At 38.0% G+C, this 72,089-nt stretch overlaps 1 protein-coding gene and 1 long non-coding RNA gene across 2 annotated transcripts; both read right to left on the bottom strand.

The window, feature by feature from the left end:
* Window positions 1-15,639: 15,639 nt before the first annotated feature.
* Window positions 15,640-22,400, bottom strand: LOC131737273 (uncharacterized). Its single transcript, XR_009328873.1, has 2 exons — window positions 17,208-22,400; window positions 15,640-16,339 (listed from the first exon to the last, which is right to left on the bottom strand). It is a non-coding gene; the product is annotated as an uncharacterized LOC131737273 (long non-coding RNA).
* A 7,136-nt stretch (window positions 22,401-29,536) lies between these two features.
* Window positions 29,537-63,952, bottom strand: LOC117410648 (protein stum homolog). The gene is made up of 2 exons (XM_034017357.3): window positions 63,658-63,952; window positions 29,537-29,796 (listed from the first exon to the last, which is right to left on the bottom strand). Exons 1-2 carry the CDS (start codon window positions 63,824-63,826, stop codon window positions 29,537-29,539), a joined length of 429 nt encoding a protein of 142 aa, XP_033873248.2. The 5' UTR covers window positions 63,827-63,952.
* Window positions 63,953-72,089: the final 8,137 nt, after the last annotated feature.

The raw sequence follows: 72,089 nt of genomic DNA, 5'->3' as shown, positions 1-72,089 counted from the left end.
AATTTCATCACTTTTCAGGAGGAATGAAGCATTATTTCAATGAGCTGTAAGGGTACCAACAAATTTGAGCACGTCTGTATATTGTAGCCTACTTCAATTGGAACATTAGCCTGCTATATTATATTAAACCAAAACAATAAAAATCTGATACTCTCTTGCCTTTTTCAATGAATATAATTTAATTAATAGAGAATAAAAACATACTAAGATAACAACTACCTAGCCTAAGTTTAATTAATCATTTTTGTAATCTACCAGCGGCTTCTGTTGCATATACATCGCTGATAATAGTCCAGACCGTGGGTCAAACCAATGTTCGTTTTGGGGTGCGTTTTTTAAAAATCAATATCGTCCTTCTGGAGTCCTCTGAATGCTTTTGTATGTATACAGGCTTTTTTTTATTTTTAATTATTTGTCCTGCGGTTGCCTTTAATTAATTTCTCTGCACGCACTACTACTTTGTATCTGTAGAATATGTGATTGTAAACATCTAACACTAGTACGTACAATACTCTTTCAAATAAACGTGTTATGTTTTTGACTATACGCTTCTTAAGGTTGGTATTATTGTCATTGCTGGCGCCCTGGCGCCTCTTTCTTTACAGATTAAGTAGTGATTAAAAGACACACCTCCACGCACTATGCACGCATGTATGTTTTCAGAACGTGATTTTTTTTTTACCGGTAGCCAAAAAGACAGTTGGTTAGAGGCCGAAGTTTCTTAATTGAACTGCAAATTAAAAATAAAAAATGCCATTGGATGTCTGGAAATCTTTCACCAAGGAACCAAACTCGAAGGTGAAATGTGTCTTTTGCGACAATTTGCTGACTATTGTGGAAACACAACGAATTTACGGGAACACTTAGTAAGACTCCATCCCTTTAAATACGACAGAACTAAAAAGCAAAAGGAGCCCACTCCATCAGTGATGGCTTATTTTGGCAAGAAAATTGAGTCCAGAGCAAGGGAAATCACTGACCTGATCGTGGATGTAATAACACAGGACATCTGACCGGTGAGTATGATCGAGGGGGCTGGATTCAAAAAACTGATTACTAACCTTGCTTTGGGCTATGAAATGCCCTGTCGAAAGACATTCTCGAAATTAATTCAACTGGATCACGACCAGGCAAAAGAGAAGCTCAGACAGGAATTAACTGGGTGTAACTCTGTCCATTACAAACGACTAGGAGGCTGTGTGGTCCAGTGGTTAAAGAAAAGGGCTTGTAACTAGGAAGTCCCCTGTTCAAATCCCACCTCAGCCACTGACTCATTGTGTGACTCTGAGCAAGTCCCTTAACCTCCTTGTGCTCCGTCTTTCGGGTGAGACGTATTTGTAAGTGACTCTGCAGCTGATGCATAGTTCACACACCCTAGTCTCTCTAAGTTGCCTAAATAAATAATAATAATAATAATGGCACAGGATGCCTTTCTTACAGTAACCTGCATTACATCACTCAAGACTGGGCACTCGAGTCAAAACTGCTGGCAACAAGAAAATTATATGAGAGGCACACTGCTATGAATTTAGCGGAAACCATCAATAAGATAAATGTGGAATTTGGTGTGACATCAAAAGTAGTTGCTTGTGTGCATGACAACCTGGAAACATGTGCAGGACAGTGCCTCTGCTTACTGTAAACAAGCAAACAGTGGCACTTTTTAATGACGTGGCTAGTGTGAGTTTTGCAGGGCACAACATTAACCTCTGCATGCAGAATAGTTTGGAGGAAGTAAGACCAGTCCAAACATTAGTGGCAGCAGCAAGGCAGTTGGTCGCGCATTTCAGAAAAAGCGAAATGGCAACAAGTGCATTGAAGAAGAAACAAACTGAAGTGCTGACCGCAGAGAGGGCACCACTCAAGCTTGTGCGAGACCTCCAAACAAGGTGGAACATCGTCTATTACATGTTTGACCATCTCCTTGAATTAAGATAGCCTGTCATTGCTGTTTTGTCTAACCCAGACTTAACAAAAAAGTCTGATGCAGCAACGTTTGATCTTAGTAGTGCCCAGTAGAAATTAATGGCTGACATGCTCCGTTTGAGCTGGCTACAGTTCTCCTGAGTGCAGAGAAAAATACAAGTGCAAGTTCATTGTACCCAGTTGCAGCAGGGAAAAACGGAGACTTAACGAAGTATCTAATGAGGGGGGTGCACAATCCTCAACTGCTTTGACAAGCTCAGCAGCACAGGCTTTACGAGAGAAACTGTTGCATAATTTGTCAATTCGATTTCACCTAGATCAACTGAATGACCCTAATGATCAGGTTATGCCACTGCTCTTTGCTTCCTATCTTGACCCCCGATATCACAATCTGGACTTTCTGTCAGAACAGGCCAAAGTCCATGTATCCGATGCAGTGTATCCGACGCACCTGTCAAAAAGAAAACGAAAACAGAAGAGGCTCTTGAAATGTTAATAATGTCAGCACACACAAACAACCCCCAAGGAAGGCTTAATCAGACAAGAGATGACAATCTACTCCTCGGAAATCCCATTGGGCATCAGTGACGACCCCCTGCTTTGGTGGAAAAACAATCAAACACGCTTTCCCAACCTGGCATCCTTGGCACAGCACACACTGAGCATTCCTGCAAATTCTGTGCCAAGCGAGCCAGTGTTCAGCAAAGCGGGAATGGTAGTCAACAAATTCCGTTCTGGATGCCATAGTCTTTCTCAATAAGAACAGAAAATAATTTCCAAAACACAGAGAATAGGCTATGTAAATATGTTGGACTTGTATGTAGTTAAATTGTTGTTTTTCATATTTTGAAAAGACACTCACAAGGTAAGACATACAATATTTATGTTTGATATTTAATGAGGAATCTAATTTTAATAGTATCATCATATATATCAATACAAAAGTGTTAAGATTAAGAGTTGGTTAGAATATAATTAAAACGTGTCCGTAGGCTTTTTTTTTTTGCATCATAAATAAAGCAATGCATCGATGTATCGATGGTTTAAAAACTGCCATCATCCCAGCCCTATAAAATACATGCCTATAATATAACTGCTGCATCTTGGTACCTTTATTGTAGTCTGATTTTAGCTAGTTAGTTTAAAGTATAAAGCGGTTAGGTTCCAGGAAACAGCAGTAACTTTTAAGCCATAGCGAGGACTTTGAAATATTCCAAAATGAAGTATAAAATACAAGCACCAGAATATACTAATAAGATACAAGAACATTTATTTTTAAACCTTAAATTATGTTTTCTTCCTGTTTATACTAATGTTTCGGAACCTGGATATTCCTACTTAAAATGTACAGTACTGTGTACAGTATATCATTGAATGTGTCTCTTGTTATTCCAAGAATGGGTTGCACCATTTTTCTTCTTCCAGTACAGTGTCATGACCTCTAGAAATATGTCTGCACATCTACACTGTGTCTGTGTTACCTGCCTGGGAAAAGACATACATACATATTTTAAAAAATGCAAAATTTCAGGGCTGTTTGTTTTTATAAAAGATGCGTCTCCCTTTATTTTATAACACCCGTCACATAAACCTAGCTCAAAAATGCACTGTTAATACATCACAGGATAGATGACAGGATGAAGACAAACACCATCCAGATCGAAAGCAACATTTCCAAAAGTAATCCCAAAGGAAGTCACATGCATGGGAAAGTTCATAGAAGAAAACAAGCCAAAGGAATTTTATCCCGCTGCTCTCAGAGTCCAAAAGCCAGTGTAATATGTCTCATTAAACGTCACAGTGCCTTTGGATGTTTAATGGATACAATAAAATATATTCCCTGCTGATCTATTGGAATACTGTATGCAGTCTAATAGCATTTTATGGACACACTTCAACTAGCTCAAACTCCCACATCTCCCTTTACTCCCCCTCATTTACGTTTCAGATAGCAAGACGTGATTTTTCTGTCATTAGGTCTTACTCTTCAACATTTTGTTCTGTCACTCTTTATCTTTTGGTGCTCATCATTCCATAGGCACATGCAGTTGCAATATGGTATTATTAGTATTATGATGATTATTAGGCTTCCTATTGTTTCTGTTAGGATTTCTATTTTTTTCTTCCACTCTTTTCAAAAAATCTCTAAAATCAACACTGTTGCATGGAAACTCACGAAACGTGGCCATATTGGATTTTTCGAGAATTTTGGACAATTTTAAAAAATCTTCTTCTCCGAACCGGTTTACAACAGAGATCTGAAACTTGGTGCACATACTCCCCTCATGGCCTAGATTTAAAGGTGTTCAAGAGAAGTTGATCGGTCACATCGTTTGACGGCCATATTGGATTTGTCGAAAATATTCAAATTACTTCTTCTATGAAACGATTATGCCGATTGAAGCGAAACTTTGCATACATAGCCTTGGCACAGTTGTCTATTAAGTGTGTTAAAAGCAAGGCTGCCATGAGCCAATCAAATTTCAGCTATGGTAAATTTGCACATATTTGCACATATTGCAGTATTCATTTAACCCTTTGAGTAGTGAGTTCTAAAATGCACTGCCGGTCCTATGGGAGTGCATGCGCTTGATTATTACGAGTACAGCATACAAACAAGCTGAAAGCTAAGTTTGTATGTATGTAATGAATACTGACGAAATACAGATACATCATTTTTACCGTAAATAAATATTTTGTCTAGGGAAAGGTTTTGATTAAAAAATAACATGTAGGCAATAAACAATAAACAACTCAGTGGAACAACCACAACAACACGTCCTAACAAAAAAAAGGGCGACAGAGAGAGAGAGAGAGAGAGAGAGAGAGAGAGAGAGAGTGAGAGAGAGAGAGAGAGAGAGAGAGAGAGAGAGAGAGAGCGACATGAATAAATCATATCTGGGTAAACAGGTTGTGGGGGCGGAGGGAGTGGGAGTGTCTAATGCTTCAGTGGATGATACTCCTTGAAGCATGGAGCAATGCACAGAGCTTGGTGCCGCCTCTTCGCTGTCACTTGATGTTGATGGTAAATATTCTTTGCTTGTGTCTTTACTGACACACTCACTGACATCCAATTCAGTGGAAGAATCGTATGTATTTGAATTTAAATTGGAATCTAAATTCAGTATTATTACTAATACTTCTTCTCACTGAGCAATTTTCGCCAGTTTACAAACACTGTTGACATTTGTGAATGGGTTTATTATATGTAATTCAATCAATATCAAAGCATCTCGGCGGCTCGGGGCTGGTAAAGATCGCAGTTTGGCCTGTAGTTATGAAGCACCACAGGCCCGACTGGGCTAGTTACATTTAACTAGTATAATATATATAGTGCACATGGCTTCTGTTTCATGAATATAATAAACATATATATATATATATATATATATATATATATATATATATATATATATATATATATTGTGAGCCAGCTCACAGGCCAACCTGCAGGGGGTGCGCATGGTGGGCCGGAGAGAGGCTGACAGCACAGGAGGGATCATTGACAGCTCTGGAACAGGTCTGCCATGAGCAGGAGGTGATAATTGAGCTATGGGCTACAGGTGCTCATAGTTAGGGATGTTAATTAAGGTGATTAGATTAGTCATTGCCTCAATTGGCCAGCACCTGTAGCCGATGCAGTTAACAAGTATCTCCTCCAGCCCAGCATTCACTAGACAGGGGATCGTTACCGAGGAGAGAAGGACAGAGCAGTGTTGGAACCGTTTGTTTGTCTTGAAAATATTTTTTTTTAAACTACTTCAGTGCAAGATATGTGTTTTTTTGTTTGTTTTTGTTTGATGTCCTTCAACCTGGAAAAGACCCAAAATAAAAGCACAGGGTTCAACCAAACCTGTGTTCGCCTCTGTGATTAATTCCACATTAAAAAGTGGTGCCTGCATTCAGTTAGCTTTCAACATAAAACTGCAGTGTACAAAATTGAAGGCATATGAAAGAAAAGGTTTTTAAAAAATGTACACAAAAAGTTTAGAAGATTAAAAAATATTTTATTTTCAGGACGTTTTGGGCAAAAGCCCTTCTTCAGCTGTTTGAAAAGAAAAGTAAACACAGTGCAGTAAACTTGTTATTCAAGAATTGTAATTATAAAAAAATTCTGTGGATGGTGTCATGATTATTAGAATACAATGTTCATTCCCAGAGGTTCCAAAGTTCCCAGTTTGAAGATAAACTCTCGTTCCTTTTGTTTCCAAGCAACATTTGTTCCATAGCACTGATTGATCACACAGACTGTGATGTCTTCAGCAGTGTGATCATCACTGTTGAAGTGATGGGCTACTGGAAATGCAGTGATGTTAATGCGAATGCTTCTTAAGTGTTCTACAAACCTGTCTGCTAAACGCCTTTTAGTTTCCCCAAGATACGATTTGTTGCATTTCTTGCAGATAATGCAGTTGACTATTCCTTTAGAGGTACATGTAAAATGTTCATGAATGTTGAATGAAGATTTAATGCCTCTAATCTCTGTTTCAGAATGAATGTATTTACAGATATTACATCGTGGTCTATTACATGGATATGTGCCTTTCAAAGGTTCCCCAGAAGGACGAATAGCACTGTATACCACATATTCTCTTACATTCTTGTCTCGTCTATATGACATCAAGGGGGGAGTCTTGAAAATAGGCTCTGTAGATGGGTCTTGTTGTAAAATTGTAAAGTTTCTTTGCACAATTGTCTGTATCTTTATGTTGGTCGGGTGGTAAGTGAGGACCAGAGGGATTCTATCATCTGTGTGTTGTATATTGTTAATATATAAAGCATTTTTTCTATTTATATTTGAAATGCAGGATTTAGCTTTAGTGATGATCTTTTCCGGAAAGCCACAATTTCCAAAAAACACACACATTTGTTCGCTTTTGGCGAAGAAATCTTGATCGACGCTGCAAATACGTCTGAGTCTTAACAGTCACGGCAAGCCTTAGGGTGTGAGGAGTCATACTGCAGATATGAATGAGAATCAGTTGGTTTGTAGTAGACAGTGGTGTTAATGGTGGAATTCAAAAGTGATGTAAATGTCTAATACAGATATACTATTGCCAGTTTCTGATATGTTCCATGTGAAATCCAGGGCTGGGTGGAAATGTGTTACTGACTGAATGAACTGTTTTAAATCCTCACTGGAGTTGGTGGAAATTCCAAAGATGTCCTCAATGTACCAATTGCTGTAAAAATTTGTTTTCAACCGATCCCACAAAAAGGCAAGCATATGATGGTCGCATTTTAGTTCCCATGCTAACACACCTTACTTGAGTGTAAAAGTTACCATCAAAGGAAAAACACTTCAATGTGGGCTGTGTGGTCCAGTGGTTAAAGAAAAGGGCTTGTAACCAGGAGGTCCCCGGTTCAAATCCCACCTGAGCCACTGACTCATTGTCACTTAACCTCCTTGTGCTCCGTCTTTTGGGTGAGACGTAATTGTAAGTGACTCTGCAGCTGATGCATAGTTCACACACCCTAGTCTCTATAAGTCGCCTTGGATAAAGGTGTCTGCTAAATAAATAAACAAACAAGTTCAGCCAGTCTCAGAAGAATTTCTGTTGGAGGTTCTTTCACTATCTGTTCATCAAGAAAGTGCTTTATTGCAAGTAACCCTTCATTATTTGGTATAACAGTGTACAGGCTTTTAATGTCCATTGTAATAATAATAATATTATCACAAGGGTGCTGTTCTTTGAAATAATCCAATTGTTTTAGAAAATGTGTAGAGTCTTTAACATAGGAAGGTAGTGATTCAAGGAGTTTGAAGATTTCATCAGGAAATTTGGAGATCTGTTCTGTGGGACAGGAACAGGCTGATACAATTGGGCGGCCTGCATTGTTTGGTTTGTGGATTTTTGGAAGTAAAAACGACTGCAACAGGGGTTTTCCACTATTAGATTACGTGAAGTTGTGGGTAACAAATTGTTTGAGATGGCATCATTAATAGTGGAAATGACAGTGGCCTGTAAACAGTGAGTGAGATCTTTGCAGTTCTTAGTGTAGAAATTAGTGTCGGAAAGTTGTTGTTGGGCTTCTTTTGTATAGAGGTCTTTACTCCAGACAACTACTGCTCCTCCTTTGTCAGCAGGTTTTATTACAATGTCATCTCGTTTTTGTATGTTCCGCACTGCAATGTGTTCCTCTTTAGATAAGTTATGCTGTTTCATAGGTTGGTTAAAATCTCTTTCACATTTGTTGATGAAAAAATCTGGTGCTCGAAATTCACCTGAAGGGCGTGTTTGTTTGTATTGATGAAAAATATTGAGATGCATGTAACTAGTAAGGAGAGTAGATGAGATATTAGGATGTTTCTGTGAAGTGGGCATGTTGACGGAGATGTCGGAAAAAATGTTGCATGTCATTGATGGTTGTGAATTCATCAGCTACTTTTTTTGTTGGTACAAATCTTAGTCCCTTGGACAAAACCGATTGTTCAGTTATACATACAATATATAACAGTATTAAAATAGGTAAAATTAATACGGAACAGAATGCATTGTACAGATGACGTTTACATTTAACAAAAACAATGTTATTTTGCTTGTTGCACCCTTGCATGCATAGACGTTATCCTTCGGGCACTCTCTGCTGCAGCAAATCACAACTCAACTCTTGCTAATTAGTTGAACAATGTTGCACGACTCCCACAATGTGTAATGCTAGAGATCTCGCTAAGAAGACGCAACAAATATTTAAATGAGAATATTGCAGCTTCTTCATTAACATATGTTATCTTAGTACATACCACAAAATGTTAAATTTGCCACAAAATGTTAACTGTCGCAATGAAAATGCAAAGTGATTGGCCCATCTTATACACCTACCCCTAAATGATGTACCTGTTTTTAAGGGGAGGCATCCGATGCAAAATGCATCTCAACAGCTGTCACAATTTACTAAAGAATGCCTACACGACTTATGAGTGTATGTTCATGGTGTTTTTGCCATATTCAGTGTTTGCTCCTCTAATTTTTTGGAGTAGTCTACAAACAATACTTTTGGAATAGTTCAAACGTTTGGCTGCAACCTTTTTTTCTTCTTATAGTTAGATCTTAATTCCACCTGTGCCTGCCTATCCCATGTTTGGCAGCATTATTGGCATGAATGCCAAACCTTGATTTCTCATCACATCAGTTTGTCACAAACATTGTGTCGTGTGGCAGATACCATCCACTTAATTAGAAACATACTGAATTGGACACATCTTTATCAATCTGGTGCTAAATACTAGGTAATAATTTAACAGATTCCTCATGTGGCAGATTTATGTTCTCTGGTTTTTGGTTTCACTTTTCACTGTGCTTTTTTTAAATCTAGATAAACCACAGAGTGCCCTATCTTGAAAGTGAAAAGGGAAATTTTCAAAGTGGAAAAAAATAGTGTATAGAATTAGCACAAAACTACTTCTATTAATTACTGAAGTGTCCATTCGTGAAATTAAGTTGATTATTGCTAGTTCAAACTGTTACAGAGGTTTCATTCCTCTCAGAAATGTAAATTAAGCCTGTTTCTGGCCCACGGTTGGCTTGGGGGGGGGGGGGGGGGGGGGGGGGGGAACTTGATTGCTAGTTGACAATATGCCCCTCTTAGAAAATTATTATTTAATGCTTCTCTGCAGCTCTTTTCTGCAGCACCATGCTTGAAATTTTGCAAGGCAAGTTGGCTTTAACTTTGGTCTATGGGAAAAACAGCATAATTTTGAAATGAGATTTGAACATGTCTTTAATGTCTGATAGAAAAAGCATGGTCGTGGCTCCCATTTGTCCCCATTTCTAATCTATAATCCAAGCCTCCACTAACAACCCACGTAAACTATTCTCTACCTTCTCCTCCCTCCTAAACCCTCCCCCCCTCCTCCCTCCTCTATCTCCTCTGATGACTTTGCCTCTTTCTTCTCTTCTAAAATCTCAGATATCCGCAAACTCTTTAAAACCTCTCCCTTCCCCCCACCCCTTCCCGCTCCAACCCCTACACCCACTGCATCCCCTACTAACTCACCCTCCTTCTCCACCTTCTCTCTCTGACTCCGACCTCTCCTCCCTGCTCCAGGGTCCTTTTCTTTCCCTCCTCCTCCTCCTCCCCCTCTGATCTCTCTATCTCCATTCCTCTGGAATCTACCACACTCTCTCCCTCCTCAGCTAAGAACCTCTGAGTCACGCTGGACCCCTGCCTCTCTTATTCCCAGCACATCTCCACTCTGGCACGCACTTGCCGATTCTTCCTGAGCAACATACAAAGAATCCGACCCTCACCAACTACGCCACCCAGCTCCTGGTCCAGGCCCTGGTACTCTCCCGCCTAGACTACTGCAACTCCCTCCTGGCTGGTCTCCCTGCATCCGCCACCCGTCCGCTCCAGCTCATCCAGAACTCTGCTGCTCGCCTGGTGTTCTCTCTGCCTCGCTTCTCCCATGCAACTCCACTGCTCCGCTCACTCCACTGGCTCCTGATCACCGCTTGCATCCAGTTCAAAACTCTTGTACTCGCCTACAGATGCCTTGACCAGACTGCACCCAGCTACCTCCAGACCCTCATCTCTCCCTACACCCCCACTTGACCTCTCCGCTCCTCCTGCACTAGAAGACTGGCTCTACCTCCTCTACGCTTTGGTTGCTTTTTTGCATTTTCATTTGCAAGTGAACTGTGACATTAGGGCCTTATTGAGCACTATATTCTGCAATTTTGAATACTGACTTTGGATACTTTTTGCATTGCCTTTTATGTTTTCCGCAGTTCTGTGCATGGGTAACATTTTGATTTCATTTTGCTGTTGGGTCGTTAATGGGGAATTTTACATTATGCTACAATACGTACCGGATTTAAAAGTATGTACTGTACTACAGTCCACGTGTCCAGTCGCCTGTTTTGGCAAGAGACATTTTCAGAATCATATTAAAATACTTCTGTTGAAAATATAATACTGTACCAACGAAACCAACTACAGTAAATGAAGCCTACTTATTTTAAAACACAGTCCTTTCAGCTATGTATTTTTGACATTGTACCTTTTTTTGTTCCCTGAAAAAACAGATAAGGGTCAAAATGAAGTAATCAGATATGCGTTACACTCGTTTAACCATTACTGAAGTCACAATTTTATAGGGTAAAATATGTGAATGCAGACTGTATTTAGGAATCTGTATATTTATGTGTCTTAATTTTCAAGGCAAAGTATGTACAAAAGTATGATCAGCAATGGTCTTTAATTTCACATATGGATAAATTGGTCAAATTCACTTTTTTTCACTCATGTTAGTAAACTACTTAAAGCCAATTACTAATACTTGTTTTAAGTAGAACATGTGTTACATATTTTTAGATTGTATTATGTTTTACTGTATTTAACCAAAGAATTGAATAAAGTGCACAATTTCAGGACATGATTAAATTGATTTTTAAAAGGCCAATTTACAATGTGGTAGTGATGCCACTCATCCCACTGTTGGCCATGGGGGAATAGGTGGTTTGTTGTACTCCAGGGCACGATTGTTGGGGTCATAGATAATGGTTGGTTTATAGTAAATATGTGATTCAAGGTGGGTTATGCTAAATTCCCTTTTTTGGGCTTTCAGAGAAATCCATATTAGTGTGTTGTAGCAGGTCTACCATCTGAGAAGGAGTGGTTGTAGTGTAAATTCTTGAAAACTCAAATAGCAGTTTTACCCTATTGGTCAAGCAAGGACAAGATAGACGTGAGCCCCCAGAGTCTGTCAGAGTCTTAATAAAATATCCTGAAGCTATTGGAACTGATGGCACAAAAGAATATATGTTCATATTGTAAAACCAAAACTAACCCTTGAAAAAAACATTATAGTATCATATTTCAATGTGACAGTATTTTATCCTGTATAGAAAGACCCAATAGTAACTTTGCCAAACCTCAATTTCTATTTTAGTATTAGAAGTCTCAACTTGAAATATAATAGCTGTAACTTTAGAACACTGGAAGTTTAAATGAGGTTGTTTGTATGATTGATTAATACCTATCTAAGTGGTCAGACTAAGGAGTCTGGGACTGCTGTAATGACTTTGGTCTATGTGGTTGTACTGTTCTTAAATGTGCCTAAATGTGTGAAAACTTTAAATTGCAAATTAAATAAAGGTACATTGAAATGAACTGCTAAGCATACATAAATACCAATGATAAAGGTGAAGTGTCATTTTACTTATTTCATAAGGTTGTCTTATAAGCACATGTTGAAAATGCTATAGATATAGAAAAAATGAGGGGGGGTCTATTTTAATGATCAAAACGTTTGGGGATGTAAATACCTTTTAATCCAGCTGCTTTACTTCAGGGGATATTATTGACCTTCTTATTAAAGCCCTGTTTAAATAAGATGGTTTAAGTAAACCAAGTATGAAAATTAGGATTTTGGAAAAATGTGATTAGTAATTTTTTGTTGTTTGCCAGTGTATTTGGATTACTTGATTCAAAATATATATTTTTGACTTACATGTAATATACTGTAATGTAGATTTTTTTTGTTTTTCATTACTGCTATGGCTAATTATCACATGATTCACATTGCTCAATTGACCTCTGTCTAAGCTCTCCAAGCTGCAGGCAGTTTGATCTATCAAGCCTAGTCCACAGTATTCACGCCCCCCCAGGCTTGTGTAGGAAGAGACATAGACTTACAGAGTGACATAGGGGTGGGTTCAATCAAAAACTTGCAGCTGTAGATATATCATTCATAACACTCAATAGTGTTGAATTTAGAAATACTAAAAGAAACATAATACATTCAATGACAACCATTTTGATTACAAGTCTTTAGAAATACGACTGTAAAAGAAATATTTAGATGACAAATATTTCGATTGGAAGTCATGTTAATGTCTTCAGATACTGGAATGGTTTTGGATTCACTGCTTATATTATTTTGTATATAGACTCCACCCCCAAATGTGAATTTCTCACTTCAATGTCTTAGTATGTTTACTTACAGTCCCTGTGTTATTTCCATGTTCTATGACTATATTCATTCAAAGTTTACAGGAACAATATACATTATCTGTGTTTGGGATGGGTCCTGCTGCCTCTAGAAGTTTGATTAAATAGTGCCATAGAAAAAAGACACATTATGGTGCTGTATATTTTGAATGAATCCACGCCAATGGAAAGCTTTAAAAACGGGCAGGAATTATGTCCATAAAAATAAAATTATAGTAGGGGAATGTGAAAAGCATGTATAGAAGTCTAAACTATAGAATAGTGTATTAAATAGACACCAATTGATTATATTTTGTATAACATTACCGAGTTGTGGGAATCTGTAGCCCTATTATTACTGAATCTGGTTAGATATTCAATAAACATTATTGTTTATGGTTCTGGTCATATAGTGCGATTAAACATAAGGAGAGGTGTCATGCAAACAGACACCTTTAAAATAGAACACATACATTTCTGAAAGACAGGGAAACAAAGCAATAGACAATTTATCCAACTGCCAGAAATGTCACATTAACATTTAATACATAACAAAATGAAACATCTACTTAAACATATGGAGGTCTATTGCATTTGTATAAAACAACAAAACAGCACAAAATGCCATACTTTATATAACAACCATTTTCTTCATAATATTTTTTAATTGATGATTTTCTAATTTTAATAAGACATTTTTAGAAGTAAAAAAAGCTGTTTAGTAAAGTACATGGATAAAAATGATTATTATTGAATAGAAACGTGACAGTTGACCTCACAAACTGGTAGTAGACTAACAGCAAGTCACCTACTACTGACAACCCTGCATTCGTTCTGATTCGTGACTGTATCATAATAATTCCATCACCACCTTTCATGTTGAATGCAAAAGCAGAAACAGAAAGTAAATTGTGAGGTGCACGTTTCAGATGTCTTTGATTTATATATATATATATATATATATATATATATATATATATATATATATATATATATATATATATATATATATATATTTTTTAAGTAGTAACCAGTCAACCTAAAGGCTATTTTTTCCTCAGCTGTTTGACTGTCAAATGAGTAGTCTTTCTATTCCTAGTGAACTGCTGCTAACCAGTTTAACTGGCTAGATCTTGGTCTTCAGCAAGTCTCTGATTTCCATTCCAGCTATTGCACTACCTAATTTACATCCAGTTCAGTAGCTTACAGGTGTACATTATCCTTATCTTGCTACAATGACATGTCTGCTGAATAAGACCATTCCAGATTGTTCTGGTTGGTTTCTGAGTACTACAGCATAGGCATCCTTTCATTTACCCTGACAGACTGAGTCAACAGTGGCTGACCAAACAAGATCTGTCACCCTTTCATCTCTGGAGTTCAACAGCAACTAGGGGATGAACAACAAAGATCAAAATAAAAAACGTTTTTAAAACATCATGTTAACATTGCATTAATGGTCAGGAAGTGCCAGCAGCACAGGACAAAAGGCCTCCTGATGGTGAACAAAGGCAAGTTATTGTTCATTGTTTACATCGGTAGTGGTCCAGCCATCGTTGTTAAAGCTGCCTGGCTGTGTTATTGTTCTTTGTATCTTTACATTAGAAATATATGAATTGTGCTTCATACCTAGCTTTCAAACATCATACATCATGTCCAAACCGTATAGGATTTTGTTATTGGAAATATTAAATACTGGGGTATATTTAAGAAATCTAAATGGTGGAAGATCTCAATACTTTCTTTAAAATATTACACTGCTTGCATTTTTTACAGAGATAATGCACTAAAGAGACATCATCAATGGGCAGCCAGTACACAACCTTACTGTATGACTGACACAAAATATATATCCTGTAAACTCAACATAATCAATGATGTGCAAAACAGATTAACCATATCGACTGTCTAACTGTACTGCTTCAGAATTTTGTTTACAATTGCTCTGTTTGTTTTAGTAAAATAATCTATTAACTTAACACTTTTATCTATAGATTTTATAATACATCACTTCTTATAAGGACCGCCCCCCCCCCCCTGTAAATGAAATGTATGTCTTTCCTAGTTAAAAAGATAAATGTGAAATGTGTCATTCATGGGCTCCCCCCTGTGTAAAAGATGGGCAACCTTGGTTCATTTGGATAGACCTTACTGTATTGTATAATAATAACCACAGTCTTGTTTATTAATTATTTACATTTCCCACTCTAAATGTAAGTTACTATACAATATTGTCAAACTTGCATTAACAACCACCTGTAAATGTAGTATTGTATGATGCTCAGACAGGGGGCCTAGAATGCCCTATTTTGTTTTTACAGCTGAGAGGAAAAATTAATAATGCAAATGTAACATCAGAAAATGCCTCCCGTAGAAAAATCGGTTCCAAGAATGTGTGGTTGTTGTGCACAAGCTTTTACTTAACAGGAATAACAGCAATGCTCTGTTTGTTTTAGTAAAATAATCTACTAACTCAACACTTTTATCTATTGATTTTAAAATACGTCACCTCTTACAATGACCCCCTGTGTGTATGAACAACTTGAGTCTTGAAGCAAGGCAACCAAGGCTTTTATGGGGAAAATGAGCTTTTAAATATGTAGACAGACTGTATTAGAAAAGTACATTCTAAACATTTCTAGGGGAAGGTTTTCCAAATTGGTTCAATTACTTCTAAAGACACCATTAAAATGAAACAGATTGGAGCATATTTTCTCTAGTGCTTTCACAGCTTTGCTTTTTTCATTACAAATACAATAAAACAAGCATCACACAAACAACAATTACATTTCTTTAATCCCATTTGTACAAAGGGAGACCTTTTATAGAGTGATCAGTATCTATGGCAACCAGTTTAGAAGAGTTACCTGAACCATATACTGTAATATTCATTATAAAAATGTTCTACAACAACAAAATAAATAATACAAAATCTCACAAAAAATAATCATTGGTGTATGTAGTTTAAATACATTCTGTTCTAACTAGCAAGCTATATGCATGCAGCAATATACAAAAGGACAATTTAATTTTTATAAACTTATTTCTGTAAGTTATGACAATAAATATGAAAACCTGCTTAAACTAAAAATGATATTGTACCAGTAAAAGTAAACTGTACTCAAAATCCCAAATCCATTTGAACAGCTGAAAATGCTCAGAAGAAAACTTGAATCTGTGGTATTGTGTTATGAATTAGTAAGATCAACACCAAATTCACCTGACTGGCTGAAAATAGCCTTGTCCAAGGCTTCCCACTTTTCATAACATAGGAAAAGATTTCCTCGGTTGACATACTTGGTGCCTTTTATTTGTGTGAGAGATAAAATGCCAGAGAATCAGTTAATCTGAGGTTTGTGGAAAAAGCCCAATTCTTTCCAATATGATGCTAAAGGCGTCTAGGCAAGGAGTACATTCTTATTTCAAAATGGGTTTGATGCACTTTACAGCTGTTGTGGGATTCCTTGGTCTCTGTAACCTGTAAAAAAAAAAATAGTGTTACAAATATTTACAATTGTTCTTGAACAGGGTAATCATTTTTAAAATGGAACACTTGGGTCCAAAAACGTTCATGTTTTTACTGAACGAACTCAAGGGGTCAATTGCAGCGTGCTCAATTTAGTCCACATGATGCACCCAACAGTGCTGATCCCAATTACAGTGAATCAAAGGTAGATTACAGTAACTCATTGGGATCAAAAGTTAAACTAGATTAAGTTTGGTGATTGCAGTGTACAAAACCAAACTGTAGCTCACCTATATATCTTATATAATGTATATTGACCAAACCTATTTTTATTGTTAGATTTTAAAGAACAGTTTAATCTAATAAATGTTTAAATAAATAAAAAAAAAAACAGTATTTAAAATTTGTAATTGTAAATTACAGCATGCAGTTCAGCTTTAGCAGTGATTTATTCATTTCAGCATTAAAAATATGTCATGATATTTTGAGTGATAATAAATAGTATGCTGTTAGGGGGACAAAGTGTGCTTGTTGAGATGCTGTGTCAGGTTTACAGGAGCAGGTTAAAGGTTTGGCTATGTAAGAATACGTAGATTCAGGATCTTTAGGATTTTTTTAGGGACCACAGGGAACTTACTCATGGACCTCTGCTCAGCACTACAATAAGGCAGTAATACGATGTAGGCTGTGTATAAAACTGAGCACACACTTGTGAGTTTTCCCTCCCTGAAATTAGATGATAGTTAGTACGTTAGTTAAGAATGATGGCACACTAAAGGAAGCTTGAAATATTTGTTCTTTCTCTGAGATTCACTTGGTTATGCTGCAGTCAGAGACATATTATTGTGAGTACAAAATCATTAAAATTCAGCAGACCTACCTTCTGAAACTTGATCCACAATTGAAGTTGCATAAAAAAGAAAATTAGAATAATTAGTTTTCCCAGTATTAAAACAGAGATGGTAAACAAACACATGTAATTATAAAACACACATTATTAGTAAAAAAAACTTTGAATGGTATCATTGTGTTTTCAATTCTTCTGATTGGTCCAGAGCCCTGTTGTTCCAGCTATGTGTTGCTGTGGCTTTTCAAACCTGTTTGCCCCACCTGCTCCACAATATAGTATAGTTTAATGAAACCCAATTAACCAGTCACCAAATGGATTAACCAGTCACCAGTCATTTGTGGCTGCTTATGGCTACAATCCTTTTTCGTTTGTTTAGTTGACTGTAAAAAAAAAAAAACTATTTGGTATATTGTTTACTAGTGCAGTATAAACAATATCCTATTTATCAAATATTGGGACCCTGTGCCCCAATACAGCCCTGGAAGGAAGCAGAGCATTGTTGAGTCAAAATCATATCAACGTATTCTGGAATCGTGAAATCAAAAATAAGTTAAAGGCTAGCTTGAGACTACTGTAGAAAAATGATTAGAACGCAACATTTAAGCAACAGAATCTTTCAGCATGATTGTAAACATAAAAAGGGGAAGGTGAAAAGGAAAATCATTTGGGAAACTATTTACTATCTGCGAATGAATTAATGAAAATGTAACTAGAATTTCTAGCTCCTAAGTTGATTTAATAAACTTTTAGAATAAAGTCTACTAGTTTGCAATCAGTTCACCTAGTGCACCCTGATCTACGCTGACTGAACTATGTATTTTGACATTCTTGTTTTTGTTAATTTCTGGTGCACAAAATAGTTCAAAGACTCTCACCACCTTGATTGGGTGATCTACTGCAAAAGCATACTGTTTCACACACCCTTATATCTATTCTTTCTGTTCTCTCAATGATGCTTATATGTCCTAAGAGTTTGGAAATTTCCGAGTTAGGGACTCAATATGATGCATACGTATGTCAGTAACATACACCCCATGCCATGGCTGTGAATTCAACATTAGAGCAATCAATATAATGTGGGTACTTATTTGCCCAAAGAGTTTGACAATGTTCTAGTTAGGGGCTTGTAGCAAGGCTGGAGCCTTGCATGTGAAATATGTAAATAGTTGTGTTTAATTATTTAATTGTGTAAACTCAGATGAATCTGACGCTCCATCTGAGACATCCTACCTGCTGTGTTTGGTTGCAGGGAAAAGCAGCTGGTGATTGGCCAGCTGCTGATCCCTAACCAGCAGGGGGGGGTGCATATTCCAGTGGAGCTTCATGTATAAAACAGTCCTGTATGTACACCTCAGAGCTGCTGCAAGGCCATAGGATGCAGACCGTCTGTGCTGCTGAAGGAGAACAGGAAAAGCTAGATTCCTCTTGTCACCGTGTGTCTAACCGGGATTGGAGCGGTGGAACGAAGAGATGTACTCCGACGACGACTGTGTGTCAGGCAGGATTTCTTCTGGGAAAAGGAAGCCAAAGCCACCAGCGACAGTGTGTATATCCGGGGTTGGGGGTTGGTGAACTGACCAAGGAATAGCAGTGAGATGTATAAGCGGGACCTCCATTGAGTAGCAGAGTAACATTTAGGGTTGTCAAAAATACAGATACTTTGATACTATAGTGATACCAAATTTCAAAAACGGTTCTGAGCTTCATTAATTATGCATTCGGTAATACCGAAAAACAGAAAGTATTGGAGCACTCTGTACTTGTGTAATGAAAATTCGACGGAGTCGTACTAAAAAAAAAAAAAAAAAAGCTTCCCTTTATGTCCACGCAGGGATAACATACACTCCAGGTGGAAACAACGACAACGAGACAGCCAGGATTCAGAAGTAAAAGTTTAAGATGGAAGGAACACAAGCCCAGCGGCCTGCGCTCTTAGAAAAAGAAAACAGCAGGAGTGCTGTGTGGAAATATTTCGTTTATGAAGCGAATGAGCAGGGCAAAACAAAAGATCCATCCAAGCCCATATGCAAACGGTGCTTTAAGACGGTACAAACTAAAGGAGGCAACACCTCAAATTTAGCAAAGCATTTGGCGGACAGGCACGCTGACCTCTTCAAATAATTCAGACAGGTTAGCGACAGCGTAGATTATTGAATGAATGCATCACATATATACGTTAAAAATACATGTCCTCAAAGAAAACGATGAGGAAATGTGAAATTAAGAAAGCAAGCTAGCTAATTTAGCGCTAATGTGTACGGTGTTGTGCTCTACATTGGAGTGATAGATAGTATTTGTCTGCCTTCACGTTAATGTTACAAATAACGACACTAGTTATCTATCAAGGTATCAAACACACTTCACAGGTTAGTCTAGCTTTATTGCAGTCGCCCCCGGGTTCGGCCTTACAAGACGTAGTACACAAGAGCAGTATATATTAGGCGCATATGGCTGTCACTCTTGGAAAGGAGCAGACTGTGGCGTTCTAATTATACCCAATATGGGCATCTACGTCAGTGAGAATCTGACTGACTGCTTCATGCTGTGTGAGAGAGCACTAGATGGAGCAGACGCGCAGGATAGCAAAGAAAACATTGCAAAACAAAAAAAAAAAGATTGTGTTTCCCTTGTTTTTGATAATTTTCTTCTTTTATATATTATTTTGCATTTCTTGCGTTTTCTATAGTTTTGTTATAAATGGCTGTAACTTTTGTTCTGGTGTTCCAATTTTAATTATTTCATTTTAGACATGTTCCCAAGACCTTGAAGTTTGATTGTAAAATACATTTTTTCTACTCAGAGCACTGAAAAAAAAAATTGACAACAAATGTTCTTTTTTTCTAAAAAGCGTATTTTATTTTCATCCTGCCATTCGTTATTTTTTTGTTTATTATTATTTATTTCTTAGCAGGCGCCCTTATCCAGAGCGACTTACAATTGTTACAAGTTATCATTATTTTTTTACATACAATTACCCGTTTATACAGTTGGGTTTTTACTGGCGCAATCTTGGTAAAGTACCTTGCTCAAGGGTACAGCAGCAATGTCCCCCACCTGGGATTGAACCCACGACCCTCCAGTCAAGAGTCCAGAGCCCTAATCACTACTCCACACTGCTGCCCTATGTTTCTTTACTAAATTTATTGGGCATCAAATCAAACAATGGATTTTTTATTTTCTGAACCCCCAGTTTGTGCTGATTTATTCCACATGTGGTACTTACCTGAAACCCCTGTAGTCACAGTTCTACGCAAATATAATAACAGTAAAAACTTTTTTGAGAACCTTTCTCCATCAATAATGTACAGAGCACTCACCTGAATCACTTAATAAAAATCTCAGATTTATCCACTTTGTAGTTTTACTTCATCCTCTTTATTTCACTACCAAAAACAAGCAGAACTATTAAAGAGCCAGTCAATCACAGTCCTACACAAAAAAAAAATCCTTAAGTGATAATATGCAAATTATGTTTACTGCACCTGCACTGTTTTGACCCTTTATTAAAGGAATGTTCTCTTATTTTGTGTGTTAAGATTTTTTTTTTTTGCCATGGTATTGAAGAGGTATCGAGTATCTTGAAACTGAACTGGTATCGTATCGAAGTTCAAAATTCTGGTATCGTGACAACCCTAGTAGCATTCACCGTATTCACAGCACCTTTTTGTTTGTAGTTTATGTACCGTGTTTTATTTTGCTTTTTGTACACTGTCGTATGTCTTGAGTGAGCTACCATTGTTGGTAGCGTTATGCGAGTTGTGTTCTGTGTATGTAAATAAAACCTGCGTGCCTGCGGGGCGTGTCAACAAAACCCCCAGTCTCGCTCTAGTCTGTCCCTATTTTACCCTTCTTTAGGGCTCAATAAGACTTACACGTATTCCAGTAACATACACTCCAACCACTGCAGTAAATTCAAAATTAGAGCTATCAGTATGATGAAAAAGTTGACATATACCAACAGTGTCCAAAATAGCATAGATTACGATTTAACAATGAAATGTTTAAGACCAATTTGATAAGTGATTCTCCTGTTATTCTCAATACATTTAAATGTCAATTGTATAAGCAGATATTTGAAAAAATGTGTGACGTGTGACATAAATATGTAGGTATGACCCCCTCCACTATATCCCCTGTAGGGGATTTCATCCCTGGCATTAAATAATACGACAGAAACCTTATTTGCAAAATCTAGGACCAGTGATCAATGCCCATAAAAGGTGACTTTCATAATACTGCATGACATGTGGATAGCATGTATTTTTTGTATTTTTCACCGTACACAGATATCCCCATTTTCTTGAAACCGATATAAATGTTTGGTAACTTTATTCATTAAACTTCAGTTCCATGCCAAACATTTAAAAAATGATGGGCACATAAAATATGTACTGGCAAGAATAGGGAATAGTTCTGTTTTAAGTATTCCTGTCTGTACATATTTTAAGTATACTGGCAAGAAATAAATCAAAACAATTACGCACATGTTTTGTGCAGGGAAGATATTAACCCCCTCCCTGCTGTCTTACACAAGAAACAGAAAAAGGGGCAGATGTACTAAAGTGTTACGTCTGTCGCAATCGTTGCAAACCACATGCAAACCAGTCGGAAGTGTAGTGTGAAATGTACTAAACAAACGCAACGCTGTTAACATCGTTTTAATGAATGCTTTGCAGCCGAATCTCTTATTTGCGCTTTAGCCTGAAATGAAAATGTAATTCTGGGCGTTCCTGCAGAAATTTGGGTGGAGATAGTGCAAATGAGGGATCAAAAACATTGTAACGAGATGTATTAAAGCTGCAGGCAATTTCAACACTTACAATTGCATCAATTTGTTAAGAACTTTTGAAAGCATGTTTTAAACAGCTGCAATTGTTACTTGCATTTCCCAGTCCGCTTTTTCTCGTGTTTTGCCAATTGTGCTCAATGTATTTTTTGAGACGAACACCCAAGTACCTAATTTTCACTATAGTCAGGGTGTACTTACAAGCCTTGAAAACAAATTTCTATGACATTTCTGGTTTTCCCAGCGTGTTGGGAGTAATAGACTGCACACATGTGCCACTAACCCCTCCAGCTCATTCTGAGCATCTGTATAGAACCATGATCTACTGTGTGTTAATTATCTAAGCTACTAAGTAGACCAAGTTAAAAATAATAATAATTAAAATAAAATAAAAAACCCTAAATTAGTTTTAATTTAAAATAATCTTTTATTTGCATTGTACACCAATGTGTACAATGCAGCAGCGTGATATATGTTGTGTTACCAGTAGGCTAAAGTACAAAAAAAGCGCGATAGGTATTCATTTGATTTTACTACTGTACTTTATACTATAGAGGCCTACAGTACAGATTTATATTTTTACATAATGTAATGTGTAGTGTACCCAAAACACATTAGTGTTATTTCAGTGAAATGATTTATATTTAAAATATAAGGGATAAGGGCATCTGCTAAGAAATAAATAATAATAACTATAAATGTATGCGTGTGCAATACGTTTACATTTAACAAAAACAATGTCATTTTGATTCTTGCACCCTTGCATGTATAGACGTTATCCTTCAGGCACTCTCTGATGTAGCAAACCACTCAACTGTCGCTATTTTATTTGAAAAAATGTCGCACAACTCTCGCTAAAATAAGTATATTGTGGCTCTCTTCATTAACATATTTTTTCTTAGTACATACTAAAAATGTGCACTTTGAGAACTGTCGTAATGAAAATAGAAATTGTGGTATTTTTGTGCTGCGACTGGCCCATCTTAGTACATCTACCCCAAAATGTTTAAAGAGACTAACATTTTATTTATCTTGCTCTTAATTGTATTATTACTTGTACTGTGATACTTGAAATGTATTTGCTTACGATTGTAAGTCGCCCTGGATAAGGGCGTCTGCTAAGAAATAAATAATAATAATAATAATAATAATAATAATAATAATAATAATAATAATAATAATAATACTTAGTTGTTTGTTTCTAGTTTTGTTATAAGTAATAGTTTTTCCCTCATAAAAATAGGAGTTGATAAATGGATTGAAAATATGCCTCACAGCGATTTCTTGCACTGTAATAATTTCAACAAAATGATGCCATTGTTCATAAATACAATTAGAATATTATTGCACTATGGACAATACATGTCTGACAAAAACATGATACATGAATGTAATCAATTTGGTTTCCCTTGTGATTGTTCATAACATAATAATAAACAGAATTACCCCTGGGTATAGGAACACATTACTGTGACAGGGACTGTAATTACTTCTCATTTTGAAACATAGTTTTAATAAATGACCCACAAGGTGTGTAGTTTTTATGTTCTGATCACTGCATTGATAAACAGAGATTGTGAAAAACAGACACTAAATTGAACTCTCCCAACAATCACTGAGGACAATGTATGTTACAGGAGTGTGAATAAATACAAGAGCACTAAAGAGAGCATCCTCCCACGCCAGGGGTTTCGCTGTCGCTCGTCACTGTCGTAATTTGCGAATGTTTTTTTTAAAGTGACGACAAAAAAAATTGTGGAATCGTCACTAGTGACGATCGTTTCTGTTTGTACTATAAAAAAAACCCTTTTGTTAATCACACACGACGTCTCTTTCTTCAAAAGAAGGGATCGCTAAACCATAGAGTCACTGCTGCTGATCAGATCAGCGCCTCGGCCTCATCGATTCATTGACTCTGCAACGTTCTCATTCCGTGGTAAGCGACGTAAATGCAGTCAGCCAATCAGTGCCTCAGTTTCATGTTGCGTGTCAGTTACCATGGTAACCCAGACCGCTTTATGAGGCTGTGCTCGGTGCTGCTGTAGCTTTCAGCCTCACATTATTCTTTGCAAGCTGACAGCTTCTGCCGCTGCGCTTTCACGATTACAGAGAGTTCTGCTCAAACCTTTGCATCCGCAGTGTTCGCGCCATTGCGTCAATGCCCCACTGAAATAAAAAATGTCCCGCTGAAATTCTCTTAACGCGCCCGTGTGTCCCCCTTCCCTGACCAGACGCAATCAATACCGATACGCAGTAAATGAATGCATTTTGTATTACCATGACATGTCTGACGACAGGCTAATCTTTTTACTTGTTTGTTTACACTTGAGTTTTCATAATTAAACTCCCGTGTTTTATTCTCCAGTCCAGTAGAATGCGCTCACACACCCTCCCTGGTTACAGTCAGTTTCACAGTAAAGCCCGGACGACAACATCAGGCTTGTTGACAACATAGCCCGGCGCAAATATAACCTCGTATCCCTGTTACACCCGACCATTACTTCTGGAAGAATAAGTAATAAGCTTCGGCAGTGACTGCTGAAATATAGGTTATTATAGTTGTGCTTAAAAATACTGTGTGCAGAAGATTTGTGAACCGAAAACGCATCATTAACTAAAAAAAAAAAAGCCGACGGTAAAGTTATAAAATATGTGTAATGTATCTTTTCTATGACCAAAAATGCTAAAATTCAGGGCCAAAATTATTCCGTATGTGTTAAGCACCAACTGTCTCTTGACCATTTCGCCAGTAGGCCTATCGAGCATGATAAAACGGCACTGTATATATGCCTACAATACATCTTGCATTGAGAAAACACTACTGGAATCGGAATAAAGGAAATTATTATGTAATATACAGTTCACGTGCAGCATGGTTTTGGTAAGTAGCATTTTCAAAACCATATCATTATGTGCAATATTAAAATAAGTTATAAACCTAACAAATCCACAAAACCAAAGAAATACATAGTGTATATTTGACATTTTATTTGTAGTGTTCTGTGTAACACGCCTATCGTTTAACCTGAAGCAGAGATACGCGTTTATCACAACAACACCAACGTGTGTTGTAAAAATAAAGCAACAATTGTTTTGAAAACTGTCCAAAATATTTACTTGGTGGCCAAGAATGAAAAATGTAAATCAACGTTTAGTCGCTAACACCAGACTGATGTGCTGTGACAGGGCGTTCAGTGCACACACGACTAATTTACATAGTAAATGTGTACATTTTAAATAAGCCCTGTTGTTTAAATGTAATATAAACAGTTGGGCGGTTACTGCAGTCTGTCTGGGATTTAAAAAACTAAAAGCCTAGTCTTTAACTCATTTTATTTCCTGTGTGCGTTCATGCCTGCAAGTCGATATTAATTTGTTTCAATGACTCGATTAAAGTTTATTGTAACTTAAGTATTATTGGTTAATTTCAAAATACAGAATGTATGGCCAGTCAGAAACCGCACTATTGTTATGCAGTCTAGTTTGACATGCCGTTACGTCTGGTGTGAGCGTAGTAAGAGTTTTTAGCTTTCAATCCAGAGAAAAAATGTGGATTGTTTGCTCAATACCAGTACGTTACTAGCAAAGGGCGATTAAGACGAAATACCATCAAGATTAAAAACGCCAAAAATGTCTTGCGACTGAAGCTCTCTCTAATTTCCCTGCCATCATCAGTGATTTGTGTAGTAACAAGCAGGGACATCCATTGCACTGATACTAGGTAAGCATTTTATTATTATTTTTTAATTAGCATCAGTACTGTACGTTTTAGTCACCAATAATTTAAAAATGCCAGTAATATGTTTTCGTATTGAGGTCAGCTGTAGAGATGCATGGATAGTGAACTTTTCTTTGCCTTCTTTTCTATAACTATCATCAATATAAATACATGACTGTGGTAAACTTGTGCGCGCGAATTAAAAAACAAAACTGTCAGCCAATACTGTAAAATGTCGCAGAAGAAAATCCATTAGTTTTTTCAGCAAGAGTGAAATAGAACAAACAGAACAACAAGTTGTAGAAAATGAAGACTTGGATTCGGAACAGCAGAAAAAAAAGAACAAACTAAGCTCACATGCGTCAGATAAAAGAAAAAGAAAACAAGCAGCAAAGTTTCAGCCTTATTGCAAAACTCTGTTTCCATGGGTTGTATGTAATATTCTAACAAGGTTTTTTTTCTTCTTTTTATTGTAAAAAGACATACATGGTATAAGTAATTCATAATGCATTCTGTGTCTGTATGTAGCTTTTCAGGGCAAAAAAATCTGGTTCTTGAGTTTTAATGTTCTAAAACTTTACAGCTGTAAATTACCAATTTATTTAAACTGTAGAGCATTATTAAAATGGTTTCATTAAATAATTGTTTTGGTCAATACAGTGATTTAAGGTATAACATAAAAAAAACAGGATTCATAACACCCTTGAAGACTTGAGCTGTGCGCCAGTAGTGACTACTGAATATCTGGAGTCTAATGTTTTTAGAAAGGATTAGTCACTAGTGACTACAAAAATCTAGAACCCAGGGGAAACCCTGTCCCACGCAACAGCCTTAGAAAAGTCAGTTTTGTTGCTAAGTGGCCTTAAAATAACTCATTAACATAACTGGTCTTCTCCATAGTCTGTGTTCCTTTGCTGCCCAGTGTCCAATATATTTAACATTGAGAGAATAGGCATTAATAGGTATGGAAACATACTCAGGGCAATGAAGGGTAATAAAACTTCCAATAACTATTCTGCTATTGTTTTTTCCCCTCTAGAAATGAAAGAATGAGACACAGTACTGAATCAGTGTTAAAAATTGACTTCTCAAACAGAATCACCTGGGGAACATTTAAGAGTAGGGCATGAATTTCATTTTTGTGTGCTGGGGGGATTTCCTCCCTATGCGGCAGCCAATGGGGGGATTCCAAAATTTTAGGGGGAAATGAACATGGGGAGGAAGCTGAGCTTCTAAGCTTTCCAACGATACCGCACCTTTCAGTCTAGCTGCTAGCCTAAGCTGTGAACTCTGTCACATGATGAGAGGCTTAACTTCAGGCGATCGTAGTTCCGGCTAGGAGTACGCCATACGCAGTGCCTATGGATACACACACTGAATAGGTCTTTGGAAGCCCCAAGTTGGTACTTTTAAACAAGCCATGAACCAGGTAGGTAACCATGGTGCCCGAGTAATATTTGAGTAACCTTCGGTGCGCTGGCGCCCCAAAATGAATGGGGCTGAGTTTTAAGAGTTAAAGCGAAAGTCACCGCTAGCAAAACAACACCTAGATAGACTTAATATAGCTTTTTTTTTTTCAAAACTGTTTACTTACTGCAGTGTACTGAGTTTCTATAATCCTTAAAAATAGAGACTGAGAATCAAATATGAGAGAATAAAGTCTCGCGGCACTTAAAATGTCCAGCACTACTTTTATTTATTTATTTATTTATTTTAGCCAGAACTACTCAAAATATGGCTCATTGTGCTTTCATCACTGACACCCACTTCCTTATAGATTGTTGTAGCGTTTCAGGCATTTTCCCGCACTGAAAGTTGCAGATATGCAGGAGCAACTTGGAAAATACGCGATTCCCGCAATCCCATGCTGAAATTCAAGCCCTGAAGAGCTTGGGTGCTCATTATTAAATACACCCTTCAATTTACAGAAAGGGTAACTGACTCCTAGTAGCATAGCTAGTTGTTAAAGGTTTAATGTGGAGTAATAACGATTAACTTAGTTTGACGTGACGTTTTTCTGAAGAATATGAAGACTTATTTAAAGTTGCAAGAGGTGTGCGCTGCATGAATCTAGATTCACTTTTCTTTTAATGTAGACCGATGTGCCTTTTAGAAGATATTATTCAATAACTTAATATTAACATCAAAGATAAGGATTGAAAAGGACTGTGGCAATGTGCCCCGTCCCTGTGTGCATTTGTGTATGTTGCGTGTGTAAATGTTGGTGTATAGATTGGTACACGGGATATAAACGGGTCTGTGTTTCACGTGTATTTAAAAAGTGTAGATTTATATTTAGGCACGAGGAGGGCACAAATCACTTCACGTGCTGGTTAAATGTAATATGTGAGCACGGGGTTGCACAGAATTAATTCACGTGCTGGGATTCAAGTGAATAATTAATTAGTAATTGAATCCCAGCACAACAGTATATATAGATGCACATTTTCACTCAGTCGTGGTTAGGTGTTCGGTGAGTGGAGAACGAGTGTGGAGAAGGAGAAATTAAATAATAAGAAAGAACGTAAATATAAAAGTGAATAACTGTCTCACTCACCGTGTTTCGTTTGTCTGTCTGTTTACTGTGTAGTCCGTTTTGTTTGTCTTTTTATTTTGGCGTGTAGTGCCGTGTCCCGTGTTTTTGTGTTTAAAACCTTTTATTTTCTGTTTATTAAATGCTGAGCGCGATCACGCGCCCAGCTTATACCAAACCACATCTCTCTGTTGTTTGTGTTCCTGTTTCTGGTCTGACGCCACCCACTCCGGCCGTCTTTGTGACAAGGACATATGGATAGTTCATTATCATAGGAATGTACAGGCACATGCTCAGCTTGGGAAGAGTTTTGAAAACCGTAAGAAGAACCCCTTCTCTCCATGGCTGGGAAGTCCATGTCTCAAAGCCAAGATAGAAAAAAGAATGGAGGAAAACTACAGTGACTACCTATACAGGATCTAGGATATTGCCAGAGCTATAAGCACCTGTATCCCATATGTATTAACCTTGTGTGGCCACTAGGGGAAGACAAAATGGCCTAGTAATCTACACACATGGGTTCTAATCCCAGATAAAAAAATAAGTGATATCTGTCCAAAAACATTTCACATGTACAAGTGTAGGTGTGCATGGATTTGAACTCTGGCAGGGGATTACTCAGAGGAAGGCATTAGGTAATCAAGACAGAAAGATGGAAAATAGAAACTGGGATTAAATTTGAATTAAGGCACTGCCACTGCAATCTGTCAAGTGGTATTAAGTATCAAATAACAAAGAAATATGTTATAGACATACAGTCATTGCCTTTTTATAGTTTTTGCATAACATCATTGCAGTGACAGTATCTATCCTAGTTTTTGTTATTCTAAAACTGGTATATAGCAGTAATTGAAATTGAAGCCCAACAAAAGTGAGCAAAAGAGTCTGTGATGGACAGGTGGAGATGGAATAAGAAAGGTATTGTGCTGAAACAGACAGAGAAGGAGCAAACTAGAGAATGATAAAGAGCTATTTTTATAAACTGTATATATATATATATATATATATATATATATATATATATATATATATATATAATCCAAAATCCTTTCCTTAGCTTTAAAACATCCATTACTCAAATACTCAAATTCATCTGAATGTTCATTTACCCCAAAGGGGTACCAGTCAACTTGTCCCTAAACCAGGTCAGCCCAAGAACTGTCAGATGTAAAGTAAGTAAAATCCAACGTAAATCAACTCCGATTGCAATGAAATCAGAGGTCAGACCATTGATGAATAACAATCACAGTCAGAATTTCACGAATCTTTGCAAAGACAACGAGCAAACTAAAAGCTATTCCAAGAAATGCATGGGGGACATTTTAATGGAGACAAGAAATACCAGACATCTGGTTTATAAAATGAAAGCCAATAGTTCCAAGATTTAAAAAGTTGTACTTACTAGCCAGTATGACCATGTCCATGCCCCAGAATATACTCATGATCCATCCCACCATAACGACAGCAGTGAGGATCTGAATAAATGCAGCAGCGATGTTCAACCAGAATACACAACACATGTGCCTGTTGGGCAAATCAGTCCGAGCCCCACACAAGACTGTGAAGGCTGAAACAAAGGTACCTGTGAAGCAAGTATGGAGTGCTGGTTAATCAAAGGGTAATGTAATATCAGTTTAAATGGTTAGTAAAAGTAAATATATATAATGTTAAATATATAATGTTAAAATATCTATATCATTGATATGTCCAGAGGTTACCAAGCTATTAGATTTTGCTCGAATAGTTTTAGAACACTGAAAATAGGATATTAGCAGTTGTAGGGGTGGAGGTGAAGGCGGGTTTGCAAATCCATGCAAGCTCTCCTCATGGGGATGCTTAAAGAGTTATTAAGTTGAGTACAAAAGTTCACAAAACTGAATTCGTAGTGTGTTGGTGGCACAACATAGTATACTGCTGTCCTCAGGGCTTGGTCTAAATTCAAATAAATTCCATTGACAACAGAAAGAACAATTCAAAACAAATTTAGCAATTGGAAACAGAACTGGATCTCTTAAAGACTTCATTTAATAACCAGAACATTTACTTGGTTTTTACTTGGGTTTTGTTGAAGATCAGCACCATAGATTCTGGCTTGCGATTTTCAATTTCCTCAACCCCAACCATGGGGTAGAGGGCCCCTTGCAAGCTTGCAAACTTGCATCCTTCCAACTACATAGGAAATTTAACAGATAAGCCTGCACAGCTGATGAAGGCAAGACCGGTTTGATTACGGATGTTTGTGGTTTTGTTTAGGCATGTTAAATTGGCCTTCTGGGTTATGTTATAAGGCTATTAATCTTGGTGAGCCTAGACTTTTAAAAAATACAATGATATCATAAAAAAATAGAACCAAGACATAATTGGAAGCCAAATAGCATGAATGACACATGGGTAAGAGAACAATAATATCCCTTACAATTCTGTTTAAGAACCTCTGATTTGTTAAACAGCATCACATGATCGTGCATATATATAGTGTATAAGCATGGCTCGCATACTAATGAGCCGCTTCACACTGTGTAAATCAATACGCACAACATTATAAAAATTCAATTACAAATGTATTTATTAGCTATAAAACCACTGCCACAAAATGAGTAACCTTCCACCCATTTTATTTAACCATTTGCGGTCCTATGTCGGACCTGGTCCGACATTACAATTTTCCCTTTCCGGTCCAATGTCGGACCCTGTCCGACATCATCAAAAAGATGTAAAAAACAGGTCTCTAGTCTTTTTTCTCTGGAAAAAGCCGATAAAACCATTCAGTGGCCGAGTGAGACCGTTAGGAGCCGAGAGAAGCTGAAAAAAAGGGACGGATCTGAGCAATACACATAGCCCCGGCACCACAGAGATAACACGGACATAAACAAACAAGATAGCTGATTCTGCATCCAGTGCTCAAAGAATATCATGGACATTTGCAGAGCTTTTTGATGACTTGGATCGCATTATTGAGGTGCTTGGTGATAAAACGAGTGATCAGGAGATGATTTATTGGTATGCACAACTATGAAGAGGTATGTGAAAAATACAGCGAACAAGGGGTGCAGCGAGGCTGGAGATGCAGTACTGATTGTCCTGTTGATATGCAGTGCCTTTTAAACCTGTTTTACTGTGAAAAAAAATACTTTTAAACAGCACGTCTAAAATAAAGTGTGTGTAAAAATAAATTGGACCTGACGAGCTGAATAAATGGACCGTAAAGGGTTAATATATTTGGGGATGAAACTCCAGAGAACTGATACAGCACCAACTTTCCTAGTGAAGACAGTAATCCACCTGAAAGAAAGTAAGTGCTACAGAAACTGTCAACAGTAGGCACATACAGTTTCTATAGTAAGTATTCACCCCCCTTGGACGTTTTCAGTTTGTTGTGTTACAACCTGAAATCTTGATGCATTAAAATGGGATTTTTTTTTTCCATTGATTTACACAACCTACTCAACACTTTGAAGAGGCAAGAGAATTTTTATTGTGGAACAGTTAATAAAAAATAAAAAACCTGACATGTCTTGGTTAGATAAGTATTCACCCCCCTGAGTCAATACTTGGTACATCCACCTTTGGCAGCAATTACAGCTGTTAGTCTTTTGGGTCTGCAAAAACCAGGTTTGCAGATCTGGATCGTGCAATATTCACCCATTCTTCTTGGCAAAATTGTTCAAGCTCTGTCAAGTTGGATGGGGATCGTTGGTACAATCTTCAAGTCTTGCCACAGATTCTCAATCGGATTCAAGTCCAGGCTTTGATTGGGCCACTCTAGGACATTCACGTTCTTGTTTTTAAGCCACTCCAGTGTTGCTTTGGCTGTGTGCTTGGGGTCATTGTCCTGCTGAAAGGTGAATCTCCATCCCAGTCTTAGGTCTTTTGCAGACTGAAGCAGGTTTTCCTCAAGGATTTGTATTTAGCTCCATCCATTTTGCCCTCTACCCTGACAAGTTTCTTATCTTTTTATACCTCTCCCCTGATCTGTGCCTTTCCACAACTTTATCCTGGAGTTGTTTTGAAAGCTCCTTGGCCTTCATGGTAGAATCTTTGCTTTGAATGCACTACCCAACTGTGGGACCTTACAGAGACAGGTGTATTTAATCTGAAATCATGTGAACCACTTTTATTGCACACAGATGGACTCCGTTTAACTTATTGTGTGAATTCTGAAGGCAATTGGTTGCACCTGAGCTTATTTAGGGGTGTCATAGCAAAGGAGGTGAATACTTATCTAATGAAGACTTTTCAGGTTTTTATTTTTGATTGATATGTTTTTTCACCCCCCCATTTCTTCACACATTTAAAGTGTTGAGTAGGTTGTATAAATCAAAGGAAAAAAATACATCAAGATTTCAGGTTGTAACACAACAAACTGTGAAAACGTCCAAGGGGGGTGAATAGTTACTATAGGCACTGTAAGATTACATGAGGCACAGCTTAATGAAATATAAGAAAACAAAGATGAAAACAATACTAAAAAGACTACATCCTGGGCTGTTAATGTATTTAAAGACTGCCTTAAAGAAGAAAATATGGAGGGAATTTTATGCCAGTGCAAGAAGTTCAACTGGCAACATTGTCCTAGCATTACAATATAGGTTTTACATACCTTTAGAAAATAACGCTGTGCTTCTGCTGTGGTACAGTTTGCAGTTATTTTTGCTTTACGATTGTAATCTACCAGTACGTTACATATTGAACAAAACAATAACCTCCGCTTCATGAAATACATTTTTGGTGTATTTTGCAGATCGTGCTTTTGCGCTTATTGTTGCAGTTTTTTCATTTTTAAAATATGCTGCAATGTGGCAAAGTATTGAGTTAAGGTGTCAATGGCTACATTGCAAAGTAAGCCAGTAAAGTTAAATGCGCTCTATTAAAATCATGGACACCAACAAAAATCACGGAATCCGTGACATTCGTGACTTAATCCCAGCCTCATTCATATTCCACTACAACATTAACTTACTGACATTTCACTCCCACTAAAAGGTGTTAAAAGGGGACATTTATCTGATGTACCGTAATTAACTAATAACAGAATTTAAGCACCTAGGTGTTTGATTAGATTTTTAATTGAAGAACAACATGAACAGTGTGAACAGTGTGATAAACAGCTCAAAACTGCTCAGATTACAAAAATGATTTGGATTGTTTGACAAAGATTAACAGAGGCCTTTGTTTTCCCTAATGACAGTGAACTTTAGAAAACATGGAGTTGCAAACAATGAGATTTTGCCAAGCTTGATGTTCTCTATGGCACACTAGCCCCATTTGTTTTAGGTTGTGGTTTAGAATATGACTGTAAGATATTGTATACATGCGGCAAATTCAACTCATTGCTGTTTACTTTAGTGGGGTCTATTTTTAATGATTTAAACAGATAATGTAATAGTATTACATCTATTATAATGTAATAGATAAGGGTGTCTGCTAAGAAATAAATAATAATAATAATAATAATAATAATTATTATTATTATTATTATCTGTAGTATTTTGTATTTAATTATATCCTGATCTAACTATCACTGACACTGTTATCTGCTCCGTTATTAAATCGTATATTGTCATACTTGTACTTGCTAGAACCGAAGTCATTGTATTTTATATTGCTCTTAATTGTATTAATACTTGTACTGTGATTCTTGAAATGTATTTTTCTTTACGACTGTAAGTTGCCCTGGATAAGGTTGTCTGCTAATAAATAAATAATAATAATATTTATTTCTTAGCAGACGCCCTTATCCAGGGCGACTTACAATTGTTACAAGATATCACATTATTTTTACATACAATTACATTACTTTTTACACATTATTATTATATAATTACCAATTTATACAGTTGGGTTTTTACTGGAGCAATCTAGGTAAAGTACCTTGCTCAAGGGTACAGCAGCAGTGTCCCCCACCTGGGATTGAACCCACAACCCTCCAGTCAAGAGTTCAGAGCCCTAACCACTACTCCACACTGCTGCTCTTGTTGCCTATTAAAATTTAAGCAACAAATCAACCTCTGCTATTTCAGATTTGCCATTTTTAGGATGATAATTTGATCTGTAATCACAAAAGACTATAGACAGTTGTCATTGCTTCTATCCTCTGGGCTTGGACAGTGTGAGTTCCATTGCTTATAAAAACCTGGATGTTTAAAGGACCTGTTACAGAATATTGTAATGATGGGCAGGCTGGTGTGATGTTAATCCAGGCGAGAAGGCAGTATAGAGAGTCCAGACATGGATTGTGGTACAACTACAGAGCATGTTTATTTCAGTAGTCAAATGCTTCAGACCATACATAGCCTAGTTCCACGGTTCCATTCTATAACATACATATAAGTCAGGTACTTCTCTTATTTAGCCCACTAGTTAACCCACATTACTCTGTATACATCTGAGGCATGTCTAGCTTTCCGCCCTGCTCGCAACTGAGATATTCCACAGAGTACAACCCAGAAGGTAGTGCAAAAGTAAGCAATAAGGCACGACGGGATGTGTGATATACTCTAATATCACCACGCCCCAGGTGCGTTCCAAGCCACAAGGCAAAGCCAAACAAAAAAGTCATTTTTATTAAATATCCTTCCACCTAAAAAGGTAAGAAAAAATAGTTCCATATAACTTTAAAAAAAAATAAAACCAAAAATGTATAAAAAAGATTTATAGATGTTGAATTGAATATTGCCATTGAAAGTGCAGTTTTTCTTTATTTGATTCGTTATACTTCTTGTAATTCTTTGTTTGTTCACTACATTTTAAAGTAAAATATTACTGGCCATTTTCACCATGACACAGCACAAATGAGTCTGCCTTTAAATCACACAGACCCTTCCTCACAAGACCTGCAACAGTATCAGGTAACAGTACTGTTTTTTTTTTTTTAAATATGAATCACCCTTTGTTATCCAGGGTAGTGACAGGAGGTATCCATACCAGATTTGTGTTACCGCTTAACAGTGGCGAAAAAAAAAAAAAAAATTCCATTACTTCTCAAACTGACTTCGTGGTTTACAGCTGGACAACGTGGAGAACTACTGGGCCAGTGTTAAGAAACAATTTAAAACAATGCAGGGCACAGCAGAAGAGATGATGCATTTATAAATATTCTGCATCAGATCACACAGCTACGCAGGGGGTTGGAATCTCTGGCAGCAGGCAGGGCAGGAGATGCAACCGACCAGAGAAGAACAGGGGCAGGGGCAACAAAACATCCATTTAAGAGTGATCCAAATCTTTTTTAAAAAAGCTGAAAGTTTAAGATATCTTTTTGAAAACTATTTATTTTCAGAATGGGATTTGGAAACACTAGTTCAGGGAGAAGCAGCAGTGTGATCAGAATGGCGAGTTTTGAACTGATCTGAATACTTACTTTTGCCTTCTTTCACTACTTTAATCATTGGTATTCGATTCAGACTCATTCAATATCTCATGTACACTTTGGTTTAAAAAAAAGTCCATCTACATCAATCTCGTCAGTCATGTTTATTGAGATAAATTACAATATGTCTGATTTTTTTTTTTTTTTCAAAATTCTACGGGCATATGGATATCTAGCAGAGATTTGACCCTTTTTTAAAGGAAGTGCCAACCCATGGCGACTTGTTTTGACAAATCAGGATAGAGAATTTCAAATACCCATTTTATAATGAACTATATACGTTACTGTGGCAAGGTGGTTAGCAGTGTACAGGTGCAGGTGATCAGTAAACAGACAATTATAATCCAGGTACAATGTTGTTTAATGTTTTTTAAATCCAATGGCCTGATGGCAAAACAGTAAATAATAACAGTGGTAATGAAGCAATACAGCGGTGTGTATTGCTTATTTGTAATCCGCGGGTGGGCCCTGAAATAATAACAGTCCCGTTTTTAGTTCACTCACACATAAGACATACACAAACACAAACACCAGTCCACAGTGCATGCTCTAGTGCTCATGGTAAATACAGTTCTTTAGTGACAACAAAAGTGCAGTGTTGTTGATCCGGGTTTAGTGCTGGCCTTTGGCGACAGCTCCGGATCGTGTTAGCCGTCCAAATAATTACAAACATTATTACTAACGACAAACAAAACACTCACGTTTCACAGCACAGGTTCTCCTTCTGGTCATTTAACATAACCATTCACAAAGGAACAGATCACATCACTACATCCCCTTTTTATAACGTCACCCATGAACCCTTGGTCAACAAGTGCATCCGCTCCTCCAATCCGCGGATGCCACGCCGTTTCCCGTCCGGGTCATTGGTTTCGTGCACCATAGCTCTGCCCCCTTTCTAGATGGCAGACTTCCACCTAACCCTGGGAATAAACTGTCGTGCCATTTAGTCCAGGGTATTCTGTTCCCTTTACACAGCACCCTCGCAGGTCGTGAGGGAGATCTAACACCAAGAATCATTTGATCTCTGTCACATATCCCACCACTCAGAGTGGAGCCAAAGGAACACTCGACTAAATCTGCTTTTTCCATTACTCCCCCCTCCAGGACGAAAATGATCTGCATTTTGGTGGTCTTTCCCCGCATTGTGTACCATGTGGGCTGCAATGCCAGATACCACGAGTTATCTGGGCATTGCTGTCCTTCATGGTGCTTAACCACTTGAGTGGGGTGTGGTCAGTGACAAGATCAAATTAATGTCCCAGCAGGTAATACAGTGCCTTGCAGAAGTATTCACCCCCCTTGAACTTTTCCACATTTTGTAGTGTTACAACCTGGAATTAAAATGGATTTAATTGGGATTTTTACCATTTGATTTACACAACATACTTAACACTTTGAAGGTGCAAATTTTTTTTTTTATTGTAACACAAAAGTTAATTAAACAAAAAAAGACATTTGTTGGTTGCATAAGTATTCAACCCCCTGAGTCAATGCTTGGTAGAAGCACCTTTGGCAGCAATTACAGCTGTGAGTCTTTTTGGGTAAGTCTCTACCAGCTTTGCACATCTGGATCCTGCAATTCTTACCCATTCTTCTTGGCAAAATTGCTCAAGCTCTGTCAAGTTGGATGGGGACTGTTGGTGAACAGCAATTTTCAAGTCTTGCCACAGATTCTCAATCGGATTGAGGTCTGGGCTTTGACTGGGCCATTCTAAGACATTCAAGTTCTTCTTTTTAAACCACTCCAGTGTAGTTTTGGCTGTGTGTTTAGGGTCATTGTCCTGCTGGAAGGTGAACCTCCGCCCCAGTCCCAGGTCTCTTGCAGACTGAAACAGGTTTTCCTCTAGAATTTCCCTGTTTTTGGCTCCATCCATCTTGCCCTCAATCCTGACCAGTTTCCCAGTCCCTGCCGATGAAAAGCATCCCCATAACATGATGCTGCCACCACCATGCTTCACCGTGGGGATGGTGTTCTCAGGGTGATGAGCAGTGTTGGCTTTGCGCCACACATAGCGTTTTGCGCTAAGGCCAAAAAGTTCAATTTTGGTCTCAACAGACCAGAGAACCTTTTTCCATATGTTTGCTGTGTCTCCCACATGCCTTTCGGCAAAATCCAAACAGCATTTGATATTGTTTTTTTTCAGCAATGGCTTTCTTTTCGCCACTTTTCCATAAAGCCCAGCTTTGTGGAGCGTCCGGGTTATCTCCCATCTCAGCTGTGGATCTCTCCAGCTCCTTCAGAGTTACCAAAGTCCCGCATAAAAGATTAATTCTCAAACTGAACGCAGTAGGGATTCAAGGAAATGCATGCACATGGATTAGCGAGTGGTTAACATGTAGAAAACAGAAAGTACTGATTAGAGGAGAAACCTCAAAATGGAGCGAGGTAACCAGTGGTGTACCACAGGGATCAGTATTAGGTCCTCTGCTATTCCTAATCTACATTAATGATTTAGATTCTGGTATAGTAAGCAAACTCGTTAAATTTGCAGACGACACAAAAATAGGAGGAGTGGCAAACACTGTTGCAGCAGCAAAGGTCATTCAAAATGATCTAGACAGCATTCAGAACTGGGCAGACACATGGCAAATGAAATTTAATAGAGAAAAGTGTAAAGTATTGCATGCAGGAAATAAAAATGTGCATTATAAATATCATATGGGAGATACTGAAATTGAAGAAGGGAACTATGAAAAAGACCTAGGAGTTTATGTTGACTCAGAAATGTCTTCATCTAGACAATGTGGGGAAGCTATAAAAAAGGCCAACAAGATGCTTGGATATATTGTGAGAAGTGTTGAATTTAAATCAAGGGAAGTAATGTTAAAACTTTAGAATGCATTAGTAAGACCTCACCTAGAATATTGTGTTCAGTTCTGGTCACCTTGTTACAAAAAGGATATTGCTGCTCTAGAAAGAGTGCAAAGAAGAGCAACCAGAATTATCCCGGGTTTAAAAGGCATGTCATATGCAGACAGGCTAAAAGAATTGAATCTATTCAGTCTTGAACAAAGAAGACTACGCTGCGATCTGATTCAAACATTCAAAATCCTAAAAGGTATAGACAATGTCGACCCAGGGGACTTCTTTGACCTGAAAAAAGAAACAAGGACCAGGGGTCACAAATGGAGATTAGATAAAGGGGCATTCAGAACAGAAAATAGGAGGCACTTTTTTACACAGAGAATTGTGAGGGTCTGGAACCAACTCCCCAGTAATGTTGTTTAAGCTGACACTCTGGGATCCTTCAAGAAGCTGCTTGATGAGATTCTGGGATCAATAAGCTACTAACAACCAAACGAGCAAGATGGGCTGAATGGCCTCCTCTCGTTTGTAAACTTTCTTATGTTCTTATGTTCTTATGTTCATTGGCCTCTTGGTTGCTTCTCTGACTAATGCCCTCCTTACCTGGTCACTGAGTTTTGGTGGACGGCCTTCTCTAGGCAGAGTCGTGGTTGTGCCATATTCTTTCCATTTTTTTAATAATGGATTTAACGGTGCTCCGGGGGATGTTCAAAGTTTGGGACATTTTTTTATAACCCAACCCTGATTGGTGCTTCTCCAGAACTTTATCCCGGACTTGTTTTGATAGCTCCTTGGTCTTCATGATGCTGTTTGTTTAGATATGCTCTCTAACAAACTCTGGGGCCTTCCAGAAACAGGTGTATTTAATCTGAGATCATGTGACACCTTAATTGCACACAGGTGGACTCCATTCAACTAATTATGTGACTTCTGAAGGCAATTGGTTGCACCAGAGCTTATTTAGGGGTGTCACAGCAAAGGGGGTGAATACTTACGCAATCAAGACTTTTCAGTTTTTTATTTGTAAATAATTTTGAAAAATATGTAGATTTTTTTCCCCACTTCGACATTATGAACTATTTTGTGTAGATCAGTGACAAAAAATCCTAATTAAATCCATTTTAATTCCAGGTTGTAACACTACAAAATGTGGACACGTCCAAGGGAGGTGAATACTTATGCAAGGCACTGTATTGTAAAGAGTGAGTAGCCCATTTAATAGCCAAACACTCCTTTTTGACCACAGAGTAGTTGTGCTCCTGAGGGAGCATCTTTTTACTGAGGTCAGGATGGGGTGTTCTACTCTGTCTACCGGTTGGGACAAGACAGCACCCAAACCAACATCCGACGCATCAGTGTGGAGGATGAATGGAGTGATGAGAGCAGGGGCCTGGCAGAGTCTCTGCTTAACAGTATCAAGTGCCCCGACATTCTACTGACCACTTCATTGAATTTGATGAATTCTGTTACCCCATCAAAATGTCTTTTGTGCTAGAGGTCTCTAGACTGGGCCTAAATCATCCGCTACTTCGCCTGGGGCTATAAATAAGGCCTCCCTCGCCTGCCAGGGCTTTAATAAATTTACATGATAAATTTCTCTTTCATTACGGCGATCGGGCTGTCTAATTTCATAATTCACATTTCAGTTAGCCCGAATCAGTTCATATGGCCCCTGCCATTTAGCACATAGTTTCGATTCTGAGGGAAGCAGCAGCATTACTTTGTCTCCTGGTCTAAAGGTTTGAATTTGTGCATTTTTGTTGTAATGCTGCTGTTGCCGGTGCTGAGCCGATTTGAGATTGTCCTGGGCCGAATGGCTGACCAAATCCAGACGATCTCTAAGTAGGAGCATATGCTGCACTACATTTTTGGACTAGCCTTTGTGCTCCTCCCACCGCTCTCTCAAAAGATTGAGGATGCCACGAGGCTGTCAGCCGTACAAGAGCTTGAAGGGGGAGAACCCTGCAAAAAAGGAGGTAGGGAAGAAGCAATGCCCAGTGATTTTGCTTTTGGTTCACAAATAATATTGTCTCAATGGGTCTCAGCATCTGCTTTAAGGTCAGATTGAAACGTTCCACCAAACCATCCGTCTGTGGATGACAAACAGATGTCCTGATGGGGCGTATTTTTAGTATTTTGTAAACTTGCTGTAACGTGTTAGGCAGAAAGTTAGTTCCACGATCAGTCAGGATTTCCTTGGTGATCCCTACTCTAGCCATAATCTGCAATAATTCTTTGGCAATCGCAGCTGCACTAGTGGACCTCAATGGAACTGCTTCCAGGTACCGCGTTGCATAATCTACCACCACTAATATATGCGTATACCCAGAATCAGAAGGTAGCAAAGGGCCCACTATGTCCATTGCAATGCGTTCAAAGGGGGTGGAAATAATTGGCAGTGGAACCACAGGGGCGGGACGCACTCGACCTGGCGCTACTCCCTGGCAGTCTGGGCATGTGGCTACATATTTCGACACATCAGTATGAAGTCCTACCCAATAAAATCGAGCCAATATTTGTTTCCTTGTTTTGACAGCTCCGAGATGCCCCGCAAAAGGGATATCATGCACCAGCCTCATGACTTCAGGCCGACAAGTCGGGGGAACCAATAATTTTGTTACAGGTTGTCCTGTGCCCATGGCAAGGTTTACCCTATACAGTAATTGCCTCTTGATAATGAAATGTGGAAATACTGGTGCCCCAGCGCCTTCAGCATCCTTACCTTCAATAGGCCGGACCTGTCCCCAAGTGTGCACTAGTGAGGGGTCGTTGTGTTGGCCCCACACTATTTCCCCGCTTGAGTGCCACATGTCCGGTATATTGAGAGGGGTGGGAGTAACATCTGCCCTAGATGGCCCAGTAACCTCTCCCTCTCGGTCACACTGCATTGGGACCCCCTTTGACTGGCGTTTGTTACCATTGGAGCATTCTCCCACCAAACCACAGCCTTGTCTCATTAATACTCCCTCCTATTTTAGTATCCATCTCTCTATTTGTTTTTCTTGGACGAAAATGGGGGGAAAACATTTCAGTCTGAAAGAGAAAAATATTACCAATTATTTCCCTTTCTTTCTCTTCTGCCATGTTTGTGTGTGGTCGAATTTGGCCAGTCTCAACCCAGAATTATTGGGTGTGGTAGCCTTTCCGCCATCCCAACTTCTAGGTGGCGTTTTATCAGTCCTACCGATAAATATATTTTTAGGATGGGGTATGTCGCCGTATCTCCATGGACGCAGGAGTTCGCCACCTGGCCACGACACACTGCCCAAGAGAGCTGCTTTAATTAAGGTCTGCCCACACCTGGTGTCCACTAATGCATGGGTTTTCACCTTTCCTAAAACTGCATTAACAATACAAGGCCCCTATGACCATTTTCACCTTGTTTACCTGCTTCAGATGCCCAATTGCACGTTGCCACATCACGACGCCGTATCCAAACCTATGTTTTGGCACCGACCACATGGCAGAATTGCTCCACTGCTTCGCCCATTTGGAGACCCATTTTCTAGGCAGGGCTTAGCCAGTGCACCATGTGGTCACACAACTGCTGCGCAACCACACTGGGGCATGTATCTGGGGATCTTGGCACTCCTGGAATTGTACTGTGCATTTCCCCCGTGATGTTGAGCCGGCGTAGGATGGCTCACTTTACCAGGTCGTAGTCGGTGGCTTCGGTGTCCTTCATGGCCGGATATGCTGCCCGAGACTCCCCGATCAGGCAGGATCCCAGCTGGCTCGCCCCGGTCCATTCTGGGCCATGACGCGGTGGTAGCCAGCCGCTTGAAAGCAAGCAGGTAAGCCTCGGGGTCATCCTCCGTCGTCATTTTCTGTGCCCTCTCCTTTGGGACCATCATCACGGGTGCCGTTGGTACCGTGGTCTGGATCACCACACCGACCCACTCAACCAGCGTCGCTTACCGCTCCTCTCTCCTCCTTTCTGCAGCCTCCTGTCTGCTTTCCAGCGCCTCCAGCAGCGCTGAAAGTGATGTATGATCCATCCCATTTTCTGACACCATGTGTGGCAAAGTGGTTAGCAGTGTGCAGGTGATCAATAAACAGATAAACAGAATTATGATCCAGGTGCAATGTTTAATGTTTTTTAAATCCAATGGCCTGATGGCAAAACAGTAAATAATAACAATGCTAATGAAGCAATACAGCACCGTGTACTGCTTATTTGTAATCCGCGGGTTGACACTGAAATAACAGTCCAGTCACAGTGCATGCTCTAGTGCTCATGGTAAATACAGTTCATTATTGACAACAAAAGTGCAGTGTTGTTGATCCAGGTTTAGTGCTGGCCTTTGGTGACAGCTCCGGATCGTGCTAGCCATCCAAATAATTACAAACAATATTATTAACAACAAATAAAAACAGACAAAACACTCACGTTTCACAGCACAGGTTCTCCTTTTGGTCATTTAACATAACCATTCACAAAAGGAAAAGATCACATCACTACGTCCCTGTGTGCATTTGTGTGTTATATGTTGCATGTAGCGTGTTAATGTTGGTGTATTGTAGTTGGTACATGAGATATAATGCGGGTAATGAGCACGAGTGTTTAAAATGTATAATTGTATTTAGGCACAGGAATTGCACTTCACTTCACTTGCATTTAAAGTATGTAATAATATGTGAGCACGGGGTTGCACAGAATTAGTTCACGTGCTGGGATTCAAGTGAATAATTAATTAGTAATTGAATCCTGGCACAACAGTATATATAGATGCACGTTTTTCTCACTCGGGGTTGTGTGTTCGGTGAGTGGAGAACGGGTGTGGAGAAGCAGAAAATAAAAAGTAAAATGAAGTAAATATAAGTTGTTTAGACTCACCGTGTTTGTTTATCTGTTCATCCACTGTTTGTTTAGTGTCCTGTTTTCTGTTTAAACCTTTTATTTTACAATAAAACACTGAGCGCCGCAGGGTCTCAGTTTCACTGCAAGTACTGCCTGTCTGTGTGATTCTTTCTGGCCCGACATCACCACTAAAGCCAGCTGGTCACAGTCTCCTTTTTATAACGTCACACATGACCCCTTGGTCAACAAGCGCATCCGCTCCTCCAATCCGCAGATGCCATGCCATTTCCCATCCGGGTCATTGAGTTTGTACACCGTAGCTTTGCCCCCTTTCTAGATGGCCGACTTCTGCCTAACCCTGGGAATAAACCGTCGTGCCATTTAGTCCAGGGTATTGTATTCCCTTTACACAGCGCCCTCGCAGGTCGGGAGGGAGATCTAACACCAAGACTCATCGATCTCTGTCACGGTTACTTGTCACGGTTACCAAATAGTAAAGGATCATTACATTATGAAGCAGTGCTCCTCAAGTACCATGGACTACTGTCCAACAATTTGTTACTCGGTAGCTTGAATAGTGTGTAATATGATGGTGGATAAGCCTAGTACTTAGCCAGTAAGAAGAAATCAATGGGTCTCATTTGATTATTGCCAGCCAGTAAATTTGTTAAAATATCCATGATATAACTTCACATAAGCAAACATAGAATACACCAGTTTACAATGTTTAAGTCAATATTGTCCAATTGATCTAAATAATGGTAGATTGAAATACCACCACCCTTCCCTTAGCATGGAAAGGTCAGCTCTAGCATAGTAAAGTTATTTTACTCCTCTCTGAAATAGTGTTACCCGTAGTTTATATGAACAGATATGGATTTGATAAGGAAATGCATCACTATCTCAAACTAACGATCCTCTGCTTTTTGTCCTTTTGGTAAGCAGCCTAATTAGGGCTTTATAAGTTCTGCTTCAATTTTGTTAACTATAACAATTTCAACTATGACCCAGCAATATTAATTCAGTCTCATCCATTTTGCATTTCATGTTGAGATGAAAAATACAAAACACTACTGCATAGCTTTCATTTGCTTCCAAATCTGCACTAAGTGAACTTATTTGTTGCAAGTCTTTTCACTTATATGTCATGGGTCATAGGTGTTAATTGGACAGTAATTGCAGTTCATGATATGATTCTGTTTTATCCTGTACCAATCATGACAGGTGCCCATGGTCTTCAATAACACTGTGTGAGAGCAGCCAGCAACTGCAACATCTGCTCCACTCCAACAGGAATTCCTTGCCTTTGTTGAGTACACACTAAGACCAACATGCACTGTGCATCATTAAAATCAGATCAATGCAATGTAGCGCATTAGATTGCCACCTGCAAGAACCAACTTTCCATGAATAATTACAAGATTTGCTAGGCCTTTATCTGCTACAGTAGATATAATGAAAGACAATTATCTGCACATGTCACACTACTTGTATATTACTTGTCTAATTACTATAATTTTCAAAAACCCAGTGAAAGTGTACAAGGTTAATTAGCATATCGCTCATGCTAGGGATTGAATGCTCAAAACAGTTAAGGTTTTAAATAATGATGTCCATTAGAGGGTTTGGGTTTTATCTACATACCACTGTCCTTTAAATAACTAATATTTTTGATATATTTTACATATTTTCTCAGCCATAAATGCACTTGCATACACAGTTAGCTGTTTGATTTCTTTTAAATTCACCACTATTTAGATAAATTGAGTAGACCACTTTGTGTGGCATAGATCTTTTAATTTGTGAAAGTACTTGTAATGTTGGGCTTGTTTTTATTGCTATACCTGGTAATTTTTAACAAGATGTGGGCTAACCTGCTGAAGATGACACAATACATTTTGAGCAAGTTATTTTTTGGACAGTACGTACATTATGAGGAAAGGTGTTTACTTAGGTGTACACTTTGACACTTTCAGATCTGCAAGGGACAAAACAACTACCTTTTAGGTGGAAAGCCTGTTTCCGATTCCGAAAGTTCCGAACCAGTTCAATTTTTTTTCTAGCCATGTAGGCTATTGTATTGATGTTCATAGGTCTTCAATTTCTTGAATTAAAAAGCATTTAATACAGTAAACTCCACATAATTCGGCACTCAAGTTATCTGTCTGTATCAATAAATGCACTTACTTCCAATTTATAGAAACAACAATGCCTATGTTGCAGCATAAAAGAAAATGACAGCAGTCTGCTTGTTTCTTTTTTTCTCCGTTGCAACTTTCTTTTGCCTCAGTTTGAGTTTACAAATATATATGTATATCTTTTTAAACAATTCAAAAGTGTGTCATTTCCCAACAATCTCGGTGGTTTAGTGTCCTTACATTAAACGTAATAGCTTAATGCGATGTTTGTCTGAAATAAACTCTGCAGCTAATCGAGATTTTTTTTTTTTACTTTTAATTATTAAAGTCGTATGAAATATTATTCACTACTAACGATATGCCACCCCACCAATGGGCATTTGAAAAACAATTTGGGCAAGGGACTGAACCCCTAACCACTACTCCACACTGCTGCTCTTATTGCCTATTAAAATTTAAGCAACAAAACAACCTCTGCTATTTCAGATTTGGCATTATTTGCCATTTTTAGGATGATAATTTGATCTGTAATCACAAAAGACTATAGTCAGTTGTCATTGCTTCTATCCTCTGGGCTTGGACAGTGTGAGTTCAAGATAGAACAATGAAAATCATGAAATGTTAAATGATTGTGAATACAATTAAATAAATTAGTTACACAACAAACGTTTTCTCAAGTCGATGGTAAAATGTCTTAATTCTTAATATCCAGGAATATAACTAGCAGATCTCTGATTATTAACAAAGCGCTTCACTTGCCACACTTTTACAGCTTGTTTTCCGTGTACATAACTTAAGTTAAATGACAATAACATCCTTAGGCACCAAAATAAATAAATACATAAAAATTGATGCACCAAGTATGTGAAATGTACCTATCTAAATGTTTATTATTAAACGAATGTGAGTTTAATATTAGTAAGTACACACATATAAACTACTTTCGATATGAAAGCTGAACATTAATATCAGCAAAGAACAACTAAATTACACATTTATAATGAAAAAAGTAATTGTAGCCAACGTTTTCACTAAAGTAAAATCAGGCTTGTGTGGTTTTGAAGTGCCACTTTTTGATATATTTACTACTGCTTAATCTAACTAATTTAAAAATAAAAGATTTTGGTGGGAATTGAACTTGAAATTGTTCATGGACCCACGGCCTAATTTTTAATTCTAAAACCCAATATTTCATTTTTAATAATGGTCGGATACTCTCTCTTCCTTCAGATATTTTTGCGAGTAATAAATAAATATATGCCTATGAGTGCAGACCTTGGGTTAAACCAATATGTTCGTGTAGGGAGAATTTATTGTGATTGTTTATAAATGTGTCCCATCCTCTTGTAACGATCACTCTGCACAACTGAGAAGCAGTTGCACTTTCCTCCCTAACTAAATAAGTCAGCAAGACTGACAGACAGCAAAAGCAGGGACGTCAGAGGTGTCAATTTCACAAACAACCGGTTTATTGTTGTGAACAATAATGTCAACAAATGAAATATAAACAAAAACAAAAAGTTGGACAAAACAGGTAAGTATAAAGATGGTACAGGTAAGTTGGTAAATGGAAAACAGAAGGCCAAAAAGTAACACAAATGAGAAATGGGTGTAGAGTCTGGTGGGCCTCAAATAAACCAACACACACAAACACAAAATCAATGCACAGACAGAGAAAGATAAAAGTGAATGAAATGAGCACAGACAATAACAACAACAACAATAACAAAACAACAACAGTCTGATTGGATGGTGCATGAAAGTTAGGCCTAACAAGTCCAGCAGAGCAGCACTGTAACTGAAAACCAAAGAAAGTAACAAAAAGAACAAAACCAAAAAATACAGGAAAGAAAGTATCAAATTAAAGTAGCAAAAATCCAAACAAAAAAAGGAAGTCCAGCAAAGAGTCCAGTAATGATGGTGACTGTAGAAAGTTGAAAAAAATTGAGGATGTTGAAAATGATGAGCCTGTCCAGTAGTGCAGAGTTGAATGGTGAACAGTTGTTTGGAAAAAATCAGGAGGATCAGGAAAAAATGGAGATTGAACACACAAAACAACAAACATTAAAACAGACCTTGAAAAACAGCTAAACTTAAACAAGTAACAGTGAAAAAAAAGAAGAGATTAGATAAAGTGCAGGATACAATAAACAAGAATGACTGCACTGGTCTTCATGGTTGCTTGGTTGGATCACTATGTGAGTTGCAGCTTGAAAGTCTTTATATACCTGAGTGAAATTATCTACAAATTGAACCACTTTAAATACACGCAGGCTGAAACCATTTCACTAATTTTGTGACCTTTCAAACAAATCATTTACACCTGAGCTGATTTAGGGCTGCAGTAGCAAAGGGGTTGAATACTCATGCAACTGAGATTAATCTGTTTTTCTCTGTAAATCGTACTTATTTATATTCTATATGCATTTTTTAACTTTATCAATGTTCAGTAGTTTGTGTAGATTCTACATGTAAAGTCTAATTTGGAAGCGTTGTGGAGTACGCTCAGGTGCCAACAAAATGTGAAAACTTTGCAGGGGGGTGAATACTTCTGCAAACCACTGTACATGCTCAGCGCTTCAACCCGCAGTACTTGTCTGTCTCTTCCTGGTCTGTGTCATCACCAACAAGCCATCCTGCCACAATAACATATAATTATTACTGTACTCACTAGTAGTCCTGAATTGTAATTCTTACTGTACATTATCGACTTGTGTCACTCTTGGGAAATGCATTGTTGACATGAAACCTATTCATTACTTCTCTGCCTTAAATGTGTACAAAGCTGCACGGTAAGTGAAAATAAATGATAAATGTGTATTTACAATTACTACAGGTTGCATAAATACACACAAAAAATGAAACATCAAATGAGAAGCCAGATATTTATTTATTTGCTCTGCTTACTTTTGGTGTGCATACACTTTTAACACTTTTTTTTGTTTCTTTTACTATTAGGCAATGTTTAGCTAAATAGATTATTGTTCAACTTATGTAAAAATTCCTGGCATATGCTCCTCATCCCCTATTTTTTCCTGTGCATGTTGTAGCTATAGAGCACCCACTGACTCAGCATCTATTATTATTATTATTATTATTATTATTATTATTATTATTTACTTCTTAGCAGACGTCCTTATCACCTTATTCACCTCCTTTGCTATGACACTCCTAAATAAGCTCAGATGCAACCAACTGCCTTCAGAATTCACACAATAAGTTAAATGGAGTCCATCTATGTGCAATAAAAGTGTCTCACATTATTTCAGATTAAATACACCTGTCTCTGTAAGGTCCCACAGTTGGGTAGTGCATTCAAAGCAAAGATACTACCATGAAGACCAAGGAGCTTTCAAAACAACTCCAGGATAAAGTTGTGGAAAGGCACAGATTAGGGGAGGGGTATAAAAAGATTTCAAAAGGCATTGAATATCCCTTGGAGCACAGTCAAGTCGATCATTAACCCTTTGTGGTCCTATGTCGGACCAGGTCCGACATTACAACTTTCCCTTTTCAGTCCAATGTCGGACCCTGTCCGACATCATCAAAAAGACGTAAAACACAGGTCTCTGGTCGTTTTTTTTCCAGAAAAACCATTCAATGGCCGAGTGATACCGATAGATACCGAGATAAGCCAAAAAAAAAGGGTCTAAGCAATACACATAGCCCTGGCACCACAGAGATAACACGTCCATAAACAAACAAGATAACTGCTTCTGCATCCAGCGCTCAAAGAATATCATGGACATTTGCAGAGCTTTTTGAGATGTTGTAGTAATAAAATAATGACTTGGATCACATTATTGAGGAGTTTGGTGATAAAACGAGTGATCAGGAGATGATTTATCGGTATGCACGACTATGAAGAGGTATGTGAAAAACACAGTGAACAAGGGGTGGGGCGGGGCTGGAGATGCAGTATTGAGTGTCCTGTTGATATGCAGTGCCTTTTAAACCTGTTTTACTGAGAAAAAAATACTTTTAAACTGCGCATGTGGAAATAAATTGGACCTGACGCGCCTGAGACGTGCTGAATAAATGGACCGCAAAGGGTTAAGAAGTGGAGTTGAGCAGCCGGGTAAGAAGGGCATTGGTCAGAGAAGCCAGCAAGAGGCCAATGAGAACTCTGAAAGACCTACAGCATTCCATCGCTGAGATGGAAGAAACTGTCCATGTGTCAACAATAGCTCAGGTACTCCACAAATCTGGCCTGTGTGGAAGAATGGCAAGAAGGAAGCCATTTCTGAAAAAAGCCCATGTAAAATCCCACTTGGAATTTGCAAAACGGCATGTGGGAGACAACACAGCACATCACCCAGGTAACACCATCCCTACTGTGAAACATGGTGGTGGCAGCATCATGCTATGGGGATGCTTTTCATCGGCAGGGACAGGGAAGCTTGTCAGGGTAGAGGGCAAAATGGATGGAGCTAAATACAGGCAAATCCTTGAGGAAAACCTGCTTCAGTCTGCAAAAGACCTAAGACTGGGATGGAGATTCACCTTTCAGCAGGACAATGACCCCAAGCACACAGCCAAAGATACACTGGAGTGGCTTAAAAACAAGAAAGTGAATGTCCAAGAGTGGCCCAGTCAAAGCCCGGACTTGAATCCGATTGAGAATCTGTGGCAAGGCTTGAAGATTGCTGTCCACCAACGATCCCCATCCAACTTGACAGAGCTTGAACAATTTTGCCAAGAAGAATGGGCGAATATTGAATGATCCAGATGTGCAAACCTGGTAGAGACTTACCCCAAAAGACTCACAGCTGAAATTGCTGCTACCAAGTTCTACCAAGTGTTGACTCGGGGGTGAATAGTTATCTAACCAAGACATTTCAGTTTTTTTTTTATTTTTCATGAATTGTTTCACAATAAAAATTCTCTTGCATCTTCAAAGTGTTGAGTAGGTTGTGTAAATCAAAGGAAAAAAAATCCCATTTAAATGTAACACAACAAACTATGAAAAGGGGGGTGAACACTTACTATAGGCACTGTATGTTAATTTGGGCTGGAGTACACTGCATTTATCCATCTCTTCAGCAAAAACATTGCTTAACTGCTTGATATACTGTAGGCTTTGGCATATTTGAGCTGTTACCGCAATCGTACAGTACAGTAAAAAAATGACTTTAACTCAATGTAAGCGTTGTGCTTTTGGTATGAGCTTTAGTACGTGACACCCGCTGGTGAAACACTACTTCAGTAGTCATAACTAACCAGTTTCTAGTCAGGTATCGCAAAGAGTATCACGCAATATTTTTTAAAAAATGTATAGATGGTTTTGGCTACCACTGTATTTTGCTGTACTAATGCAAATGTACTTAGGCTACTGCAGTCTCTATTAATATTACCATAATTAAATATTATGGGGAATAGATTCAATTATTAACTTGATTGATTCCTAAATTCACAATTCTCTTATTTAATTATATAAAAAACTTCTTCAATACAGTTTAATTAAATAAATCTTGCAAAACAATCAATAATCAATTAATATTGTAATCAATTAATAAAGATCTTTGTTTTATTAATTAATTTTTTTAATACATATTCAGAGAAGTTACAATAGTAAACAATCTAAGTGAAATTCGAATAAATGTTAAAAAAAACTACAAATATATAAAAACTGATGTCTAATACCAATAAATCCAATAAATCCAGATTTTATAATTCTCCGTTGCGAAACTGTAATCTCTGCTTTCTGTGCATGTGCTACTGGTACTGCGTTCAGAAAAGAGCATTTTTTGTCAATTACAGTATGACATCATCAACACAGGTTATGTGTCAATTTAACAGACTTCACAAGATTGTTTTATATTTTTAAACATCAATAAAAACAACTCAAATCAGCTCAATCTGACACTGCTCCATGGACTCTCAACAGAAACATTTATCCCGTGCTCTTGTATCGGAAGTCCCCATAGAAAATCAGCAGAGTTGAGATTTAAGACACATTGGGCCACATTCATAAAAGATGGTGGCAATTTCCAGCCATTAAAAAAATTCTGGGCAGTATTTAAAATGCGATTTATAAAACTACTGCCTGGTTATTTTATCGGCCAGTAATGGGTTTAGGTGTGATTTACCGTCACGGATTGTTACCGAAGGACTTTACCTAACCAACTGACAAATAAGCCATGTCCTCTACTTAAGGCGTCAATGGAATACACCGTCTGTTTACTCCGTCACGTTGTGGCTACGGAACATGTCTGGAGACAGGCAGGTTGTCAAAAATATTGAGATATTAGTTTTAAAAATAATAATAATTGCGCACTCAGGTGCTGGACGTGAGTGAGAGGTTAGGGTAGGTGCAGTGTACGCTTTTTGATAAAAAATATAGCTTTATATAGCTTATATGCACATGCCTTCCTGAAAAAGCACTGTAACCACCAGTAATGTATTGTCACAGTTCATGATATTTTACTTTTGGTTGACAAAAAAAGGATCCTCTGATGTTAGCACACGTTTCCTTTGCAGCACAAGAAGGCACAAGAGCGTCAGCAAGCTCCGGTTATTTTTCTCATGACAAATGACAAATGGAAAAAAAGACAGCACCGCACAGTTACATTAAAATATAATTGTTAAAAAGTGTTATGCTTTTATTTGTTACTGTAGACCCTCAGTTTACAAACACCTGCACAATTCATTCAAATACAATACATACAATAACATATCAAATCTGTTTCTCATACAGTACACCTTACCATACAAAAAGCTTATTTTAATCTAAAATAAATAAATACAGCTAGATTGAAAAATCCTGCCCGTCACACAATATTACTTGGTTTCATAGCGAAATTGGATTAGAAAACGCTAAATATTTCTTGCAATTTATTTGTAGTTACTAAATACAACTTATTGAACTAACTAACAATCCTGTTTAATACGAATATGTATTTTTCAATATACAGCTATGGCCAAGTTTTGAATCACCTAGAATATTAGCATTGAGACAATTAAAAAATAAATCCATAGGAACATAATTTACATCTTTTATTTAACATCATGTATCAAACTACAAAGAAACTACAAAATGATATCGTAAAAGTCTACCGGAAGCCATACTAGTAGTACAGTATTTCATGTTAGATTTCAAAATGTTAATTTTTTCAATTTTTGTCAGTTTTTCGTGCAGTATATGGAAAACTACACAGCGGTATGTAATTCAATACATTAACGCAACATTATTCAGCTGGTTTCATTCGACTTTATGAAGCAAAATTATTTCATTCTATATGGTGATGCAAAAAAAAAAAAATGACTTGAGCTGCCTCTATCGGTAGATGGAATGCTATGAAAAATATATAAAGCTAAGTAGCCTACTAGCTTTCTGCGCACGGCATTGATGAATACACTACTGATTCTCTACTCAGTAAGTAAAGCATGCTGCTTTAAAGCGAGTAGTACAGCAACAGCTGAGTAACTGTAAAACAAAAGTAAAACACAGTCGGCCATGTGCCTCTCCAACTAAGATGCAGTCAAATCACACAGAGTATGCACTAGCTCTCTAAACCCTGATCTCCCTCATGCCAATGCCCTCACCCCACTATATGCCCTTGTCCAATCCACATACCCAGCATATCACCCACCAATCACAAGCATGCACGATCTGCCCCACCTCCCATCCCTTATTCTTGCAGTGTCGATCCCTTTTCTCTTTGCAATGGGGTCTCTTCCGTTTTGTATGCTGAGCTCATGACTGGTGGAAATTCTCTCACTTCCGGCGTCACTGAACACTTGCAGTAGCAACTAACTTGGCTCTGAGCCATTCAAGAACACACAATTATGTCTCGTTGTAGCAAAGCAGACCCCCGGGTTGTTACACAGCTCCCCCTTAAGGTCCCTTGTCCCCGAGGACTCAACAAACTCCCGAAAGCGACATAGGGGTCTGCACTGGTGTTCCTTGTCGGGTCCAAGCGAATGGGGACTCCCTGGTAAGGAGAGTCCAGGATTGGTGTGGTGGAGGACGACTGTCAGGCAAGGGGGAAGCAGGTGCTGCCGGGCCTGGCTGCACTGGGTCTCGTCCCTGGCTGGGGACAAGCCGATCACGATGGAGCACCATCTGCCGTCTTCTGGGTGGTAGCTGGATCATGTAGACCACCTCCCCTGGACTCAAAGTTCCACCCCTGGTCACTGTTTAGGTCCAGGGGGACCCTGATTCGGCTGAAGAACCCCTCCAGCAATGCTTCAGCCACTGTCTCCGCTTCCTGGTCGGGCAGCACATAGGCGTCAGGCCACTTCGTAAAGTGGTCAAGGGCAACCAGGATGAATCGGTTCCCCTTGTCTGAGGCCTAAGATGTCGACCCCAACCCGCTCCATGGGGCTGCCGACAGGAAACGGAGGGGGGCATGTGACTGATCCGTGGGTCCTTTGCGAGCAGTGCAGCTGTCGCAGCGGTGGCAATAGTATTCCACGTCTCATCTGCACTGTCCACAGTAGAAGCCCTGTCGAACCCGCCGCAGGATTTAAGTGAACCCAAAGTGCCTGGTGCCAGGGGTGCCGTGGTGGGCCTTCAGCACGTCTTCCCGCATTGTCTGGGGGACCACCACCTGCCACCTCACCTCCCCTGTAGCTGGCTCCTTCCATTGGCACTGAAGAACCCCAGCGCGAATATCCAGTCCAGTCCAGCCCATTACGACTGCTCCATTCCGGTATCTTGACCCATCCTGGCGGCAGAATCGTCTCCATCTCCGCTTGCAGCCTCTTCCTTCAATGTTTGTTCCATTATCCCACTTCTGAACATCAATGTAGCGGTGGGTGGGAAATGAAGCAGGCTCACACAGGTATTGCATGTTCTCGAATTCAACAGTTTATTGCAGGCAGTGATTCTATACTCAGCAAGTAAAGCGTGCTGCTTTAAAACGAGTAGTATAGTAACAGCTGAGTAACGTAGTGTTACACAGACTGTAAAACAAAAGTAAAACACACTATCGACCGTGTGCCACTAAGATGCAGTCTGTGGCAAAGTGGTGAAAACGTGCAGGCCCGGAAGAAACAGACAGACAGAGACAGCGAGGTTGGTGAAGCTGAGCACTTGGTTGTTCTCAGCATTTAATAAACAAAACAAGACACGGCACTCTACGACAAAATAAAATAGACAAATAAAACGTACTAAACACTTAACAAACGGTGCATGGAGAGACAAACAAACACGGTGAGTACAAACACTTACAGATTTTTCACTTTAACGTTTCTCCTTCTCTTTCTCACCCGTTCTCCACTCTCGAACACCCAACCCACGTGTCTCTATATATACTGTTGTGCTGGGATTCCATTACTAATTAATTATTCACTTGAATCCCAGCACGTGAATTCATTACGTGCAACCCTGTGCTCACATATTGTTACATACTTTAAATGCACGTGAAGTGCAATCCCGTGCCTAAATATAATTATACAATTTAAATCCTTGCGCTGCACACACCCATTTATATCCTGTGTACCAACTACAATACACCAACATTTACACACAACAAGCAACATACAACACAGAAACGCACACAAGGGCAGGGCACATTGCCACAAGTCAAATCACACTAGCTCTCTAATCCCTGATCTCCCAATACCCTCACTCCCCTATATGTAGGGGTCTACTTAAATTTACGTATTTTTCACGGGTATGTTGCGGAATAAAATTAGGATTTCGCGGACATGTTTAAACATTAAATAAACCTAAATAGACAGTATTTCAGAACACTATAAAGCCTAAAAATAGTGGTACTTGCTTCCTTACTAAAACAGAGTGCTGGCATTTGTTAAAGGCGAGTATGCAGCATCCCCCTGCAGTTGACTTGTCCATACATTGAGACTGCACGTCTGCATCAACTGAATTGGTTGGAAGTTAAGGCAAAGCTTTGCCAAGTTATACAGATGTGGAAATCGATTAGAAACAGCCCAAAAACTTGGTTATACAAGGGCATCTGGCATACTTTAATAAAGTCAATGTATGCAGCACGTTCGTTGTCATGTTATTTGTCCCATCCAATAATGTATTTTGTTAGTACCGAGTCAAAACAAAGAAGACGTGGCTATTCGGGTCTAAAATTCCAACTGTAAGCAGCAGGTTGAAGCGAGGTGGCTGTGCTGGATCGTTTTAGTACTGATTTAACTTGCAGACAGGAATACTTCTTGTCTGTGCTGACTTTCCAGTTTGATTTCTGAAAGCTGTTTATTTTACGTTCTGTTCAAGAGCCTCTGAAGTAGCCTTTTGTTTAATGTGTGATTCTGAAGCTAAATAGTGATCGATCGTATTTTCTCCAAATACACATTAAGATATGGAAAACAATTACCTCAGTCCGCATGTAGTTTCTTTGGGAAATATCTTAAAACGATCATCAGCCGAAATATACTTTGCTTTTTTTGTCGTCCATTTCTCCTATTTTCCCTCCAATGCTGAAAACTAGATTTTAGCAACCTAAATCAAAACAATGCAGCATCAACTTTGTCCCGCCCCCTCCTGCACAGTCCGTACAGGTCACATAAAAGCAGTAAAGATGCACTGATAGGCTGATTAAAACTTTGTCATTTGAATAGTAAACAAGAACATTAACTGCTTTGGAGAATTTATTTTGTAAATGTTACTTGTGGACATTTTTTGTTTGTTTGTTTTTTGCTTAAGTGCAATGCACAGGGGACGGCGAAGGAATAAAAAAAGGCTATCTGCAGAAGGAAGATACGTAGTTTGCGTCACTTGTGTTGTGCAGTAGTTCATTTAAACAAGTTTTCTTTTTTTGTTTCCTCTCCATACTTGTTTGTATGCATTGGTCCCTAAGAGGTGAATTTCGTGGTGACCCCTCAATTTCATGATTTCCGTGAAATTCGCGAAATCGCGATTTAGGTAGATCCCTACCTATATGCCCTTGTCCAATCCACACCCCCAGCACATCACCCACCAATCCCAAGCATGCATGATCTGCCCCACCTCCCATCCCTTGCTCTTGCAATGTGTCGATCCCTTTTCTCCTTGCAATGGAGTCTCTTCCATTCTGCAAGCTGAGCTCATGATTCTCTCACTTCTGGTGTTACTAAACACCTGCAGTAGCAACTGATTCGGCTCTGGGCCAAAGAACATTCTAGAGCTCTGTGGAGACACAATTATGTCCCATTGTAGCAAAGCAAACCCCCAGGTCATTGATATGTATTTTTTGTATACAACTGTAAGTCGCCCTGGGTAAGGGTGTCTGCTAAGAAATAATAATAATAATAATAATAATAATAATAATAATAATAATAATAATAATAATAATAATAATAATAAATACTGTAGTAACAAAACTTTTTTTTTTTACCTGCAAAACTCACCAATATCAGAATCCTTATCATGTACTGAGTTAATAATACACATTAATACGGGGACAGCCTTGTTTCTAGCAGTTCGACTTCAGTGCATGTTAGTTCTCCAAAAAGGTGAATAATTGTGCTCCTGTTAAATCGATACCTGCTACAAATCACATCATCAGAGTAATACAGAGCAAGTCGCAGCTCAAATCTGCTGGGTCTTCTCACTCTTCTGGTATACATGATTCACGTTTCCCAACCTGTAAGTAGCCTGTACTGTTCAGATGAGTAACAATGCAATTTAATGTATCTGTTACAAATAACAAAATACTTAAATTACGTAATTATTGGATAATTAAACAGACTTTTTATTATTTCTATTGGCTTAAATACATGTCTTAAATGCAGAAATTATGCTAGGAAATTATATCGTTAAGACACATCTCATTCTCTGCCTGGTCTGACGCACATGTTAATTATGATACCGGTAAGGTTCAATTAACGGCACAATACAGATTTATGAATCAGGTTAATAACATGCTAATGAGAAAATTGGTCTCTAAGGGCACGTTATTCTACCAGGTCAAACAGCTGAGTTTATTCTGAGTGCTGAGATACATACACTACATATTTGTCATTTCCTTGGCCTTGGAGGTGTACCAACATGTGATTCAGCAGATGCTGCATGCTTGTAAAAGGACACATTACATTACTGATGACATCAATGGCCAGGTTTCCACGCAGCTTACAAAGTCATCACTCTGTCTCCTCAGTCATTATTTATGTGGCGTAGCATGTACATGCCACACACATTCTACACATTATAGGAAGCGCACGTCTAAAACATTGTACGACTAAGGGTAAATCACCTTCTCATGCTAAAAAGCTCTACAATTGACCTGTAAACATTTCCGGCAGCTGTGCCTTGTTTTCACAATATGTTTTAAACTATCAGCCAAGAAGAATATGCACAGGGAATTAAGGCATATAAATTTGGATTTGACATAAAACCGAGGTCCTATTGTAAGTGACTCTGCAGCAGTTGTTGGTGCATAGTTCACCCCTTAGTCTCTGTTAGTGGCTTTGGATAAAAGTGTCTGTTAAACAACTAATTAATAATAACAACAATAAATTGAAGGTAAGAAATGAAATTCTTTGTCTACGATGATACATTGCCTTTTGTACACCGACGATAGCGTGCACATAGTACTGCACATTTATTCCAGACTCTGAGAATGTTTTCAAAATGATTAGTAGATGCTTGCATGATTTTAAAAAAAAAATACAGTTGAACTAAAAGTTGGAAGGGGAATGTGCAAAGTGGTTAGCAGTGAGCAGGTGTAGAGCACTTGCTTCTTCAACCACCAGTTTATGCGGCGTATTGAAATCAATACAATATAGCCAACAATTTAGTCTGGTCTTTGTAAGTCATTGTGAAATAAAGTACTATAATCCTGTTGAGTGCTTGAAACACTGATGAAAGTCATTTTACACATCATGTATTATTATTACTTACACTCAATTTCTCAGGCAGAATGACTGTGCCAACCTGAGTGTGAAAAAATAAAACATGTGCGTATTCTAAGCTCTCTGCACAGATCAGTGACCATCGGGATTGATGCTAAACAAAAGCCAGAGACTGTTGCATTTTACAACGCAACTAAGTACGGTGTGGATATACTGGATCAAATGGCTGTATTCTGTCAAAGGTGGTAATTGCAGGTGGCCTGTGGCTGTTTTTTATAATGTTTTGGACCTAGCAGCCATCAACGCTGTGGTTTTGTACAAGGAGTGCACCGGCAACACAATCACTCAGAGGGACTTCATTTTGCAGCTAGCCCTGGAGCTATGGCAGAAACATTTTGAAACATTAAGAGACACGAAAGCCGGCTGGCAAATGCCCCTCAACCTTCAGCCACGCTGCGCTCACTGGCACATGGAATAAAAGACAATGCCAGGTTGCTAAATGCAATAAAAACAGAACTTTTTATGTCTGCACCCATTGTGAAAAGGCAAGTCTGTGGCAAATGCACTGGTACAGTTGAAAGATGTGTTTTCTACATAGATTGTACTTAGAAAGCTGTAATAGAACTCTGAACAGACTTTGAACTCTGTTTCAGGCAAAGAGCTTTCAAGTTGCATAAATTATGTTATATTTTTCTTTTATGCTATTTTTATAACTAGTTATTTATATTTTATAATTTTATATGTTCATACAGCTTTCTACACCTGTTTACACAGTAGTTTATTGTGTAAAGTTTATTTTATTACAGTTTTTCATATTTATGTATATGTGCTCTTTTTGAAAAAAATAAGAAAAAAGTTTAATTTTCAATGTAAATACTGTGTTTCTTCTCTGAAAATGTTGTGTATGATGTTCACAAATAAAAATATTAATTTGTATCCGATTGTTTGTTTTTCATTTTCATAACATAACCGTTTTAAAATGGAGCTGCACATTTTGCGGGTGCGGTGGTTGTATGTAGTCCGAAATCTCTGCGCTTCTAGTGTTAAACAGCTTTACATTTTACGGTGAGCTGCAGTACCTTTATCATGGCTACAGCAAAAAATGCCAAAATAAGTGACAAAATAATCTCCACAAAATTAGTTATGATGACTATGAGGTAAAGCGTACTGCAGAGCAGTGCCGCTCTAAAATAAAATCCCTTGTGAGGGAATATCAAAAAGCAAAAGAACAAGACAAAACATGCATTCCCAAAGCCGTGATGCAAGCCTGTTGTCTTTGCAACCTCATGCTTTTAAAGACGGCTAATTGTTTTCGCCTTTTTGTTCATCTCATTCTTTCGCGTTCTGCTCGTCTCTTAATAATGATTGAACACCAAAACAAAATATTGTACATGGACAGGATGGCAAAACATGCTGTATTACATAACAGCGGATCCATTTCTAACAGATGTGACAGCAGTCGTCGTGGAAACGAGTTCAGAACCCGAACACTGTTGATTTAAACATACATGAACGTGGACAGGTATATCGCACTTGTATCGGTACTGTACCGGTATTGAGAAGTGAGTTAGGATAGAAAGTGGTTTTGTACCGGTATATTATATACTGAAACAAACTGTACTAGTATCGTACCGATACAAGTGGGAACAGAGCTTTAGTCTTGTTTACAAATAAATACGATATGTATTATTCATTTTTCAGCAGAGTTTTGCTTTTTGCCGGGGGATTCTACTCCCACAATGAGCTCAAGTACAAAAGTGCTACCTGACAGCAAACTAAATCGCCCCAAATGTTCATAAACAAAATACTTACTGTGGTGAAATCTGTAAGAAACTTCTGAGGTGACAGACAAATCAAAATACATTTCACTAAAGCTCCGTCCAAACCAATGGATTTTTTTTTGCCGCTGTGCGGCGTCTAAATATCCATGGTTTCACTGAAACTTTCAATTTTCCTTTACGTGAGAGATTACTGTACATAATGGCATCAAAGTGCAACTTTTTACCTAAGAGTATACAAAATTGTTTTACTAGACCCGGAATGCTTAGTGACCCAAAATAAATAGAAGACATTTTTACAAAAGATGTTGATTGGATGCCAGGAGAAGAAGATCTCAGTTTGAAGATAAACAAAAGGAACGAGAGTTTATCTTCAAACTGGGAACTTTGGAACCTCTGGCAATGAACATTTTATTCTAATAACCATGACACCATCCACAGATTTTTTGTATAATTACAAATCTTGAATAACAACAAGTTTACTGCACTGTGTTTACTTTTCTTTTTAAACAGCTGAAGAAGGGCTTTTGCCCAAAATGTCCTGAAAATAAGATTTTTTAATTTTTTAAACCTTTTGTGTACATTTTTAAAAAACCTTTTCTTTCACATGCCTTTCATATGGGAAGTTGGCTCTTTTGAGCAAAAACTTACTATAAATCTATAAATCTATTAATCTATATATATATATATATATATATATATATATATATATATATATATATATATATATAGACTAAATAGATGGGCTTCAGTGAGTTACAGGAAAATAATTCCATCTCTGGTTTCTGTGACGTGAAACATTATGAGATCGAAGGTCGAGTAATTTATAAACTGTCACAAAAATCCGAGATGGAATTGTTTTCCTCTAACTCACCGAAGAGGCCTATTTATTATTTTTTATAATACATGGATACCCTTGTGATGCTAATATTAAAGAAGACGAGGTTCAGCAGTACAGTTGGGTTTTATTAAATGTAGTGTTTCAGTGCTGTACAGACGCTCTATGTCATTATCCGTTAGTGCTTCAGCTTTATTTGGATGATTGCCTTTACCTTGTTTTAAATTTCCTGTTCCTCTCCAGTTTCTCTGAGATACGAATGTAACAGCTTTACATCATTTTTTTTAACGTATTCTAATTTTGTTGATCATTAATGAACATTTCTGTACTGTGGGTGTTGTCGAGTGATTGAAAACGATACATTTTGTGTTTGAGTCAAAGTATATTTTCCTCTAGAGGAGTTATCACTTTTTGACGTCACTGTGGTGGCCTTTCCAAAGTTTGAAACTGATAGTTAAGATTACTAGATGAACCTTTCATGTTTTCAGATTGTTTTCTACACTATAAAAACGGACAATGCTGTTACCACCTATGGTGTGTTCTAGTAATGTTTACAATTTAGAACTGTCATGTTTGAGATGCAAGTGGTGAAGTCTACATAGGAGCACCAAACGTAATTCAGTAGATTTAAAAGTAGGCCTGTAAACTCTATATAAGGATCAGAACAAATGCAGACTGCAGGACACCAGTGTCCTCATTAGAGGACCTTGCATTTTAATTTGTTTTCAGATGCATTAAACACATCAGATCACAAATGTATTATGTAATACAGTACTGTAAATGTGAGGGGGTGGTATAATGATTGGGCACTCTGGATAATAATAAAAAAATGGATTCACATGGAGGACTGCTTCTGATGGGGAACAGATATAATAAGGTGCTCAGTTGAGAACCACACCCAACATATTCAATCCACTATCATCAAAGGGGGGACTAGACATCTAAAGATAGCAGGTGAATAACAAAAACAAATGCATGAGGTTTGAATATTACAAAATAAAGAAATATACAACTATGTCAAAACATACAACATTTTATTTGGTGTTTAATGCAGATGCCTTTTGAAGTAACATTAAGATGAACTGAGGTACATGCATCTCCAAAAGCCACCAAAAGGTACTAGCCCTTTTCTAGAAATGGCTATACAAATAAAAGCTGCTATTACGATTATTTTTTATCTGCATTCTTGTCTTTTGAAATGGGTGCCAATAGCATTTGTGCCTATTGCCACATGGGTGTATATAAAATTTTTGCCTGCTGCAATGGGGGGGGGGGGGGGGGGGGGCAATAGCATCTGCCTTAATATAATTACTGTACCCTTAAAAAGCTGAAAGAAATATGTTTTTGTGCACTTTGTTGTTTGTTGTTGTTTTAAATACCATGTCTGCCTCGGGTTAACACAGATTTATGGTGTGAAATATATATATATATATATATATATTATCATGGACTGAGAAAACATGGTAACAACAGCTATTTTTGGAATGCTGTTTTGTAAATTGCCAGATAGTCTACTACAATACTGTGCTTTGTTTTGCAATACTTTTCACTCATTTTCTTTTCATAGTATAGGTGCAGTATGTACACTGTTTTAGACACACTGATGTTGCTGTTATTGTTCATTTATAATTAGGGCTTCTGATTTTCGGTGTTTTCTGCCTACTTTTCTACTCTCCTTTCAAAATTAAATTCATACCTGTTAAGCCTTTCCTGTATCTCAATCACAACCGAGAAACGTGTTAATAATAACATTTATTTCATTTATGGGGGGTTTCTATGAAACAACTAAATGGGCTTTTAAATTGAAGGTCGTACTTTTTCATTTCAAAGCAGAAGCGACTCCTCTTTGTTAATGCACATACAGTCCCCAGAACAACTGCAGTAAAGTGTACAACACAAAATATTTTTAATTATAGCTTTAATAAAGATTAGTCGCTTGTTAACATGTTGTGATCACGTTTGTACGTTCTGCTTGTTAATCAAAAATTAAGGCTTGGCCAATGTAAAAGCCAATGTATTTGTTTCACAGAAATAACCCGTAAGGAAATCAATTTTACTATTAACACGTTTCTCGGTTGTGATTGAGATACAGGAAAGGCTTAACAGGTATCAATTTAATTCTTAAAGGATAGTAGAAAAACCAGAAGCGATATTTATAATTCACCGATGTTCATAACGCAACTACAATGTAGTATATAACAACTACCTCTAAGATTAGATAATTACATCTGATATGGCATACTGTACTGTATTTGGTTAGAAAACATTTAGAACTCAAATTTAAATGAGAACTGTAGAGGTCACCGTTTTTTTTTTTAAATCACTCAGGGGTAAACTGTTTCCCATCGTATAACAAACACCTATCAGCATAATTCATATACTCTAATCCACAGAACGTTTGAACTCAGGAGCAGACAGCAGGCAACATACTACCAAGAGTACCACTGAGTCTACTCTACAAAAACGCTTCACAGGCAGTATAATCTGTGTACCGTACATTTAAACAAGTAAAAGGAAGAAAGTGCAATTTGCTTTACATTTCCTTGGAGGGGTACATGTAAATATAAGCATTTATTTCTTCTAGTTCATGTTTATGTTAGTAAAGAAGCAGACGCAGTTTAACCTACAAGTAACGTACACAAAATAAATAAACAAACAACCGGGATTTAATATTTTGCATACATAGACTTTATGCCATTTTAGTTTGATACTAAGTTACCGTATTGTGTGAAAATCAGTTTGTCTTCTAAAGAGCGAAAGTGACTGGGTGTAGCTCTTCATTTTGGTAGCTCTAGACTGGAAATGTTTTTAGTTTTCATCCAGTGATGGAACACTACCATTTGGATGTGCATGTAAGTAGACTGGAAGTTTTATCTTTTTTTCTTTTCTAAACAGTAATAATACAAAAAAAAAAAAAAAAAAAAAAAATTAAATGAATACCAAGGTAACTAAAGCAAACTTACCCAGCCCTGGTACAAAGGTATTGAGAAACAAGCAGATGACAGCTACAGGGAAAGGCATATAGGGTATAGCGGCTCTCAGGGGTCCCTTCTTTTCCCTTACTTGGATCACAACTCCACTAGTAGAGGAAGCTAGTCCCTTTTCATTCATTTCGGTGTCTTTCTGGTCCATTTTTTAAAATAAATTGTTGTTACGTCGTGCTTTTCTTGAGCCGTAAAATATTCCCAACTACAACTGTATGAAGTGGATTCTGTTTCTCTCGCACTCTCTCTGTCTACCACCACTTGAACAGATTGGGTGGGGGGCGACTGACAGGGGACTACATTTTTGCATGATACATTTAAAGTGACAGTGTACCATTGCGATATCACCAGATGTAACAAAATAACGGTAGTCCTCCTTGGCTATTATGAATAGGCTATTTGTGGTACGGTACCTTTCAAATTGATGGAAGAATATTATTTATGGAATAGTGTATTACAACATTGTAGTACATTAACAAGTTATTGTATCCATAATACAAACTGGACTGTTTATATTTGTAATTGTATTTTCCTGGATTGCCCTTGACTGAAGAACATTTTGGGGCATACAGGAAAAAAAAACAAAAAAACTTATGACCGAGGGATGTAAGCAAATGTAAGCAATAGGAAAAGGCCCTTTCTATTTACACCACTACTGTGTGTAAATAGTGATTAAATATACATTGCTTATACCACTGCTGTTCAAATAATAAGAAATGGTCCATAGTAATTGGGTAAATATTGTATTACTATCCCTGTCCCCAATCCTAACCTTATTCCTGGGAAACCAATAAATTCTAACCATAACCACAACCCTCCTAACCTAATCATTATTTACAGATATTACTACAAACACCAAGGTATTTATATAGCTATGGCCAACATTTTTGTATCACGTAGAATTTTAGGATTGAGACATAATAAAAATATATATATAACCATAATTTATATATATATATATATATATATATATATATATATATATATATATATATATATATATTGTATATAAAATTTAGTAGTCGCCAATTATTTTCTCCCAATTCAGAATATCCAATTATCATTTTTAAGCTCAGCTCACTGCTACCACCCCTGCGTTGACTCGGGAGCGGCAAAGACGAACACAAGCTGTCTTTCGAAGCATGTGCCGTCAGCTGACTGCTTCTTTTCACACTGCAGCCTCACCATGCAGTCACCTCGGAGCTACAGCGTCGGAGGACAACGCAGCTCCGGGCAGCTTACAGGCAAGCCCGCAGGTGCTCACCCAGACTACAGGGGTCGCTCCCGTCTACGGTCAGCAGTAGAATAGCCTGGATTTGAACTGAGGACCTCCAGGCTATAGGGCGCATTCTGCACTCCACGCGGAGTGCCTTTACCGGATGTGCCACTCGGGAGCCCCCATAATTTAGATCCTTTACATCGTAATCAAATAAGCTACATTGGTATCAAATGGTATTGCAAATGTCTACCGGAAGCCATAGTAGTAAAGTATTTCATGTTAGATTTTAAAATGCCATTTTTCAATTTATGTCAGTTTTTTGTTAAGTTTATGGGAAAACTACAAAGCTTTATGTAATTCAATATGTTAACATAACATTATTCAGCAGGTTTAATTGGACTTAATGAAGCCAAATTTGTTCATTTTATAAGGTGATGCAAAAATGTTGGTAATAGCTGTTGACTGATTAATAGTGATGTGTAAATAAAAGACAAAGTGATCCATTTTAACTGCAGTGGTGTAAATAGATTTTTGTTATCAAACATCCATGCTGTTTTAGCTATTTTTAAGGTGGACATCAACAAAATTAATAATGCCTTTGATTATAGATTTAAACAAACAAACAAACAAACAAACAAACAAACAAACAATAAACAGTCCAGGCAAACATCCCTTTACAGTTTGGTTCAATTGGTGTGTATAGGATTTCCAGATCATTTATTATTATTGCTACAAGATGGAGACAGTCACAATAATCACCCACATGCTTGTATATTGCCTGATAGAAACCTTACCTCTGTATTATTGTTACTATTATTATTTATTTCTTAGCAGACGCCCTTCCCCAGGGTGACTTACAGTTGTATACCAAAAATACATATCAAGAATTACAGTGCAATTAAGAGAAAGATACAAAATACAATGACTTCAGTCCTAATAAGAGCAAATACAGAACACAGTACGATTTGATATCGGGGCAGTTCAAGAGCAGATAACAGTGTTGATAGTTACATCAGGGTTAGATACGAGTGCAGGTGAAATACAAAATACTACAGATTGGGTTAAGTGCAGGATTAAATACAGTAAAATAGGGAGCAGATAAGTGCAAGTTCAAGTGCATTGTAAAGTGCAAGTGTATCCAATAATTATTTATGTGGTTGACATTAAAATGTAACATGTTCAATTTAGGAATGTTTGGAACACAAGGCATTGAGTACTGAGTGAAGTATATTGGACACTTTTGTCTACAACAGATATCAATTTTGTTATGTGGAGTTAAATGATGGAAACACTGGTCACTAAAGGGTTAATATCTCACTGTCCTGGATATTTTGGTACTGTTGTCATTTTAAAATGGCTTCATTCATTCATTCATTAATATATTGATGTCCCCACTAGAGGGAGCAGGCAGCTCAAGGGGTAACACAAATCACTGAAACAACACATGAAACAGGGGGGAAAAAAGTTTATTATTGAAAGAGTTTATTTAACATTCAGCATTACGGTTTCACATTACAGTATTAGGTACAGCCTGTCAACCATTTTAGGTGCAGGACAGAAAGATTAGAACATGATTTATGAGGTCTGCTGCAGCTGAACATTTAACGAAACACAGCCAGGTCTACAAAACAACTGGGGGTGAAATGCAATGAGCTTTGGTGGGACATTCGAGTGCAGATTAACTACTCTTATGATTGCTATTTAACTGGGCATTATATGACATTTGCGTCATTCTGATTCAGTTCATATATATATTTAAATAGCTGTACAAATAATGATACAAACTATGTCTTAAGAACTATGGATCCAGGGCAACTAATGCCCAAGAATAAAGAAAGAAATTGGCACAAGTGTGTTGGTTCGTGGAAAGGCCCAACAATATTCTATGCCTATCCTCTAAGCATCTGATTTGCCTATGCAGTATACCTGTAGCTGATGCTGGGTAGAACCTATGAAACTAAAACTTATTTGATACACAGCAGATGTCATGGGAAAATCAATGCTGACTGTGGTCATCCCAAGTAATACATTTGGACAAACCTCAAACTTTGATTTTATAACCACTTCTGTTCCTTTAACAACTCATAGTCATAGGCAATTGTAAACCAACACAATTGGGCAGGTGTTTCTGTATAAAATTACTGAGCATGTATTCATAACAAATACATGCAAGCAGCACCAGTACCAATGGCACCTCTGCAAGCTGTATACACAGAATTCCCACATGCACCTTATTAAAGGAAAGTGTTAAACTTACACAAAGAAAAGCAAGTACTGTTCTTTTAAATATTATTCAAGTAGGGCAGTTCAAAATACTTGCCAGGTCAGAAGCATTGGTTTAAAAAAAAAAAAAAAAAAAAGAACTTCATTTTGAAGCAGGTGCAAATAAATGCAAATGTAATTGCTGCTACTGCAACCAATTGTTGTCATTGTCATTTCTTACTAGTTTTAAAATGTTTATATTTTTTGCTTTAAACACTGGGGCAAGTTTTGCACTTACTTCGGATCAGGCTCATTATATCTTTAACAAGAGACAGTGTACGGAAGCTCTTTGTGCCACAAAGAAAAAAACAATGTATTGTGTTATTATGAGATAATTTTGTATTATTTCACTGCAAATATATTTAAAATGAAAAATAAATACAAATAACAAAAAAAGAACTAACTTTCAAAATAAAATAAATGTGTATAGATTGTACTATACAAAGGTCTGTGTCGAATGAGCTCTTGGGTAGAACTGACTGCTGGTGGAAATCAGCCCTCTTTATACCTGCTTAGCCCTGCCCACTTTTACAAGTGCAGCTTATTAACTTTAATGAGTTTGTTACCTTAAAGGTAAAGCACCCTAAAGTATAACAGGGAGGCAATATACAGGAAATAACAATACACACAACAAACAACAATTAAGAAACAAATTCAGTTAACTGAATATAAAAACAACCGTGAAATAGTTACTGACTTAAACTATACACAGTGACTGTATATAAAAATATAATGCCGGCAAGCATTGTAGCGCTCTTCCCAAGGGTGGGTTTTCATGATGCAGCATAAACAAAGACATACAATGACCAACAACACAGAACGAACAAGAAGAAGAACAAATGCTTGAAAAAGTTTTACAAAAACAAATGTCTTTTATTTATCTCTGTCCTCTGGGACAGCAACTAGTGACGATGAGGACGGTGATAGCTGTGTTACTGGAATGCCGGTTTCCTGAAATTCCTTTATCAGGTCTGATTTTAAACAAAGAAAAGTTATAGGCTGCAGTCGCTGCATAAAAAACAATGACAATAACAAAGACAAAATAAATAAATTATATGAATAAAATGTAAAAATTGTAACAGTAAATACTAATATAGGGAAATAAATAATAGTGAAAAAAGATAAATAAATACAATACAAAAATTAAAGATGAGTTTTAAAGATTACATTTTGAGTTTTAAAAGACAACATTTCAAGTTTTTATTTTTTTTCTTGCATGGCCCCGTACTATTCAATCTCTTCATGTTGCTTTAAAATGGGTTGTGTGGTCGTATTTAATGATAAACTAGTATAAAATATTTATTGTCTTGTCTAGACACTCAGATGGGGACTGGCTAAAACCCAGAACGGCGGAACTCAGAATAACAAAATCATGTCTTCATATTTTCTTTTTATATTATGAATCCTTTAAAAAAGGATTTTTTTAAAATATAAATTTAGTCACCAATGTTTTTTTACCCTGGTTTTCTCACCAATTTGGAATACCCATTGTTATTTGTATCCCAGTTCACTGCTGCAACCCCCTGGCGACTCGGGGAAACGTAGGCTGGAACACGCGTCCTCCAAAACATGGTCCTGCCAATCCGTCATTTTTCACACTGTGAGGCCACCAGACCTATAGTGCCGGAGGACAACACAGATCTGATGGCTCCACTGCAGAACTGCAGGCGCCCTAAAAATGTTTTTACACATCAAAATGTGCCAGAAGACTATCTAAATTGCACAAAATTCAGAGGCTTTTGACCCAAACTAACTGTTCCTGTGACAAAGACAGAATGATTCTTGGTGATAAATCTCCCTCCTGACATGTGAGGGTGCTGTGTAAATGGAACAGAGTGCCCTGGCCAGACAATTAATTCCCAGGGTTAGACAGAAGTCGGTCATCTAGAAAGGGGGCAGAGCTATGGTATACTAAATCATTGACCCGGAAGGGAAACGATGTGGCAGCCGTGGATTGGAGGAGCGGTTGCACTATTTAACCAAGGGGTCATGATTGACGGTACAAAAGGGGATGTAGCGAAGTGATCTGTTCCTTTGTAAAGCTGAACCGGAAGTAAACCGTGTAACATGACCATTGACGGGGTGCTAACAGAGTTTTGTTCTAAAATGAGAAACTTGGGGGTCATTTTTGACCCTAGTTTAACTTTTGAGCCGCATGTTTGGAATATTACCAAGTTGTCCTTTTTCCATCTAAAGAACATTGCTCGGCTGCACCCTGTCTTGTTGCTGTCTGCTGCAGAAAAGCTTGTACATCCGTTTGTATCCTCTAGGCTTTATTGTAATGCCTTACTTACTGGGGTGTCAAAGAATATCCTTCAAAAGCTCCAGTATGTTCAGAATTCTGCAGCTAGGGTGCTGACGAGGTCTCGCTCTGGTGGTCACATAACCCCCATACTGAAATCATTACACTGGTTACCGGTCAAATACCGCATTGACTACAAAGTACTGCTGTTGACTTTTAAAGCCAATAGGGGTATCTCTCCCTCTTACATTTCTGAGTTAGTTACCACCTACACTCCTAGTCGTGCTTTGCGGTCCTCCGATGCCGGCCTTATGGTTGTCCCCCTGACTAAACTGCGTACAGTGTGTGACAGGGCTTTTTCCTCCTATGCTCCTAGGCTGTGGAACACACTTCCTTCTGAGATCAGCGATTCTGAGTCTGTTTTTAAATCCTGCCTCAAAACTTTATTTAAATTGGCATTCTTATGACTTTTATTGTCATTGCATTTTTAATTCTAACTGTTTTAACATATTGTGTGTATGTTTGTTTTATTTGTTTCTGTTTTTCACTTTTGTTAAGCGCTTTGCAATATTTATTTATGAAAGGCGCTATATAAAATAAAGATTATTACTATTATATTAATATTATTATTTAATATTATTATTATCGTGTTTGTTTAATTAATAGAGAATAAACACAAACTAAACTAACAACTACCTAGCCTATATTTAACTAATAATTTTTGTAGATTCTGTTTCAGACACTGTCCTAAGCCAGTGGTGCAAAAACTTTAATGAGTAAAACATCAGCCCTCTCACACACATCAGCGTACATCTGCAAAAAAAATAATTGTTTCCTTTCATTTAGAAATAAAATAGTAGAAAATAAAATGGCAGCGTTACAAATTACAGCAATTGCTTTTACTCTAATGTGATATAGACTGAGGCCCTGTTTTAACACAATTTAAATACTCCTGACACTGTAGAATATACAGTGCCTATAGAAAGTCTACACCCCCTTGAACTTTTTTCACATTTTATTGTGTCAGTGCCTCAGAGTTTCATGCATTTAAATTATCTACACACCATACTCCACACCGTTAAGGGGAAAAAAGTTTTTATTGAGGAAAAAATTATATATTAAAAATACAAAACTGAAAGATCATAATTGGATAAGTATCCACCCCCCTGAGTTAATACTTGGTGGAAGCACCTTTGGCAGCAATTACAGCTGTGAGTCTGTTGGGATAGGTCTCTACCAACTTTGCACACCTAGATATGACAATATTTGACCATTCTTTACAAAACTGTTCAAGCTCTGTCAAGTTCCTTGGGGAGCGTTGATGGACAGCAATCTTCAAGTCATGCCACAAATTTGCGATTAGATTTAGGTCGGGGCTCTGACTGGGCCACTCAAGGACATTTACCTTTTTGTTCCTTAGCCACTCCAGTGTAGCTTTGGCTGTGTGCTTTGGGTCGTTATCATGCTGAAAGGTGAACTTCCGTCTCAGTTTCAGCTTTCTTGCAGAGGGCAGCAGGTTTTCCTCAAGGACTTCTCTGCACTTTGCTCCATTCATTTTCCCTTCTATCCTGACAAGTGCCCCAGTCCCTGCCGATGAGAAACATCGCCATAACATGATGCTGCCACCACCATGCTTCACAGTAGGGATGGTGTTCTTTGGGTAATGTGCTGTGTTGGGTTTGCGCCAAACATAACGCTTTGCATTTAGGCCAAAAAGTTCAATTTTAGTTTCGTCAGACCACAAAACTTTTTGCCTCTCCTGAGTGTTTTTTTGCATACTTCAAACGGGATTCAAGGTGGGCTTTCTTGAGTAATGGCTTCCTTCTTGCCACCCTACCATACAGGCCAGATTTGTGGAGTGCTTGGGATATTGTTGTCACACTTTGACCAGTCTTGGCTATAAAAGCCTGTAGCTCTTGCAAAGTTGCCATTGGCCTCTTGGTAGCCTCTCTGATCAGTCTCCTTCTTGCTCGGTTATCCAGTTTGGAGGGACGGCCTGATCTAGGCAGGGTCTTGGTGGTGCCATACACCTTCACTTCTTAATAATCATCTTGACCGTGCTCCAAGGGATATTCAAGGCCTTTGATATTTTTTTATACCCATCCCCTGATCTGTGCCTTTCAACAACTTTGTCCCGGAGTTCTTTTGAAAGTGCCTTGGTGCTCATGGTTGAGTCTTTGCTTTGAAATGCACTACCCAGCAGAAGGAACCTACAGGAACTGCTGAATGTATCCTGAAAGCATGTGAATCACTACAATTTAACACAGGTGGAGGCCACTTAACTTGGTGTGTGATTTTGAAGGTGATTGGTTACACCTGAGCTAATTTAGGATTGCTATTACAAGGGGGGGTGGACACTTATCCAACCAAGCTATTTCAGTTTTTATTTTTAATTAATTTTCTACAAATTTCTAGAATATTTTTTTCACTTGGAAGTTGTGGGTTAGGATGTGTAGATAAATGAAAAAAAAACTATTGTAATGCATTTTAATTCCAGGCTATAAGGCAACAAAAGGTGAAAATTTTGAAAGGGGGTGTAGGGGGTGTAGACATTCCAACTGCGGTCTGAAAGGAACCAGAGGCTAAGTAGTGCAGAGAACAGCACTTTCACATGTGCAGGGATAGACAGTGGTCCCTAGATTGACACTGGGGTCTAGCTCACCCCTCAATTGAGCTATTAGGTCTAGG

The sequence above is a fragment of the Acipenser ruthenus genome, chromosome 6, assembly GCF_902713425.1.
Source record: "Acipenser ruthenus chromosome 6, fAciRut3.2 maternal haplotype, whole genome shotgun sequence".
NCBI lineage: Eukaryota > Metazoa > Chordata > Actinopteri > Acipenseriformes > Acipenseridae > Acipenser > Acipenser ruthenus.
This window is presented reverse-complemented; position numbering and strand designations above follow the sequence as displayed.

Bases quoted from the DNA above. Each gene is read 5' to 3' on its own strand.
- LOC117410648 (XM_034017357.3), bottom strand. From the start codon at position 63,826: ATGGACCAGAAAGACACCGAAATGAATGAAAAGGGACTAGCTTCCTCT. The intron at 29,797-63,657 runs GTAAGTTTGCTT...CTTGCTTCACAG, and splicing joins TACCTTTGTACCAGGGCTGG to GTACCTTTGTTTCAGCCTTC.